Raw genomic sequence first — 60,948 nt, 5'->3', positions numbered from 1 at the left:
AGATTCTAGAGGTTTTAAACATAAAAGAAGACTTAGTGATCAACAGTAATACTAAGATTGCGATCCGGAAAAGAACTCATAGAGTTACCAAACAAAAAAAGAAAAAGAAAACTTTTGCGCAAAAGTGAATAAAGCACAAAGAAACCAGCCAATTACTTACAGAAGAATCCTCAGACGCCGGAAGTGGTTTCAAAAACCTCAAAGGAAAACAAAACTCAGCAAGAGGAGAATGACGGGGAGTCTTTCGACGAATGAGAAAAAATAGCTTGAAGACCCCGCTTGACCCCGCCGAAGACCACTTTTACCCAGGTCTGTTGTTCCTTTTTCTGTTTTCGTTTCACTTATTAATTTATTTTATAAATTCTAGTTCACTCTTTTGTTTTGATTAAACAGATGCAGTTCCCTACAGAACTAGAGAAAAACAATTGACGGACAAAAACTATTGAAAATAAGTTTTATAGAGAAAAAGAAAAAGATAAAAATAAGTTTTCATAAAGACCGTATTTTGCTTGCGTTACTAAATTGTTGAACAAACTAAAATAGGAAAAGTAGCTTCTAACAATAGGTTGTTTGATTTAACAGAAACGTATAAATTTTTATTTATAAATCATTTTATATCAAAAGACAAAATCAAACTTATTTTAAAAAAAACCTCTAAACATTTTCTGAGCATTTACTCCAAGCTTGAAACTCAAATCCTGCACTTTGGTCAAAAAATATTTTTTTGCTGAAATCTTATAAAATCGAGCGAATATAAGATACTCGAGATTAGAACAGTAGAGAAACTAAATTTCTTGAGAGATTGACGCTAGGAAACTCGGTTAAGTTGTCAGCTCTATCTTATGTTGATTGTTCCCAATTCTGCAAGCGATTCTCAGATTGAAGCTTTCTTATCGCCTCAAATTAAGTAGTGCAGGATCAGTCTTTACAGTTTGACGTTAAAATTTAAAAAAATATATGAAAATAAGAAAAAAACTATTCAGTAAAGTATGAACAAGCTCTTGTGAATTTCTGCAAGGTGGCTAAAAACTCAGAAGTTCTATCAAGAAAGTATGATAAACGTTTTCAAAACGGTCTGTCTTTGATTAACGATAATAGAAGTCCAATTTCTAGTGATTTTAGAAAAATTGGAGTCCAAAATTCTGTAAAAACTTAAGCAGACTTTCCATCAGAATAGTTAAAGGTTATAGTTGACAAAGAGTTGCTAATAACTATAAATGAGATTTTCGTTTCAAGAAGAACAGTAAAATCTTTGTTTGTTGAGAAAATAGCAAAGCATTTTTTCTTCTTGAGTCATCTAGCGTGGCATATGTACAAAAGGAATATTTCAAAAAATGTTAAAAATTGTAACGTCGTTCTTTCAATTCAGCACGTAAACATTGGAAAATAAGTGTTCGAAATTCTTTTTTTGAGTGATTTGCTTTAGATTCTTTACAACTGTCCAAATAAAAGAAACAAAAAAAACTTTTAAAATTTTTTACCAAAATGACAAAATTTTGACCCAACAATCTAGTTCTCCTTCAACATCATACATTTTATATGTGACCTGTAATTAATGAGAGCAGGTAACTAGTAGTAAAAAAGGAAAAGGGTAAAGCTAAAAAACACATAAACATCTTTTATAAACCATAAGTTTCCCGTAATACACACAATTAGCACAATTGTTCAATTGCACCCTCCTCCAACATAAGTTATTTTATATATGACCTGTACTTATGAGACTAGGTAATTTGTAGACAAAAAAAGAACAAAAAGGACAGGCTAAAAAATACTTTCATTTCTTCAAAATTGTTTCAAGTCAATATTGAGTAGATTGGTTTGCTCATCCATGGGAAGCCACCAGGAATTGTCAATATCAAAAAATTTTCATGCGAGTACAAGAAGAATCACAAATAAAGAAAAAAAACAAAATTTAAAAAAATTTTCGAGAAAATTATTGCCGAAGCTGCAAAATCGTAATATGTACTGAAAAAATTGATCTTTTCTGTTGCAGTTTTTTGAGCAAAAATATCATCCTGTCAATCATGCAATAATGTGACAAAGACAAAAAAAGAATCAGAAATCGCTGATAGCCCAAAAGTCAGAACTTTTGTTTTTGAAGTTTCCAAGCCAAAAAAATCATTATTTCACAATTAGAACTGAAAAAAAAACTAAAATTAAGTAGTAAACTTAAAAACAGGTTGGTAGAAGAAAGAAAAAGCAGTTTTTTTGGTAGTACGCTAGAAGTTAATCAAAATAAGAGCAACATCGGGGCAAAGCTCAATAATCCATTCCTTTGAAGACTATCATTTTTAAAAATCAAAACAATTGAAACCTTTTGCCTTAAAAACACTAGATAGATTAGTTTGTGCCTCCTTATGAAACCAATCGGGACTTTCATGAGAGAGATCGAATTATAAATTAACAAGATAACAACTATTTCAGTCAGAACAATATTTCAAACAGTTTTACTTAAACTCATTGTTGAAGCCTTAAAAACTATGAGCTACTCACTGAACACAATATGTGGTCATTGGGTGTCATTGTCACGTACATAATTTTTTAATAACTGAGCCTAAATTTGAATTGTTCTGATGTGTAATTAGCATTAAAAAGACAAAAAAAGCAACACATTTTTTAAAAAAGGCCAGAGCAATCCGAATTACATTTAGATTGTAAAGATTCACAATTAGATCAAAACCAGCCGTGCTACTGCTGTTTGTCAATTAATAACATTCCTCTTCTGGACTCAAATACATTGACAAAATGTGAAAATATCAAAATTAAATGATGCATTTTGGATAATTATCAAGTAAAATCAGACAAAGCCCGGCAAAAATTTAATTCCATAACATTCTCAAAGGACGTTGAACAAAAACTGGCACTTTTTGGTGTTTAAAAATCTAAATAGAATGGACTAAAAAAGATTTTTTGGTGCCAATTTTAATGAAAAATGGCTGAATTTTTTGAAAAAAACGTAGCGGTATAAACAAGAATATTTTTCTTTGCAATTTTGGCATAATTTGAGCAAAGCTGACACAAAACTTAAGTCAAAATACAGAAAGTGTCATCAAAAAGAATGGAAATTGGTCAAATGTTCACATAATTTTAAATTTCAATAAAAAAGAAACTCACAAAAATCACTCAAAACGAAACTCAAAAAATCCACTAAATTTTTATTTATGTATTTTACGCTGAACGCTCTTTCTAATGATTCCACTCTCAATCGTCTACGATGAATGTTTTGATCGGCCAAAATTGACTGAACAGAAAACCCAGTTGAGCATAGAGTTCCTGTCCCACTAAAGTGGGTCGGAACAATTATATGTATTTTCAATTCATTTTTCATTTCAGTACCATCACATTCTTTGCAGAGAGTACTTTTTTCTGTAACAATAAAATTCCGAGAACAGGCCTTGGTTTCAACAGCGCTCATCGTAAATGTATCGTTGAGAGCTGAAGATAACTTGACTTGTGATTTTGAAGATTTTTCTTTAATAAAGTAAGAAACTCGATTTTGATATGCTGTACTTCAGTGCTTTCAGTTGATATTTTCCTTTGTCAGACATCATAATCTGCCCAAATGACAATCTGAAGTACGACATCCACAATTACATTGACGTGTCTGAGCTGGACAGGTTCTCATATCTGGCTGTGGAGTTTTATTCCAGACACAGTTCACATTTGCTACATTCTGCCGCTAATTTGACAGTCGAACAGGTTCCTCAATTTTTGCAGGATCTGGGATACAATGAATACAGAGGTTAGTCAATAACCACCTGGAAATATTGCTTCAGTTTGGTTTCATGAGGGATGTAACAAAAACTGTATAACAAAACTGTAAAGGATGTAACAGAAATATTTAGAAAAGGTTTTCCTTATTTGACCCGTGATGCCCTCGGAAATGTCTAAACAAGTTATAATATAAAGCGAGACTACCATATAACAATCACATTTTCCCTCAAAAATGTGAAATCAATTACATGGTCAAGAATTAATTAACAAAGACTTTTAACTAGTTTGTTCGAATTAGCTTGTCACTGATTAATTGAAGGTATCAAGATCTGGATTAGATAGATATGAACATTTGATGGCAGTTGCCTTCTTTCTTTGCTTATGAAATCATTATCCACTGTTCCTTACCGATATTTGAAAACTTTTCCACATATATCAATGGAAATACTTCAGCTCTATTTGATCTAGTGCACTGTCTTTTGTCAATTTAATCAATATTGAATGATCCGATGAAGTAAGAAATGTACTAAATGTAAGAAATTTTTGTAAGAAATGTACTAAATGCAATGATTTTTGTTTTTGAAGGTATTGAATTTATGTAGGAATTACTCCCCAGTGCCGTTTATGACGCCCCAATTGAAATTATGTTTTGTTATATATATATATATATATATATATATATATATATATATATATAGCAGATTATGAAGTAAAGAATAACACCTACGTCTTTGAAGCGTAAAGTTTTTTGTCCATGAAGACGGGGGTTCCCAGAATCAATAGATCCAAATATTTTTATTCAGCACCTAAAACTACTCAACACATTCAACACATTTCTAGCATAATGTCTATATATTCAGCGCATGCTTTACAAAAATGTACGCTTACATTTGCTAACACCTCGATCCGGTATTTGAGCAGTTACATGTTGCAGTTCAAGTCGGCGTTTAACATAATTTTTTTCTTCGATAGAGCAGTGAAATGTGAAACTGAAAGAATCTGAGTATGTGTTCAGATGACTTCTTGCATGGGTTCGAAGATGGCGAGGAACTGTTGATGCCTCGGACTCTCTATCAGTGCAACTCAATCCTCAACATAAACCAGACAATGGCAGCCATGCAACCACTCCACAACACTGTCATGCAGTGCATTGTCAGATACAACGACGGATTTGGTAACATTTTTCGGTTTTTTACCATTATACGCAAGTAGAAGTCAAAATGCCGGTATTTTAACGGGCATTTTGACTTCTAAAATACCGGCATGGCCTTTACCGGCATGGCCCCCCGTTAAAATACCGGCATGGCCTTTTTTAGGTATCTTTTTCGAAAACTTGTAAAATTTTTCGAAAATTTTGTTTCTCGTGGTTGGCAAAGACTTGTAATTTTTTTGAGAATTTGGTGTTGTGAGAGTGGTGGAACTTGTAAAATTTTTGGAAAAGTTTTTGGTGTGGTGAATGAGTGAAACTTGTAATATTTTTCGAAAATTTTTCGAAAGTTTTGCGAAAATTTTGTTTTTCGTGGTTGGCAAAGACTTAAAATTTTTTGTGCATTTGGTATTGTGAGAGTGGTGGAACTTGTAAAATTTTTGGAAAAAAGTTGGCGTGGTGAATGAGTGAAACTTGTAAAATTTTTCGAAATTTTAGCAAATTTTTTTTAAAGTAATTTTTCTTAGTTCAAATGCAATTTGCAATGAAATTTTGTCATTTTAACAGCTTGGCGAAACAAATAATTGTGATTAACTTGGTGCTGAATATTTGTTTTTTTTTGTTATTTTTTATGTTTTTACTTAAAAAAATCACTATTTTGCAAACCGGCTAAAATAACTGACGTCCAATTTTACAATATTCAGTTTCAATTATTTGTGCCGAAATTGTGGATAAAAAAGTGTGAGAGATTAAGAACAAAAAGGGCATGATTTGGACATTTTTGACGGCGATTAACACATTTATGTATCAATGAAGACTTCTTTGAAGTGTTCATGTATGACTTCACTACATGTTAGACAAGACATGGGTGTGGCAACCATAAAACTAGGCAACCATAAAACTAGACATGGGTGTGGCAACCATAAAACTAGGCAACCATAAAACTAGACATGAGTGTGGCAACCATAAAACTAGGCAACCATAAAACTAGGCTGCAATCGACCTTGTAAAGCCGAAGTGAGGAAAATTGGTCTTAAATAGTTTTAATGGTATTGCCTTTTCTTTAGGATTCAATTCGAAGCAAGCCGCATTTCTTAAATTTCTCTTACTACGTGTTGAAACCATTTAGAGCGTATTTCTTCTCCACAACAGAAACAAAGTTATGACTGAAAAACTTTCCTTTCACGATAATAGTGACTTTTCCACGAACAATAATGAAGTGCTTTTTTGCCAGAATTTGATACTTGAAATAAACTGAATGATTTGAGAATTCAATTATTAAATAGTCAAAATTTATAAAGTCAGCTTCACAAAAAAATGTCATACACTCAACAAACAGTATCAACAAAGGAATAAGTTTGATTTAGTTTTCATAATTGAGATCGATTCTTTGTTTCTTTGGTGCAAAACACTTGCTCACAGGTGGAGTCGCAAGGCTTCCACTGCTCGAAACATCATCTGGTTTGTTTTCAGGTTTCTTTTCAGGTGTACAGACAATTATATTATGAATAGGTGTTGGTGGTTTGCTAAAAATTTCTGGGCTCTCAATATCTGGTATCATTTTCCAAATTCTTTCAACCAGTTCAAGATCTCTCCAGTAGCCCTCTTGATTTTCATACAGCGCGACTTCTTTCACGTCCTAATCGTAAAAAATGTTCGTACTCCATCGTTCAATGTGTCTGGGTCAAATACAAACTCTCTGACATAAGTAATTACAAAATCCAGCAAGTATTGAGCTCCTTTCATAAGGATTTCTCAAATCGAAATGACTGAATAAAATCAAAAGTCACAATAGGCACAGCCATGTGATTTACTGTAACCCACTCATCTAACTGATAGTCCTGCTGTACAACGATAACAGTCTGTTTTCTGTAAGTTTCATAAGCAATTTTTCGGCTGTGAAGCGTCGATTCCGCCTTTAGAATGATGGCTATAGGAGACATTAGAATTATTTCTTTGATTATAGCAGAATTTTGGTAATCGAATTGAACAATAGGAGTCTGTTGTAAAAATGCTCTTCCAGGAACAGTTCTGCTGAATAAAATTTGGAATTGAGCAAATGAAAATTGAAGAGAAAATTAGGAAATGAAGAGTTCAGTTGTAATTCTAAACTAAAGTGTGTTCAATCAATTCCTTCCGTTTTTGTTGTAAAAGGTCACTCAAGTAGCCATCACACACAAGTTCATTACACTCAAATCCTTGTATTTTAAGTGAACCTTAGTATACTATTCGTTTTAACGTTTCCAATCTTTCTGTGCTAGCTGGACACACCCAATTTTATTACTTTCTTATCTAGAGAAAATAATGAAAGCAGTATATTGTTCAAATACCAAACAGCGTTGATTTGAGGAATGTCATGTAGATCAAAAGTTATATAAAGCTTTAAAGTTTGTTAATGTCTGGGACTTAGCATTTGTTCTCGCAATAGTGTTTTGTTACACTCGCGGGTTTATTAAGTTTTGGAACAAAACTTGACTTCACTGCTTTTACGCCACCTTTCGTGTCTGCATAGCACTCGAACGTATTTAATACTTTCTTATCAATGGTAATCAACAGTATAACGTAATGTTAACATTTTTTGTATACGTTTTGTGTGTGTGTGTACAAACTAACACCAGCATATGCTAGGAACATTCTTTTACTGCTTCCTTATCTTGAAATAGTTTCAAAGGAATTTGCTTTTGTATGATCAAGTTAAAGTAAGTTAAATAAATCATCAAGTTAAAGTAAGTTAAAGTAAGTTAAATAACTCAAATCCCATTTTGTCTGTTGTTAATAAATCGTTTTCCGACGCAGGGACCAGTAATCCATTTTCTTATATTTCCAATCAATTTAATGCGCAGCCGGGCTAGCGAAAAGAAGGTATGCGTCTTGAAAAGCCAAGTGTATGCAAAAATTGTTTGAACAAAATTCACGAAAAATATTTATCGGTTTCAACAATGTACCCAAACAAGAGTGTAAAGTTAAATTATTTTGTGGCTACAAGTGAATATTTTAGTGAAATTGGAAGGTTTGATTTTGATATAGCGCTAAAATTGAGGCCCTACTGTGGTATTATTTCGCATAGATATTATATTCGTCAGTAGATAAATACTTAAAAATCTCAAAAGTTTGCACGCTATTTTACACCACGCAGGTGGTTTCATATACGAAATATATAACCAAGGACCTGGCTACTCTTATAAGCTCCGGTGGAAAAGCAGCAACTGTTTTAGCGGACATTGGTCGGGAATATTGTTTTGCGTATGTATAAAGGTTTTTCATCCGTCAATTTTTCATTTATTGGAATGCTGAGCAGCAAAACAGTTGTGTTAGACGCTGAAGGGTTTCGTCATAGAATAGAAAAATTTATTGTTAAAGAACTTAGTGATTGCACCGAGGACTATCTCGACTGCGTGTCATTTTTACCTCCAACAGGTTATAGAGAGTTAACAACTCAACAAAAGCAATCTTTCAGTTGGTTGACTAGAAATTTGCACGGCACTGAGTGGGACACAGGAAACTATCCCTATATTTTTCTCACACAATAATTTCAAGGCGTTCGCTTGAGGAATCCGGGTGCAATATTCTACGCTAAGGGAGAGGAAAAAGTAAATTTTTTGTCAGATTTGCTGGAGTGCCCTATTATTGATCTGAATTCACTCACGTGTCCTTCGATATCTGTGAACTATTTTTCACAAAACCATTCAACTGTCAAAATCATTCAAAGGGCAAAAACATTTTCAACAAACATTGTGCAAAAGAAAAAGCCATATTCTATTTCAACTGGTTAACAAATGAGAGAGGAATTGACGAAAGTGGAAGCACCCTTGTCACTGAGATCAACAATTTGCGCCCTGATTGAGGGGACGGGAATCTGAGTCTTTCAGTTTCCAATGACGAAACCATAAAAACCGGAAACCAGTTTTTACAGAGAAAAGTTAAATTGTTGCTGACTGAGGACGAAATTCGTTCATTTACTCCTTTAGTATATTATATTGAACTTTCTCTTCAGTGGAAAAAGCAAAAAGTCAAAAACTCAACCCAGAGTTTGTCCTCCGAGACCCTTACTGATGTCGAAGCACCTAGTTGGTGAAGAAATTGACAAGAACAATCCTTCACTGCCAAAAGAGATTCAACAATTGGTGAAGGAAGAAAGAGTGCAAAAAATTGTTCATTATGACAAAACTGAGAGACTCTCGGAGTGCTTTATGGTTCATATGAAAGACTTTCTAACTGAGTTCAATTGCTATGAAGTGTTTTATGTAGAGTGATTTTTTTTCTCAATACCTCTTTTAAAAAATTTATTTTGTCTCGAGATGGAGGGAGTAACAGTTGATCAAGTTGACGCTGTTTTAGAAGAAAGTTTTTTTGAAAAAAAAAGTAGCAGCAAACCTTCATGGAAATTTTGTAATCAAACAACGTTGCCACGATCAGAAGTTGCATTTTTAATAGCCGCACAGCGATAGCTGGGGCTATTATTGGCCTTCTCTTGGTTTTTTTTATTTCGTCGTTATGATTTTTGTTACAAACATATGACGTCACAGCCACTTTTGTTCAATCGTTCATGCAATTTCAACTGATTTGCATGTGTGACGTCATTTTTGGTCACACTTTACTTACCTCACTCTCAAAAATGACTTTCTCATTTTGAAATTGACTTTTATTTAGTTTAATTCAAAGAGATAAGGCCAAATGGGTGTGTGTCACTCTAAATGAAGGTTATTTGAGATCAACTAATAGAGGCAGCAATAACTTATACAGATTTTTAGTCAAAATATAACAGATCAGCCTTCAATGAAAAGACGAGTTTTGTTGGTGTGTCTTTTTAATGTTTTTCATATTGCCGATCTACGAATCTATTGCGACTAGTTTTTGGCAATCTGCAAGCTATGTCGTTCAAATTTATATTACAGCTAATATCACATTGTATTGTTAAATTGACCATTTTGAAACCAAATTTTGAAGAAACTTCAGTTTGGATATCAATATTTTCAAGTTTAGTTGGATACATTTTACCAAATCCAAGACTATTAATAAAATTATATCTACGCAAGATAGGGTCTTCATGACTGTTGTAGGGCCTTCAGGTTGTGGCAAAACAGAGTTAATTTTCAAAATGCTGAGTGGAAACACATTTTACCCAAAAATTAACAACGTTATATTTTTATAAATGCAACAGATATACATCAAAATGGAGAAAACACTTGGTGTTACGTTTAAAAAGTACGCCAATTTGGAATTGTTTAATAGCGTTGCAAACTGTCTTCTGATAATAGACAACTCGTGCGAAGAAAATTGCAATGACAAAGAATTGATAAATTGGCCACTGCATGGCGTCCCAAAAACATTAATGTTATTTATATAAAGCACAACCTTTATCAACAGAGCAAGTGGTCTCGTACAATAGACATGAACACAACACACATCAATTTGTTCAAATCAGCTCGCGATATTCAAAAAATCGAATTTTTAGGCAAACATGTGAACCTTGTTAAATTTTTAAAACACTGCTATCAATTTGCAACGAAAGATCCGTTAGGGCATTTGCTTATCGATCTTGATCCAAAAACTTCTGATTGTTTACGATACTGTTCAAATATTACTGAGCCAGGTCCTACAGTTTTTTATCTTCCATCTGATAAAGCATTAAAGCAGAATCAACTCCTCTAAACAATGAAAGAGAATAAATTATCTATACTGAAGCAAATGGTGCATTTGCAGCCAAAACAGTTAAGGAAATATTTGCGTAGTTGTGATAGTGATGTTATACTGGTTTTGTGTGAATGTCTTCACAATGTTTTACTGGGCCATGTTAGAGCGAAAGTAACAGACTTAGAAAGTTACAGACACATATTTAAAGGTGTTCTCAAGGAAAAGACATCAGTGGATAAACGGCGAGCACTTTTACTAACAAAAATGGTTTTCGAACTGATTCAACTCATTATTAAATTTCGTTTCATCCATTTGAGCTAAACAATGTCAACTGCTGAAGAGTTAATTTTGATTCCCAAAACTCAGTTTATGAAGGAGCAACCGTATTCCTCACAAATTCTAAATGATCCCAGAGTTAAGCATACAGGTGCCCAATTTTCGTTTTTGAACCGTATGCGACCAAATGAAAACACTGACAAAAAGAACCAAGAAATTTTGGATACAGGGGAAACAACTGATCCTACTGGGTTGTCAAAAGTACATGCAGACAAATTCTTCATAATCTCAACATCCTATTGCCAGCAAAATTTACTATGACGGAAAAAGTTGTTAACATCATTAAAGAATCAAAAAAATTTGTTATAGACGAAAAAGAAAATTTCATGGTTGACGGAACAGCGACTAGAATAAATGTTCCCATTTTTTTTCTATGATTTGCAGCAACCAAATAAATGAAAAGATAATCCAGATTATTTGAAGATTCTAGAGGTTTTAAACATAAAAGAAGACTTAGTGATCAACAGTAATACTAAGATTGCGATCCGGAAAAGAACTCATAGAGTTACCAAACAAAAAAAGAAAAAGAAAACTTTTGCGCAAAAGTGAATAAAGCACAAAGAAACCAGCCAATTACTTACAGAAGAATCCTCAGACGCCGGAAGTGGTTTCAAAAACCTCAAAGGAAAACAAAACTCAGCAAGAGGAGAATGACGGGGAGTCTTTCGACGAATGAGAAAAAATAGCTTGAGTTAAAATATACGAAAGGTCCCGCAGCATACGTAAGCATAAACAATCTACAAAAAGCACAAATTTGAAACCGAGTAAAGTGAAATTGTTTCAAGAGTTTAAAAATGCCTACACAAAGCATAAGAAATATAGAAAAGGTTTCCAACACTGAAAGTTATTGCTTATGACATAAACGAGATTTGGTTGCTAGACTTGGCTTATGTGGATAAATTAGCAAAAGAGAACAAAGATTTAATATATTTGTTAGTTGCGGTGGACTGTCTCTCACGTTATCTACGAGTCGAACCCTTAAAATCAAAGTACGCCAAAACTACAGCAGATGCGTTTAAGAAAATGATAAAGAACAAGCGACCTAAAAAAGAGTGGGTAGATGCTGGAACAGATTTTAAGGGTTTATTCAGCACTCTTTGTCAGAAAAATGATATTGAAGTTTATAAAAGATTGAGCGAGAAAAAATCAGCATTTGCGGAAACAAATATACGATCGCTCAAGAATTTGACATACAAATATTTAGAAGACAAATGGACATAATCGTATATTAATCAATTGCAGAGCTTTGTACAAACCATTAACTCTAGAGTCAACAAAGTAACGAAATTGGCGCCGAATAAAGTGACAAAAAAGACGTTCCTTACTTGATATCATTAATTTTTAATGATTCAGCAAAATTAGTTTGCCGACCAAAGTTTTACGTTGGGGACTTTTTGCGATTATCAAAAGCGGATCTTCCTTTTCGAAAAGTATACAAGCAAACATTTACCAACGAAGTTTTTGAGATTTACGATATACCTATAACAAATCTCCCTACTTATAGTCTCATTGACTCATCTCAAGAGCCGGTGAAAGGAAAATTTTTTGAATTAGAGGCGGTCAAATTTAGAGACAATAGTAGTGAGTTAACAAAATTTAATGAATTCACGCTTCACTTAGTTTCATCAGCCTCTATGAATATTTTTCCTCAAAACACCTTGTCTTCTTTCAAAAATTATTTCAATGAAAAAATTATTTTGGAGGGGGATTGGCGAGTTGCTCTAACTGAAATTATCTTCCCGGCAAAAATAAATCAAGTGAGAAAAGTTATGAAAGAAATGAGAAAAGTATTCCATTTGATGCAGTCTCCAGGCCATACGGAGCAGAACGAGCTATCATTAAAATTGGCTCCTATGAAAACTGTGACCATCTTTTGAGATCTTTAAAAACAGCTACCGGATTGCCTCATTTTGACTATCAATTTAACAATATCAATGGAGTTTTGTTCCTATTTTTTGTTAAAAACGTAGGAATTACTTTTCTGGATAACGAAATTCCAAGTATCCTAGGTTTCAACGGTATTCATGATGGGTCTGGTTATCATATTGGATACAACATGTTGGACACTTTTGAAAATCTGACATTGGCAGATGACGAAGAAAGAAGTTTTGTTGTTGATTATCCTTTTGATTTGTCTTCAGGGAAGCAACTGATTTTTATTTACGTTAACATAATTGAGTATCAATACGTAGGTGATACTAAAGCTTCGCTTATTCGAGTCATTGATTCAAAACAACGCTTGAAAAACGGTAGCCCCTGCGAAATAGAGCCAAAACACAGAATTGTTTTCAGCAACCTGGAATACAAAAATTTACTATCAAAAAATTTTCAGTCAATTGAAATTCAATTGCGGACAGAAACCGGTTAATTAGTTCCATTCACTGGAACAGGAAAAGTTATTTTGACTTTAAAATTTAAAAAATCGACTAAATGGAAGCCTACTATCAACAGCAATTGGTATCACCATACGATTCAGGAAACTATCACCAACGAGGAAGTGGTTTTGGGGCTTTAGCAGCAGGTATTGGCAGAGCCGCATTACCGATTGCAAGAAAATTTCTTTGGCCTGTAGCCAAAAAGATTGGACGTGAATTAATTGTTCAAGCAGCTCCTGAGCTGGTAGAATTTGTCAAAAAGAAAAAACTCCCAAACAAGCAATAAAATTGACTGTGCAAAAACTGTGGGAAAACAAGTGGGCGGATCAAAAACAGGAAGAATGCGTAAATTAGAAACTGACGATGAAAAACCAAAACAAGGCATTCGTAGGAAGAAGCCTTTTACGAGAGGTCAGTCAAATTTCTTTTCTAAAGTTCAATATGATTACTAATTTACTGCCCGCAGAGGCAACACACACCACACTTGATTTGTTTTAAAAACAGCCTCTGCTTATTAATTTTGACAATGCTTTTACTGAAAAAGTGGGACTTTCCTACTCCCCGGACGGTCCAATGCTTGAGTTCGAAGTTTTGGGCGATAGGAACAATTTCATAGATTTACAAAAACTTCTCCTTGAAATTGAATGCAAAATCTCCTGAAACAATGACGGCGATTTAAGGACAGGAACTGATGCTACAAATACAGAGGCGCCATACTTTAGCAACAACGCAATACATTCTTTATTTTCAGAATGCACTGTATCTGCTAACGGTGTTAAAATTTCCAACACAAACGGAAACTATGTGCACAAAGCATTCATTAAAACGGAATTTTCTTCAGGAAAAACTGCAAAAAACACATGGCTAGCCTGTCAGGGATATTATTACGAGGATAAGCCAGCTAAAATTTATGGCACCGACGGTCGTTCGGACGACGTAGCGGCCACAAAAGCTCTTCTTGCTAATTCCCAGGAAAACTAATTTTTGGAAAGCTGGCGAGTGATATTTTAATTTGTGATAAACACTTAATTAGTGGTGTTACTCTGCGAATTTCATTTAGAAAGTCTACAAATGATTTTGATGTAATTTCAGAGTCAAACAAACATTACAAAGTTAGAATTATTGAAGCTAATCTCTACGTTAGAAAAATGACAATAGCGGATCAAGTTTTAACGGCTATTGAAAAAACTCTACTAAAAACACCTGCCGTATATCGCTATACAGAAGTATTGACACGAACTTTTTTAGCTACAACTGGAATAAGAAGTTGGAGCAATACGGATATTTTCTCGAAAGAACCTGTACGGCGTATGAGAATTGCGATGGCAACAAATCAGGAATACCTTGGAACTAATCACACTAATCTCTTTCACTACCAGAAATTCAATTTGAGCCAAATTGTTGTTTATAGAAATGGTCAACCTATTGTCGAAACTCCGGTCTCAAAAAATTTTAAACACCGCATTAGCTTCAATACTCTGGATGCTCTGGATTTTCTTGACAAAGGTGGGCATGGCATAACTGAGGACAATTGAGCAATTGACTTAACTTCAACACAGGAAGCTTCTCATGATTTTATTCATCCAGAACTTACAAATAGCTCAATTTCAGTTCAACTTACACTTGACGGAGCATTGGCAGCCAACGTACAGATTTTTTTCTGGGCAAAAGAAGCTCAACGTTTTATATTAGTTCGGAACGAAAGGTGACAAAGAACTCAATTATCACCTACCCCACCGATGTATAGTGATGAAATACGCTATTTGTTGGGAAAATGTATTCATTTTAAATATTATTTCTATGGAGATTTTGCTGCGGACAATTTCCCAAAGCTAACAAGAGAAGGATTTATTATAGTTAATGCCTCACCAGCGCAATTAGAAGGAAGTCATTAGATGGTTATTTTGTTTTATGAAAACAAAGTTTTTTTGGCTGACCCGGTTGGAATCCCGATACAAAACTACCAAATAATGTATTCCCGTCTGGTACAGTTTTACAATGAAGTAACTCAACTACTCAAGCTTCAACCAGTTCAAAATCAAAACTCAAAACTCTGTGGAATTTTTTGCATTTATTTTGCGCATGTGATGTTTGGTTACGAATATCCTTTATTGTTGAATATGAACCATAATGATTTGCTACGCTTTGCTAATCATATGCTCTAACATTTTAATTAGCGTTTTTTTGCTCAGTTCTTTCCTCGAAAACAACAATGAACACAAATTTTAATTAGAAGATTTCGATTCCATATTAAAATTTATAAAAATTAAACTATTGTCAACATTCAAACAACCATAGCCACTATTTAATATATCAAGTATTTTGGAAAGCTCACCGTAAAGACCACCATCATAAACAATTTAGCATCTATCAATCGTACAATTAGGCAAAAAGTCAGTTTGAGTTTGAAAACTATTAGTAAAAACACAATCAACGTTAGGTAGTTTCCTCTTAGAGTTTGCAAAGTGCATTTGGTGTTGTTCGTTGTAATTCACCGCTTCGTTAATTTTGTTCATTATTTCTCCCCAAAAAACTGTATTTGTTAAGTTAATTTTATTAAGTAGATTGAAACAGGTGAAGAGACAAGGTATAATGAATGTTTTGGATGCTGTAGACTTGAAAGAATCAGGAAGTTGATCATTGGAGGCAATAACATGATAATGAGATCCAGGTACTTTAAAAAAATCGTCAATCATATGCAAGCTGTAGGCAAAGTTCTTTTTTACTGTATGGTCAAATATAGGCTCACTTCGACATATAAAGTAACTATATTGTTTGGCAAACTGGCGAATATCTTCCGGTGTGCGCTCAACCATTGACTCCACCATTTTGCTAATTAATTTTCTTTGACACTTTCATTTGCTTTATGTTATTTTTTGTCGTAATTTTTTTTCTCTTCCACCTTCGCACTGAGGTTTATCTTCGAGATCAGTTTCATAAACAGATTGTTGCCTTCGTTTATTTTTCTTTGCAGTTCCTCGAGACGATAGATCTTGAATCGTTTTTAGTTTCGGGCCGAGATGATCGAATTCAGCAGCTGAGAGAGTTATTCTTTGGTTAAAACGAAATTGCTCGGAATCTTTTTTGAAGAGTCGTAGATTAATATATGTTCCCGTTGTTTCGTATGCTTTCACTGAAGCAACAACAATTCGTTTGCTAGAGCACGAAATTTCGTGGTAAAAGTCACTATTATCGTGAAAAGAAAGTTTTTCAGTCATAACTTTGTTTCTGTTGTGGACAAGAAATACACTCTAAATGGTATCAACACGTAGTAAGAGAAATTTAAAAAATGCGGCTTGCTTTGAATTGAATCCTAAAGAAAAAGCAAAACCAATAAAACTATTTTCCTTACTTTGTCTTTACAAGGTCGATTGCACAGATAAGCTAAAAATAGAACTCAAACTCAAACTCAGCCTAATTTTATGGTTGCCACACCCATGTCTTGTCTAACATGTAGTGAAGTCATACATGAACACTTCAAAGAAGTTTTCATAGATATATAGATGTGTTAATCGCCGGCAAAATTGTCCAATTAAAGCCCTTTTTGTTAGTAATCTCTCACACTTTTTTTATCCGCAATTTCGGCACAAATAATTGAACTGACTTTATACACTGAATACTGTACAATTCGACGTCAGCTATTTTAGCCGACTGTTCTTTTAGAACATTTGGTTCGCAAAAAGTGATAGTTTTTTCTAAAAACATAAAAAATAACAAAAAAACAAATATTCAGCACCCAGTTGATCACTATTATTTGTTTCGCCAAGCTGTTAAAAAAAATTTCTTTGCAAATTAAGTTTCAACTAAGAAACATTACTTTATTCTACGTTCTTCGGCCAAGAAATATCAATTTTTTTCACTTTTTTTCAAAAAGATCCTAAAATTAACGAAAACTTACATAAGAATAAGAAAAAGTAACATGCAAACAACACCCAATAACTCATTATTAATTGTTCGAGCAAGCTCTCACATTGTAAAACTTTGTTGCCCACTCCCTAATAACTAGCATAGAACATTTTATTCTACATTCTTACCTCATAAATTACCAATTTCTGCACATTTTTGGCCTTTTTTCTTCAAAAAAAACAAACAATGTAGTTACAAGTTATCACTAAATAATATTTAATATAAACCCGATTCCTTGACAGTATTTCTTGTACCATATTTTCACAGTTTTTTTTGAATTGTATAAAAATTGATTCAAAAATTATTGGCGGCGAAAAAAATTTTATAAAAATTGATTCAAAAATTATTGGCGGCGAAAAACATTTTTTTAAAAACTTTTTACTACCAAAAAACAGCAATTTTTGCAATCTTTTTCAAAATTTTGTCTGTTTTTGACGCAAAATTGATTCAAAAATACACCTTAAGCGCTCCACTCAAACTATTTTCAAACCGTAAATTTACTAAAATTCAATAAGGCCCCCATATCAGGCATTTCCCGACACAGTAATAAAGCGATAAAATCACTTTTTAGCAGATTTTCAGACAAATTTTAAACCCAAATTTCTTCAATTTTTCAGTCAATTTTCACGATATTTTGTCCCCAATTCATTCTCATGCGCTATTTTCAGTTCGAAACTGTACTTGAAACTTCTCTCCAGACATGAAGTTCAACAAACTTCCAATTTCAATACTTCACACTTGCTTGTTAATTCAAACATATGGGCAAAAAAACCCATAAAATTAACGCCACTTGTGCGGTCTCAGACTCGCAAAACTATTAAATTTCTTACATTGGAACAAAAATTTATCAAATTTAAACTATCTTTTTCTTCCCTTACCTCACTATTCCATCAGTTTAGTCACTTTCGCTTTTCAGTTCTTCATTAGTCTCATTAGACTAGAAAAAGGATTCAGAATTTTTAAAAGAATTTGCAAAAATTTAGAAAAATTTTACAAGTTTCACTCATTCACCACAACAACTTTTTTCCAAAAATTTCCACCACTCTCACAACACCAAATTCACAAAAAATTACAAATCTTTGCCAACCACGAGAAACAAAATTTTACAAGTTTTCGAAAAGGATACCTAAAAAAAACCATGTAGGTGTTTTAACACCCCCCCTCACACACACAGCTTAAAAGTTATATAACGTATAGCTCCCCTCAATTACCGTCAATATATCATAATGTGGTGCCATAATTTTGTGTGTGTGTGTGTATGTGTATGTGTGTGTATGTGTGTGTGTGTGCCTCTCTGTATGTGTGTGTGTTTGTGCGCGTGTGTTTGTGTGTGTATGCGTGTTTGTGTGCATGTGTCTGTGTGGGTGTGTGTGTGTCTGGTGTGTGTGTGTGTTTTATGCGTGTGCATGTGTGCGTAAGTGTGTGTGTGTGTGCGCGCTTGTGTGTGTGCGTGTTTGTGTGCCTGTGTATGTGTGTGTGTCTGGTGTGTGTGTGCTTGCGCATGTTTATGTGTCTGTGTAGATATGCGGGCGGTTGTGTGTGTGCCTGTGTGTGTTTGTGTGTGTGTGTGTGTTTGTTTGTGTGATTGTGTGTGTGTGTGTGCGTGTTTGTGCGCGTGTGTGTGCGTGTGTGATTGTGTGTGTGATTGTGTGTGTCTGTGTGCGTGTGTGTGTGTGATTGTGCGTGTGCGTGTGTGTGTGTGTGTGTGTGTGTGTGTGTGTTTCTATATATATGTGTGTGTGGGGGGGATAATTTAAGGACTCAGATATACCAATTTTCAATGATATGGTGCTTTTGAACTGACCAATTTGTTTAGCACTTTAATTTCGGCCTATTTGTGATTTTGTCGTCGACTTTAAGGAAAAGATTTCCTGAAGAACTTGAGAATTCAGTAACCATTATCTACACAAGCAGCATACGCAGACCGCTGAAAACTCATAAGGAAGTCACTAAAAATAACAGTTTGAACGTCACTATATGGCTCTATTAAGGACCACTGGAAAGTTTCTTTGTTGTTTTTGGCAAATTTTAGACAAAATTATGAAATTGTTATGGAATTCGACTAACATGAGACGACCCCATTTACTGAAACAAAACAAGAAGACGACTCAGTATTGTGCGTTCGCACGTAATGTTCCGACTCCGCTCAACCATAATTTTGACTTAATTGTCTACCAAATGAGCAAGAGATGGAACAATTTCAAAAACTCATTATTGTTCGAAAACAGTTGATGCATCCATTTTAAAAAGGCTTTCGAGTCAAATCACAATAAAAAGAAATGATGCCGCATTAGAGGGCCGATGACACCCGTTATTAAGGAGAACAGGAGACAAAACAGACAACGAAATCAATTAAAGCAAGCAGTAAATACGACCAAAACTCAATGTCTGCTGCTTCTTTTTTTAATTAAAAGCTTTAAAACGTCAAAATACAATCGGAAAAAAATCTATATTCAACAAATTGACTTTTATGTCGACATCGCTTTATTGAGAATAATTAACATGAAAGCAAAAACATAGAGCGCAAATTTAAAAAAATACGCGTACTATCTTTGAAAACAATTAATTTCGAAGTAATGAAAACCATTAGATATCAACGGAAACAATTAAAAAAGCTCATTTATGCCTCCGTAGGAAACCATTCAGACCACTGGTTATCCAGATTGTCCATACAACACAAAAAAACAAATAGAGGCAAAAATCAAAGTCAATTAATGCAAGAAAACGGCGTCGAATGGTTTAAAATTGAAAGTTATTCTGAAAAAACTCAAAATAACAAAAAATGTGATATGCAGCTTTTTATAAATGTGCTAATCGGACAACGAAACAAGGAAGAAATACAAAAAATGGAAAGTAGTGAGAAACAAAAAAAATTTAAAAGTCGTACGTTCAAAGCAAAAAAACCGTCAGTTAATTGACGAATTAGTAATGAAGACTAAATGTTAACTCGCCTAATTTAAGCTCTTGGTTTGCTGAGACAATGCTACAAGTAGCCAGAAATAAGACAAAATTGGCAAATCCGAAAAAAAACAAATAATCTTTTAAAAACATTTTTAAAAACCATGAGTAATAACCAACATAATCCTTCCACTAAAAATAATCTATTGATCATTTTTCTGCTTTTTGGACATATCATTACATAGGCTAAATCAGAGGATTAAAAAGAAAAAACGAATACAGGCAGAACTCGCACTTGCTTGTTAATTCAAACTTATGGGCAATAATACCCATAAAATTAACACCACTTGTTCGGTCTCAGACTCGCAAAACTATTAAATTTCTTACATTGGAACAAAAATTTTATCAAATTTAAACTATCTTTTTCTTCCCTTACCTCACTATTCCATCAGTTTAGTCACTTTCGATTTTCAGTTCTTCATTAGTCTCATTAGACTAGAAAAAGGATTCAGAATTTTTAAAAGAATTTGCAAAAATTTCGAAAAATTTTACAAGTTTCCCTCATTCACCACAACAACTTTTTTCCAAAAAATTTACAAGTTCCACCACTCTCACAACACCAAATTCACAATAAATTACAAGTCTTTGCCAACCACGAGAAAAAAATTTTTCGAAAACTTTTACAAGTTCTCGAAAAGGATACCTAAAAAAAGCCATGTCGGTATTGTAACGGGGGGGGGGGGGGGGGCATTTTCACACTACTACTTACGCATCCCCAACCCCCCTCACACACACAGCTTAAAAGTTATATAACGTATAGCTCCCTTCAATTACCGTCAATATATCATAATGTGGTGTCATAATTTTGTGTGTGTGTGTGTGTATGTGTGCCTGTGTCTGTGTGGTTGTGTGTCTGGTGTGTGTGTGTTTTATGTGTGCATGTGTGCGTGCGTGTGTGTGTGTGTGTGCGTGCGCGCGCGCTTGTGTGTGTGTGTGTGCTTGTGTGTGTATTCGTGTTTGTGTGCCTGTGTATGTGTGTGTGTCTGGTGTGTGTGTGCGTGCGTGTGCGTGTTTGTATGTCTGTGTATGTATGCGGGCGAGTGTGTGTGTGTGCCTGTGTGTGTTTGTGTGTGTGTGTGTGTGTTTGTGTGTGTGTGTGTGATTGTGTGTGTGCGAGTTTGTGCGCGTGTGTGATTGTGTGTGTGTGTGTGATTGTCTGTGTGTGCGTGTGTGTGATTGTGTGTGCGTGCGTGTGTGTGTGTGTGTGTGTGTGTGTGTGTGTGTGTGTGTGTGTGTGTGTGTGTGTGTGTGTGTGTGTGTGTGTGTGTGTGTGTGTGTCTATATATGTGTGTGTGTGGGGGGGGGGATAATTTAAGGACTCAGATATACCAATTTTCAATGATATGGTGCTTTTGAACTGACCAATTTGTTTAGCACTTTAATTTCGGCCTATTTGTGATATTGTCGTCGACTTTAAGGAAAAGATTTCCTAAAGAATTTGAGAATTCAGTAACCATTATCTACACAAGCAGCTTACGCAGACCGCTAAAAACTCATAAGGAAGTCACTAAAAATAACAGTTTGAACGTCACTATATGGCTCTATAAAGGACCACTGGAAAGTTTCTTTGTTGTTTTTTGGCAAATTTTAGATAAAATTATGAAATTGTTATGGAATTCGATTAACATGAGACGACCCATTTTCTGAAACAAAACAAGAAGACGACTCAGTTATGTGCGTTCGCACGTAATGTTCCGACCCCGCTCAATTATAATTTTGACTTAATTGTCTACCAAATGAGCAAGAGATAGAACAATTTCAAAAACTCTTTATTGTTCAAAAACAGTTGATGCATACATTTTAAAAATGCCTTCGAACCAAATCGCAATAAAATTAAATGATGCCGCATTAGAGGGCCGATGACAACCGTTATTAAGGAGACCAGGAGACAAAACAGACAACGAAATCAATTAAAGACAAGCAGTAATTACGACCAAAACTCAATGTCTGCTGCTTCTTTTTTAATTAAAAGCTTTAAAACGTCAAAACACAATCGGAAAAAAATCTATATTCAACAAATTGACTTTTATTTCACCAGAAAAGATAGTTGACATCGCTTTATTGAGAATAATTAACATGAAGGCAAAAACATAGAGCGCAAATTTAAAAAAATACTCGAACTCTTTTTGAAAACAACTAATTTCGAAGTACTGAAAACCATTAGATATCAACGGAAACAATTAAAAAAGCTCATTTATGCCTCCGTAGAAAACCATTCAGACCACTGGTTATCCAGATTGTCCATACAACACAAAAAAACAAAGAGAGGCAAAAATCAAAGTCAATTAATGCAAGAAAACGGCGTCGAATGGTTTAAAATCGAAAGTTATTCTCAAAAAACTCTAAATAACAAAAAATGTGTTATGCAGCTTTTTATAAATGTGCTAACCGGACAACGAAACAAGGAAGAAATACAAAAAATGGAAAGTAATGAGAAACAAAAAAATTTTAAAAGTCGTAGGTTCAACGCAAAAAACCGTCAGTTAATTGACGAATTAGTAATGAAGACTAAATGTTAACTCGCCTAATGTAAACTCTTGGTTTGCTGAGACAATGCTACAAGTAGCGGGAAATAAGACAAAATTGGCAAATCTGAAAAAAGAACAAATAATCTTTTAAAAACATTTTTTTAAAAAATCATGAGTAATACAGAACATAATCTTTCCACTAAAAATAATCTATTGATCATTTTTCTGCTTTTTGCACATATCATTACATAGGCTAAATCAGAGGAGTAAAAAGCAAAAACGAATACAGGCACAACTCAAAATTTTACGCATTCCTTACGAAAACATAATTTGAAGACTAAAAAACTTAAGCTGTTCGCTGAAAGTAGAATGTAATTTCATTGGTTTTCATATGCACGTAATCTTTTTTGGCCTTTAATTAATCTGAGATTTAAAATCATTATGGTGTGTTCTTAACATAAAAAAATAGGCAACAAATTTTTTTAAAAAAGAGCGCCTCATTACAATACAAATATTTTTTGAGTTTTAAAAACCACGATTAGAAAAAACTGCATTTGCTATCTTTTGCCAATTGCCCAGTAAAACCAATAATTGTTTCAAATATAACACCAAATTAGCCAAATAGACAGAAAAAATATTATATCAAAAATGAATTACAATTTTTGGCTAATTATTCAATTATAGTAGCGAAAAGTCATTAGGTTTCAACTGAACGCATTAGATAGAGTCTATAGTAGCTCCGTAGATGCAAATAAATGTTTTGACTGTCTAGACTCCGTCATAAAGCTATATAAAAAACACAAACTCCAGGCAAAGCAAAACTGAAGAATTCATTAAAACTTTGAGAAAACACATTTGGGATCCATAAAATCCATGAGCTTTACTCACAAAAAACACAATACTTTCTCTATGCCTTTTTTAACATGATTGGGACTTCCTATTGAAATAATTTCAAAAAAAAACAGGAGTGTCTGTAATTGGGAAAAATGCAAAAAATAATATAAAATGGACAGAGTCAAAAGACAATGCAATTCTTTTTTGGTTGCAAAAATCAACGGTGAGACCAAAACTGGCCTTGTTTTTACTGCTAGACTGTCCAAAACAAGCAATTGTTGCAAATGATTGCAAAATAAATGTTTCGTTAAAAAATTCTTAGTATATTAAAAATTAAATGATGCATTTTCAATAAAAACGGAAACAAATTAGCGAAAAACGGCCAAATTGTTATTTCCAGAACACTTTCATAGGAACCAGAGGTAAAATAGCCCTCATCTGTGTAAATGATGATCGTTTCAGCAATTTGTATGTCTGAACTACCGGTCAATTTGGACAAAGAGGGATAAATAGGCATATTTGGGGCCATTTTTCATGAAAAACGAAAAATTTGCTAAGTTTTCAAATTGTTACACAAGAATTTTTATATTAAATATTGGTTCAAACAATTCAACAACTCTCTTTTATCTTTAAACTTTAAATGAAAATGACTATTGTTGTGAATTTTATCACATTGTTAGCAAAATAGATTGAAATTTTCGAGCAGATTGCAAAAATTTGGAAAAATGTGAGCAAAACAACGGAACCTAGCGTTGACAAACTTTTAAACATCCGTAACTCCTGGTAAAAAAAGAAATTGAAGAAGAAATCTTTTAAATTTGATATTCTAGATTTTAAGCTGGACAAGCATTCTAATGATACCACTCATAACTGTACGATACATATATCTTCCCGCGAAAATTTTCTGAACAAAAAAAAACAGTTGACAAATAGTTCTTCCCCCAGTAAGTGGGTAGGAACAATAATACAAAGCTTTATTCAGGCATTATGAGCTTGAACTTCAGATACAGAAGCGTCTCAATAAATATGTGAGACCAAATTTACAATTCAATTTTAAGTCATCAGTTATTTCATAAGCCACACAATGTATCATAAATTGAAAAAGTAATATCTGTTTAAACCAGAAGCAGATTTCCAAATGACTTTGAGCATGGTTTTCGTACTACTACCGAATTGGGTTGCGAAGTACATGTACAGATCGCTACCGAAGTTCTAATGCTGAAGTTCTATGATTGCGGCTTCTTATGTCAACAAAAATATTAAACAGAATTTATCTGCATTGTTTAGAAAAAATCAAGTATCTCTAAAATATGGATGTGGGATATGGTATCTTTGATCTCAATACTTAAGTATCTTTAGGACAACTTCGTTTACTTACAATGGAAATGAAAGTAATTTTGCGAAAGATGTGGTCTATGTAAAAAATAGTTCCCCTACGTTTGTTTTTCATTAGAATTCTCATTTTTAATCGGCTGAGATTTTTATAGAACTAGATGTGCGTTCTGTGATACAACTTTTTTGTTCATTCAACCAAAATCCATTAGAAAAAAGAAGAGCCATGGAAAAAATTATCTTAATGAGTTTTCTCCCAAGCAAAAGAAAAGTGGAAAGGTCACCACTGATCTTTCAAACTGCTTTGAAAGTTGCATAAAAATATCAAAGGGATATTAAAACATTTGTCAAATACCAAAAACATTTTTTTTAAATATGAACTTAGTTTTCCAGAGTATTAGTATTCAACGAGGTGTCCAATGAAAATTGATATTACGTGGGACAGGAGACCACCTATTTTTGCCGCAAATAAGACGCTCAATTCCTAAATAAACAGGCTAAAACTTTTATTTTCTGCTCACTTTTTAAATTGTGTTTTTAAGCTAGTAGTGTGTTGGTTGATTGTGTTTTAGATTGCATGGACTACTTCACAGAGTTTGTGTCTGACAGCTATGGAATTTGTCACAAACTAGGATTGTCCCATCGCATTGTTCCACCAAATTTCGAAAATTTTAAACAAAACACAGCAAGTGATGCCAAACTTTAAGTTATTAATACACGAAGTCTAATAGATGAGAGAATTTAAACAAACTGAAGTGATCACAAATGTTTCGTTTAAGAAAGACAACACACCGTCTTATATCACTTATATGTTTTGATGGTAGGTAGACAAACATACAGCATTCGTATAAAAAACTTCCGACCACCCTAAAATAGGAATGGCGACCTGGTAGCATTAATAACTGTAAAGCGGATAAATGGTCGTTTGGAGCATGCGAACAATAGCTGATTGTCATTGATCACAGAACTTGAGCTAGCGAGTTTCCTGGATAGATATCCGTTAAAGCATTTTGGGGTAAAACTCCTAACACGAGCCCCACTACCGACAAACTCGTATTTTTCATAATTGCTGTAATATATTTTAATAAAGAATTATATTTTTGTAACAATAGATTTTAGCTATAACGTTATTTGCCTAAGTGTTTTTTAGGTATTTTTAAGTTTTTGTCCATTTAGCCAGCTCGAAGTGGAGTTTGACCAAGAACTGACACAAGGTACATCCACGTCACATGGCAAAAGATAAGAACATGACTATTAAAACTATGAATTAAAATTACAAGGATGCAATGTGACAACACCTTCTTGTGTGATCATCAGAAGTGAACAAAATCCTGGAAATAACAATGACAGAGCAGTCTGGTTTCCTGTGGGGCATTGAGTTGCTGTTATATTTACCAAATGACAAGTGGTCTTACTGGACTGGAGAACTGTACATTGGAGCAAGAGTCACTCTCACCCACCCCAACCACCCAATCATACCAGAGGATAGTCAAAACGTTTTTCTATCTCATGCACTCTCTCTCTCTCTCACACACACACACACACACACACACAAGCACGCACGCACGCACGCACGCACGCACGCACACACACACACACACACACACACACACACACACACACACACACACACACACACACACACACACACACACACACACACACACACACACACACACACACACACACACACACACACACACACACACACACGCGCACTTTACACTTTTGCACTCCAGATCTGGACTGCAATAATTACAAATTCCGTTGCGCAGGAATCTGGAATAGATGTTGTTGGGGGTCAAATGGTGACCATCGAATATGACCAAGTCAACACATTGAGGGGCGATGATGACGAGTACTCTGATAGCTGTATACAAACTGGGACAGTACTGAACAGTGCGCAATTCAGCCATCAATACAGTGTTTCACTGTGTAAACTCCATTGCTATGACCAGACATTCGAGCAGCTCGTCAACTGTTCAGCATCTAGGTATATCTGATTTATAACTGAAATGCTGCATGGTTGTTACCTTGGAGCATCACAAGTCAACCGATCAAGAACGGTTCATTTCGCGAGCTGCTTTTGCGAACTTTTCTTTAATCATTGCAAAAAACTGATTAAAATGTATGCAGTCCCTCCAGTGAGAAAGTTGTAGAAAAGCAACAAAAAAAGGTAAAAATTGTCAATTTGTTTGCACTTTGTTTCAGTCAACAAAAATATTTTCAAAGTCAATAGTTCTTCTTTGATTTGTGACACTTAACAGTAGTTATTTGATGCAAGACAATGTTTTTTTTGTTCAGGACAATATAATTTTTGCGTTTTTATCCCAGTAACAAAAGCTAATAAACATTCAAAATTATATAGAATACACTATTGTACCAAAAATCTACGTACAGCAAGATTTCTGCTCTTTAATCTTCATTCGTGCTCCATAAACGCGCTTTACGCTAAGGCAAGAAAAAAGGTATGAAAATTTGAAGTTTTAAGAAAAATTCAATTTAGGGTTTCTTCTCTTAAACAGAAAAAATGAATAAACCACTTTATTCTTTCACTGTTTGCCGAGTTATTATGCTCTGACAAAATGTCGGATTTTCATGGACCAAAAAACGAATTGAACTTAAATTAAAATCAAGATTGAGTGCACGGCATGCATGAAAACAATACCTAAAAGGTAGCTGTCATGAGGCCAATAAAAAGAACAAAAGAATCCCCAAAATTGTCATAAAATCTAATAAACGATGTTTTGATGGATTCAAAAACCACACTAGAATGCATCAGAGGGACGGATTAAAAATTGCAAAAAAGTCACTTTAAAGAGTGTTTTGTGTTTTCGATGAACAAGATAAGCTCAAGTATTGATGAGCCCAAGAGTCATTTCTCTTTCTTGGAAAAAATTGTTTTAATGATGAAATTACAGTGCGCATCTCTATTGACGGAGTTGTTCGAGTGCACGCAGTGTGTCGTGAGCTGACCAAACCAGCTGTACGTTCTAGTTTACTTGAAAATTTTGAAAGATTAAGTGGCAAAAATACATTTCAGAACTATTTCTTAATAACATAATGCTCCTGTGCATAATTCGAGGATTTATCACAGTTTTTTCCAAAAAAAAGAGTACAGGTATTGAAATGGCCAGCAGATTTCGTTTGAAATTTGTGTGAAAACTATATAAACAGTCTATCAGACGTTAAAAATACTCAAGGCGTAATGACGCGTTATTAGATAACTGGTCATGTTTATGATGCCCTTAAAAATATCTTCAGGTATAAACAGCTTTTCGGTTCTATAGTGTCTTTTCAGATACTTCAGCACAAAGTTATGCGGATTCAAAGAGAAAGACGAGTTAGACTCTCAATTGATATCTGAGATGGCGGATGCATGCATTGCTGCCAGATGCAAACAGCCCTGTTTCCAATCTGTGTACAACCACAAGCAGCAAGTCTCTAACTTTCCCACCCTGAATGACGCTCAGTTCTTCTTAGGCCAGCTTCTGATAACAAAAGAAACCAAATGCATTTATTCTAAATGTACCCAAAAAAGCAGCCGCTTCGGTTACCTTTAAAGGTGACCATATTAAAATACAAATATAAAGATAAGGCGTGAGTGGGTATCTTCACCTACTTTAATTGCAAGGTCGAGAACTTAAATAATCTCAACACTAAGTCTTTTCGTCGGTGAACTCAAGGTCTTTTCATATCCGATGTCGTTCGACCAGGATCTTTTCAAAAGTCGACCTCTTATCTAAGATAATTTTTGCATCCGAATCATGAAGAGAGCCATAGTTATGGTTAAGAAATAATGATCTCATGGGTGAACGGACGACGGAATTTTCATTGTCAATCTGGACCGATTATCATGTTTTTTAAAAATAGCTCTCTCGCCTACGGTTTGTTCATTTCCACTACAATCTGAAATCGGACCGCGCAGGCTATCTTGCAATAGATTGAGGACATGTTTCAAAATTAGTAATCCTGCAAAATTCTATTACACAATTACAATTTAAACATTTGTTCAGTTCCACTAGGATTGGCAAAATCGATATCTATATAAACAAGGCGACTCGGTAATGTGCAATTGCACATAAGGTTCCGACTCCGCTCATCCACAATTTTGGCATAATTGTCTACCAAATGAGGAACATAGAAAAACCCAAAAATTCAATATATTTTTTTAAAATTGGTGTATAAAGGAGCAGATAGCCTCCAAAGCAAATAACTCAGAGGTGGAGTGAATGATGGTGCATTAGATTGATGAGATGTGCAAATATTAAGAAAGCGAGTCAAGACGAACAGCAAAATCAAGCAACAACAACAAAAATTAATTACAACAAAAACTTCATGTCCGTTTAAAAAAACAAAACTTAATATCAAAGTCAAAACAGCGTCAGATAAAACTGATATTAAACAAAATAACTTTTAATTCACCAGAAAAAATATGGGACTAATCAATAAAAAGGCTTGGTAATAATTAGACAATAAAGAACAAAAACAGTAAAGTTGTAAAAATCGCTTTTTTTTAAAAAAACAATTAATTTCAAAGTAGTAAAAACCATCAGAAATCAACAAAAATATCCTATAGGTTTACGATTACCAATGCCTATATAGAGGGAAATTAAGCCTTGTAGTTATTCAATTTTTTATGCGGTTAAAAAAGAACATCAAAAAGACAACAAATAAAAAATTAGTTAAAACTTGGCAGAAAACGTTTTCGAAACCGTAAAGCCATACTATGGCCGTCAAAAAATGTTCGCTTGCACTTCCTGCGGGCACCGATAATGTATTATGTAACCTCTCATTAATGAGGCTGGGTATTAAGTAGATGAAAATGAAGAAAAAATGCAAAATTAAGTAACACTTTAGCTTTTTTTCGAAAAAAATATCTCCAAAGACATGAACGCCATTAATTACAGAATAAAATAATTAAATAGGTTCTTTTATTCTTCCAAAGCAAGCCTTTGAGATTTGAATTTATCCAGAATACGTCTTACGTCTATAAAAAGAACGTCAAACATGTCAAAAATTAATTTACTTTTTTCCGTGTCGAAGTCAGTAAAGTCAACGAATTCTTTCAAAACTTTAGATTGTGTGACACCAATCCCTCTTGAAACGTTCCTTTGACAATAATATTGTCATATTTGTAATTAACGAGACTTGATATTAAACAGACAATAAAAGGAGCAAAAGTGCGAAAATAAAGTGTGTTTTTTTTAATTTATAAATTAATTGTTTTCAGAGTCATGAAAGCCATCAGCTATCTACTAATATCAGAACATCGGATCATCTATTCTTCCAAGAAAAACCAATGAAACCAGGTCCTTGTACTGAAATTTTCATACGACTAAAAAGACAAAGTAAAAAGGACAGTTAAAGACAAAATTTTAAAAATTCAAATAAATTCTTCCAGAAAGTTGTGTCGAAGTCGTTAAAATCAGAAGCTATATCTTCAAGGATTTTAAAATTTTTAACTGTTCCTTATGTTGAAAGCCAATAATGTGATATACGAAATGTCAATACCGTGACAGTGTGACAAAAATAGAAAACGTGAAAAATGGGCAAATACCTAAAAAATTTTGAAAAAATGTGAAATCTAGTAAATTCAAAGCCAGAAAACCATAGCTTAAGGCGTAAAACCGCAATAAAGATTGAAATCGATTCCAAAGAAAGAAAAATCATTCTTTCATTGCTGACAATAAGCTACAAAATGACCAAATTAAGAGAAAAATAGAGGCAAAGTTCAATAAGTCATTATTTATTTAAAAATCAAATACTTTTAAAAGTCATAACGAACATTAGCTTTCAAGTAATCAACTAGAAAAAACAATCTGGAACCATTTAGGAATCCAATTGGACCTATCTTTACTGAGTTTTGGTATGAAATGTATGACTGATTACAATCCGAAATATTTTTGAATTATACCAGTCCAAGATTGATCCAAAACTAGCACTGCTAATGCTGTTTGTCCATTTGGAACACTTAATTATTCGAATGTTCTAGACATTGATATTTTGTTAGTTAGAAACTCAAAAATAGATGCTGCGTTTTTGATAATCAACGGATAAGTTTAGCATAAAACGGCAAAGTTTTACTTACAGAGCACTCTCAACGGAATTAGAAGTAGAAAAAGCTCCATTTTGAGTCCAAGAAGACTGTGTTAGTGGTGTTTGGGTCTGTACATCCTGTAAATTTAATCAAACTGGACTAAAGAAACTTATTTCGTGCCGTTTTTGATAAAAATTTCTTAATTTTGAAAATTTTAGCCAGAATTTTGGACAAAAAAATTAATAACAATAAAGTTTTTTGTCCTTATAAACAAAAATCCAGAACACTTTCTTAAAAAATTAACAAACATTTAGCAAAATTGGCAAAGTTTTAGTCAAAAATTCCGGAAAATGTGAATATAATCTCACCGGAATTCACTCTATTTTCTCAAAATTTAAACCTCGATAACTCCCTGTAAAAAACAAAATTAAAAAAAAGTTTTTAATTCCAGATTCTACGCTGGACAAGCTTTCTAATGATACCAGTCTCAGCTCTCAACGATGTATCAATCGGCCAAAATTGACTAAACAAAAAAACCCATTTGAGTATATAGTTCCTTCGCCCTCAAGAGGGGTCGGAACAATTATTATGAGGATTTTAAATGCTGTTTTTAGACAAACTAACTCAAGCTAGTCTTATTTAGGTAAAATTTCGAGAATTAAGATACTCCCGGCCAAAAGTGACAAAGGGGTAGTTTTGATTTTGTCTTTTTGATTCCATGATCCTAATTATTGCCTATAATTGAACTGACTGTTTTGATCAATCAAGATTTACTCCTGAGAAATCTTTTGTTTGCTGTATTATTTGCCAGTGAGAAAAATTCTTAGTTATATTGATTTTATTTGCTAGAATCCATTTAAATTATATTCAATTCAAAGCGAATTACAACATAATAATCAATTATATCAGAAGCCACCTGTGATTAGCTAAACTGCTCCTGGAATTGGAGAAAAACTCTTCACGTTACAAAGTGCCCGCTAAGCACGCTACAAATAAGTACCTGGACGCGGTGGAAGCTGGAAAAATTCTTCTCTGTAACTTGGGCCAAGATGTCACTTCAAAGTGTGAAGATAAAGTGTACACACAAGCCCTTGTGGAGGCTAAGCAGGGATTTACAAAGCTGCATATTTTCCGAGGTGAAGCACTTGCCATTATTCAACTATAGAAAAAAGCAAGCACAACAAATCTTAGTTGAAATAAACAACCAAATAAGCAAATTCGTGGAGCTGTTGTCCTTAGATTGGCTCCAGTTCAACTCACCAATGAATTAGAACTGATCTTCATTTTGGTCAAGCAGGAGGGTTGTACATACGGGTTAAAATTGTCTAGTTATTTCTCTAGTTTAGCTCACAATGAAACTTACTATAACTTTTTGAAACACTGTCACAAAGAACTAACCATTGTCAAGTAGTTTCGTAAAAAGTATTATTTTTTCTATTTTTTATGGAAAGGGAAAACAAAAAGATTATCAAAACATAACCGATTAATGTCGGAAGAATTGCTCTCGAACGATTAGTGGGAGCTCTAATCAGTTGCAACCTGCTTCAGTCGGTGGGAGGGGGGCAGCCTAAATGAGACTAAGAAATGCACTAGGGGGCTTCAAATAACCTCATTAGATGTTAATGATTACCACTATTAAGATTCAAAGTGAAAAAATGACACCAATTTTCGCGCACTTATCAATTGACTTTTAGTATTAAATTGCCGCCAATTGAGTTAAGCAGCTTGAAATTGCGATTAGGAGGGAATTTTAGATGACGTAAAATGCAAAAAATCATGGGCGTAAAAGTCACTCGAAAAGTCAAAACAGTCGAGTGAAAATTGTGCATAAAAACATAGCCGGTACAATGAAAACTTATATAACCATACATATTTCAAAAACATGAAAAAAAAATAAAAAGCAATATACAGCAAATAATCAATTTTTAGTGAGAATTGTGTAGGTGTGTATGTAGGTAGGTGGGGTAAGCAGGGGGAGTTAGTTGGTTGGGGGTAGGTGTGTGTGAGTGTTTGTGTGTGGAGGGGGGGGGGGTAGGTGTGGGTCTAGTTGGGAGGAGGGGCAAAAGTTAGATAAATTGGAGGGACTTATATGGGATTGAAAATTCTCGAAATGACCTTCTCTTCTTGAATATTACCATCAGTTCCTAATTACTATGCATCACAAACCAAGCTACTTTTAAAGTCCATTGTTCGAAAGCAGAAGTAAGCGGTCTAAAACAGAAGTCACTGTTCGAAAACAAAAGTCAAATTTCAAGTCATGTCTTCAGTTATAAAAAAACATGTAGAATCTCAATGCTCCTCTTCGTTTCGTAAAAACCTGTAGAACCCCGATATTCCTCGTGGAATCGTGAAAATAACGCACACGTTTACAATAATTGCTTATCTTCGAGAGAAATTAAAGACATACGAACTCCAACTTTATGATACTTTTCGAATAAAATATTTTAAGTTGATTAAATTTTTCTTCAAAGCAAAAGCTCAGTGAATATAGATGATCGGAATAGATTTCTCGACAAATTTTAGCCTGTGATTTTTCAAATATTGAGCTGTAGAGATTCACATTTTCTATCAAGTGTCACATTTTCATCTATGTACCAAAACAAACAGACAGTCAAACAAAAGATATCTTACTACAATTTAATCGAAAAAACTAATTTTTGATTGAAATTAAAATTTACGATCACAGTAGTCGCACAAAAAGCGTAAAAACAAAAAGTTTCAAACTCCTGTTTTTCCTTTTAACCTGTTTAGAAAATTGTTCGGAGTTATTTCAGCTTGTCAATGTTATTTTGATCAATAAAAATCAAGTCTGGTTTGGGAAACTTTTTCTATTATAAAAAATTCAAATTTATATAAAAGCTCATAAATTTTGATAACACTTGTGAATCAGATTGGTGTATAAGATCAGAACAATAATATTTTTGTCAATATCAAATTGAATCTTCCCTGTTTGCCCCGACCCCCCCCCCCCCTAGTACTTTTATGCAACCCCTGGTTACAACGCTATTTTCCAACCCCCAATTGATAAAATAGCAACACTTACAACTAATCGTTTTATTTGAGTGTCATTTTCCGATAGGCTTGTTCGATGAGGCAAAAAAAGCAATAGTTCCGATCTTTTCTAGTTCCCCCTAGTTACCCTAGTTACAATAAAGTGCTATAGTTTATTCCCGTTTCTGTTCAAGGCTCTTCGGATGTGACAGTGATGTCTGAGATCAGTTCCTACACTGAATTTACCCTCATCAGCAATGTCGGTGCCCAAATGGGACTCTGGGCTGGCCTCACTTTCCTCTCACTCTACGACTACCTTATACAATACACAAAACTAATAGGAATCTTTCCAGCTGTTTTCTGACTGTCTACATAGGAATATTAATTAATGACACTATGTTGAAACTTAACAAAACTTGGGTATCTCATTTAATTGAAGGAACGAGTAGCCAATCGAAAGTGCGTGCAATAATGATGTGCTTGAAATTTGCAATAGAGCTATGTGCAATAGAGTCAAAGACCATGCAACAAAAAATACTGATAAATACAGGATTTAATCTCTTATGGTTTAGACTATTTGAAATGATAGAAACTCCTGCTTAAAACAGCTCAAGTCCTAAAATATATATTCTAAATTCAAACAAAGCCCCGAAAGCGGGTTTCAACCTGCTTGAGGTAAGGTCAACTTAAGAAACATAACCGACTAACGTCGGGCGAATTGGTCTCAAACGACCGGCGAGCGGTTGGCTTCGTCAGTAGCTAGCCACGGTGGGGGGGGGGGGCAGTAGCTAGCCACGGGGGGGGGGCTGATGGGGGGGGGCAACAGTGTGGTGGGGGGGGGGGGCTGATGGGGGGGGCAACAGTTTCTTTGAATCGCATACTTGGAGACTAGTGAGCTGAAAGGCTCTAAGAGCACTTAATGCCCGCTGGGCGCTACCTGTTTATCCCATTTTTGAGGACGAAAAGTCAAATGGGTCAGGCAAATAATTGGTCAAGCGAAAAATCGCATGAAAAGACAGACAGGACTAATATATTGCTACAAACTTCGTTTTATTAATAAACATACACCAACTAACGTAGGACAAATTGCTCTCGAACGACAGGCGGGGCAATTTGATTTTTGAGTGGGCTGTAGCCTAGATATTGGGTGCAAAAAGAGCGATTTACGTCACACAAAAATAAAAAGTTAAGCGTGAAAAAGTCACTGGAGAAATGAAATCGAAGGAATGTTCTAGAACAAAACGCTTAATCGAAAATCTAGTACACGTTTACAATAATTGCTTCAAACTTCGAGGGCAATTTAAAAAATCAGAGTAGACAAATTTGGAACATAAACGAACGACTTGAACTCTAAAGATAAACATAGTTTAATTCAGTAACTATGATAGTCTTAAGCGCCTAATTAACCAATTTATAGTTGCTAACCTGTAGGTCCAAATACAGCTGGAAAGATTCCTACTAGTGTTGGACAAAATGGGCAAAGTGATTGTGAAGTATTTCCGCAAAGACGGAGTGAACAGAACTGGCGATGATGACGATTTGTTCACAGAGACTGCTAATCAAGCAGTGCAAAAAGAACTGCAGCTTGAGCACAACAATGGCGGAATCGGTTGCAAGTCAGAAAATATGAAGACGTCAGGAAAATGAGTTATGAACATAATGTTTGACATCTTTTATCAGCTATTTAAAAATATGTTGCTTTATTCCCTGACTGAATCAAAACGAGAACAGATAAACAAATTTTAAAAACTGGCTTTTCAAAAAATTACCCAATAGTGACAAAAAGTCAAAAGATGAATTTGCGCTTAAACAGTTTTAGATGTTTAGAATAAATCCTTGGATGTTTTAAATCAGCTTCACGTTGCCGTCGGAAACTATGTTAATTAATAATTATCCTACTCTATTGTATTCATTCATCTAATTCAGATGGCTTACTTTTAAGATATTGTTTTCAAAATGTCAAGGGAAATTTCTTCTACACCTCTTCATCTTCATCTAAGGTAGCTTTTTGGTTAAGCAATAGACGGAAAAAGTCAGAATAAAATTGACCCTAGACAATTTCCCAGAGCGTCGATTGTGGGTTTCCCCACTTTCCAGAGGAAGTTTCAAATGTTTGTAAGAAAATTTGGCCTTCTTCTATTTGTCATGTTGACTTGTTTTAGATGCTTTAGCACCTTTCTTCAGATATTCCTGGGTGTCGAGATGGTACTCGAGTAAGTTTGTTAGGTCTCAGTGAGCAAACACAGCTGAGCGGTCCGAGGTGTCACTCCTAAAGCAAAATTATATAGGATTGGCGGTGAATGTGTTGAACTTTCGTAAGATCTACGCTTGATGCGTTGAAAAGAAAGTATTGACGTTTCTAAGCGTAGATCTTATATAACTGTGCGTTGAATTTAGCGTTGACCTTAAATAATTTTGCGTTTCTCAGCGAAGATCTTACATAAATTTGTTTGAATTGAGCGTTGCTCTTACATAGTTTTGCATTCCTTTGCGTGATCTTACATAACATTAGCGCTTCTAAGCGTTGCTCTAAAAAAATTCGCGTTTCTAATCGAAGATCTTGCACAATTTTGGCATTTCTAAGGTTTCATCTTACATAGTTTTAGCATTAATTTTAATATTAATACTACATAAATTCAACATTTAGGTTTTATCGTCGATCTTATATTCTTTAGATTTTAATTTAGCACTTCGCTTAAATAAAATCAACACTTCAATTTTTGCGTTGATCTTAAAATAGAGCTGAAATTAAATGGATCTTACAAATATTCAGTACTTAATAGTTGCGTTTAAAGAATTTTTGTTCCAACTTTTCTCTGAGGGAGGAGGAACTATATATTCAAATGTTTTTTTTTGTTCAGACAATTTTGGCCGATCGATCGATATGATAATCGTACAGAGTTGTGAGTGGTATCATTAGAAAGCCCGTCCAGCAAAGAATAGAAAATTAAAAAGATTTTTTCACTTTTCACTTTTAATAGGGAGTTATCGAGGTTTAAATTTTTGTGAATATTAGAAGTAATTCAGCTGCTTTTATTCACATTTTTGACCAAATTTTCGTCAATTTTGACAAAATTTTCGTCAATGATGCTAAAATGTGTTACATTGTTAACTGTGATGTTATTTATTTTGTCTCTAGAGATAAATTAGGGTTGCTGAATTGTTCGAGCCGAGTGTTTGGGCTAGAATTTATGCTAAATTCTTCAAAACTCTAGAATTTTTTCTTCCAAAAAACGGATTATTTGGCCCTTTTAATTGACATTTGCTGGAAGTAGACACCTTTAAAAAACGGCCATATTCTTATTAGGCTCAAAAAAGAGCTAGTGGTACTCCCGTTGGCTTTAAGAGTCTTCTGGAATTACAATTTGCCGATTTTTTGCAAACTTAAAGTGGATAATTATACAAAATGTATTATTTATTTTATACAAACTGAAAAATTTTGTAAAGAATTCATCTATTTCGCAATTATTCCAACAATTGATTGTATTGTTAGAAGATCAGCAATATCTGGGCTGATCATGATCTCACCAGGGATCCTTATAATAATATTTTTTTACATTTCAATGGGACGCGACCTTTTTTCAAAAATTTCCGCAATGTAAATGTTTTTATGTAAATTACGTAAAATTACGTTTCAGTAAAAACAGTGGGAAACTGACATCCTGTGACTTATAAATAAATATCGGTATAGATTTTATATTCAACTAATGATTTTTTGATTTTGGTACTACGCGTTTTCAGTTTTTCTTTTTTTTTTATCTCGATTGCATGTTTCATGAGTGAATTTTGCTTCATTGTCGAATTATCACATAATTGGCAAGTGCAATTAAAGGAAAACCTTGTGGGGAAAACTCACAAAGTTGGCGATGGCGTATCTAGATGTGTTAATTGTTTTTGTAGAATAGTTTATGCTTATATGTCTGAGACCCAGTTATCTCGCAAAACTTTGTGGGTTTTTTTTGGTTTTGCCTAAGTTTGTCAATCTTTCCGTTATTGTACGCCATATACCCAAAAACAATAGATCTTAATTGCATCCCCAAGACTTTTAACTTAACCTAGTTACAGATTTCATTTTATGGCAATTTATTTTAATGACATTCAAATTAAATTTTTACAAAAGATTTTTTTCATCTGTCTCATTTTTCGCTTTTGTTTTCGTCACCAAATTACTCAATCTCTCTCATTAGAAGTCTCAATTACTTTTGTTGATTCATATAATTTTTTTTCACGCTTGTTTATACGTTGTGACTGATTGCTTCGATCATTTAGTTTCATAAAAGAATTCGAGACTTCTATACTGTTCAATTTTTGGGTTTTTTTTGTCATGTCTAATAAGGCCTTCCATAAGTAGGACTCGTTGAAACTAAGATGAAGCAAAAATCATGATTTACAGTTTTTGCAGGTAGCATCCTATAATAAAAGTGCCTTGAACAGTGTCATAAGTTTTGGCTTCTTTTTGAGTTGGTTTTTTTGTGCGCTCGTGACTTAGTTTCATTTTTAACAGGCCGAATTGGCTTCCTGAGGCGTTGAAATTGCCCAATTGGCTTCCTGAGGCACTTTGTAGCCCAATTTCTATAAATACAGGTTACAATCCGTTTCCAGTGAGCTATAAGTTATAAGGGTTTTATCATCGAACATTTGTTCCTCGGCTCTGTCACTACTGTTACAACGAGATTTCATAAATTGTTAGATTTTTATAATTGTACATTTCAAAGGATTTTTGGTTTCTGTTAAAATTATATTAGTAATCGTTGTGGCAATTAGCTTCGAAATTCTGCTCAATCGAACATTGGATAATGACATGTCTCAATGGCTTCCTATGTAGATATAAATGAAGATTTTGGTGTTTTTAGTTGACATCTAATGACATTAATAACTGTGAAATGTAATTGTTTTCAAAACAGGAAAAATATATATGAACTTGGCACCTATTTGCTCTTTTTTGTCGACCTGTTAACCAGTCGCACTGGGGACAGGTCCCATATCTTTTTTAATGAAGTATAGGTTAAATAGTTTTTGGTGAGTTTGATTATCTGATGCGACTTTGATTTTGTTATGATTATCTTTTTTTATATATTTGGTTATTATATCTTATCCTATATTTTATTATAGTTTTTGGTCGTAAAAAAGGTTTCTTGTTTCATTTTTATTTTTGTCTTTTCTAGTGTTTCTATTATGAACAACTTACATTGGCCATCTAGCGTAGCATTAACGTATTGGATTGGTTGTTTATTGAAGGATGTGAATACTTTTGAAAGTTTTCTATCTCTTCATCATTTGGTAGCCCATTAAGTCCAAGAATGTGGATGAGCAGGGTCAGAACATTATGTGCGTATGCACATTACCGAGCCTCCCTGTTGAGTTCTACGTCCAATTGTTGAATTTCATTAAACTATAACTTGAGTTTAATTTGAAAACTTTTCAGAATTTTTGAGTATTGAAATTGTTTGCCGAGTGTGAAGTTAAAATTAACCACCTATCTCATCCTCCCAACAGCATAATTGTAAAAATAATCCAAAGCAATGCGTACAAACGCTAAAATTATATAGGCTCTACTCTTCAAGAAGTTTCTTGTAGCCACTAGTTTCATTTTTTTAAAGAAAAATCGATTCTAATTGATATGAATGAACAATTGCAACACATTTCTAACCACAATATAAAATAAAGTGGATGCTAGTTGTATTTTCACTAAGCCGAAAAGTCCGATGACGGAAACAAGCTTATTACAAAGCTTGAGTTCTCTCGTCCTCGGTTGAATTCAATTTGAGTTATAATGTCATACACTATTGCCGATTACGATACTAGAGGAAACCATATCGCCTTCGGAAATTTTCATTTGGTGCGTTGATTACATATGCAACAAAAGTTTTCTTTTTTCAGAGGCTGTAAAAAGTTCAAATTTTCCGCTGTTCACTTTACAAGTTGATCAAGAGCAAACGTTAATCACCAGAGTTTGAACTTAAATAGTAAACTTCTCTTAAAAAACTACAGCGACTGAATTACTGAAGGCCTCCAACAATTTCTAAGAGTAATGCTAGTCAATCGAACCCAAATAATCAATTGAGTTACAGTTTCTAAAAGCAATAGAAACAAGTCACGGTTTAATACCAGAGGCAGCGTTGATTCTACGGAGTAAAATGGGTTTAGATCAATTGAATGTTTGCTGATGCTCCGAAAACTTTATTAACTTTAGATATTCTAATGTAGTATTTATGCTCACAATACATGAATTTAACGCCATTGGTTTCAAACTAAGCAACACTGATCGAAAAATTAAAATCAACCACCTAGATTTGGAATGAAAAGTGATTGTTGCATCAAATAAGCGCTATTCTACGCAACATAAAAACGTTTAAACTGAATTTCATGTTAGATGAGAACATTAGTAGATTTTGTTTCCATTTTTTGCACATTTAAAACAACTAGTAGCGGCACTATAAAATCCATGTGTACACGAAGTAGACATTAAGTACAAGAGTGTTCGAATAAAAAAAAATTAGTGTTCGAAAAAAAGCGTAACAAAAAGTTTGTTTTCTTTTTTAAATTTCAGCATTTGGATCTCTCCACTTTCATGCGGCCTTGCCAATTAGCTAGGGAAGAGAAAATGAGATAAACCAGGAGTTATTATGCGAAGAATTATTCACGCAAATGAACAAAAAATTAACGCCATTGGACAGGAAAAACAATTCGAATATATGAAAAAAGGCTGAATTGAAGAAAACTTGACGTCATATGGTCATAACAAAATTCTTGATGAAGAGAAAAAGCGTACCGGGACAAGTCTTGAATTACGATCCAAATTCTCAAACAAACTGCAAAGAAATAACATGAACACCAAATTAAAAGTATTAACTAATTTTCCATTTTAAGGGAAACTAGCTTGATCAAGATCATTAAAGCCAACAACAGCATATTGAGCGAACATTTATATTATGGGACACCTTTGTAGAACAGAAACGAAAGACGAAGTCAATTTCAATTTTCAGTTACGGTTTCGCAAAAAGTACCATGATAGACATAAGAAAATATCGAATCTTTTGAAAAAAAACAATCATTTGCTAACAAGCATTCATTTTGGGAAAACACCCAGGGGATAGCATAACAACGGCACGAACAACCAAGAACTGACTAGAATTTTCATCAAAATTAACGGCTTCAATGTACAAGAAAATGCTAAGTACCAATTGAAAGCATTAAGTAGATTTAAAATATTTTAAATAAAAAGCCAGTTGGTCCTGTTGAGACAATGAGACTCGAACCAAAATAGGTTAAGAAGAACGGAAAAAACCCAATGTAACTGATATTTTTTGAAAACGGATGTTTCCAAAATAACTAAAGCCGTAAACTACTAACTGAAACCAGGAAACAGCTTCAGTTTTCAAAAATAGTGACGTGTATGACCCTTTTTTTGCTATAACCACGCAACAAGACGAAAAGTACAACAATCACTCAAAACTCGAGAAGATCACAATTACTTTCTGAAAAAAAATTCGAAGTTGTTAAAATCTTTTTTGAAAGGTTTTGAGAAATCCATTGAGATAAAATTTTTGATTGCTGTGATGACCGATGCAAGCAACACAATACGGAAAAACAAGTGCAAAATATTTCAAACCACGCGTTACAACATTAACGTTTGTATTTATCTCAGTATAAGCAGGCCCGTAACACTTCAAAGACGGTGCACTATTAGAACAAGTGTATTCCTACTAGAATTCAGTAAAAAATGAAGAGAATAAAATGCGGAAAGAGAAGTCAAATTGCCACACGCGAATGAAAGTTTTGCTCTCGAGACCCGAAAACTGAAAATTCAAGCGTTAAAAACACTGGCATTTTGCTCTCTTTAATTCTTTGTCGTGCTTAAAAACACTACTGCAATTTTACTTTGATCACTCCAATTTGACTCCAAAAACTTGTGAAAAGATAGCTGGAGGACTCCAAAACCAGCTCGACAAAAAATTTGTTGAAAATTGCAGGCAAACAGTTTCTCATCAAATACATAACTCTTTAAATTGTTCAGCTCGAAAAACAACTAAAAGATAAAAAGAAAAAGCTAAATTCGATAAGTTCTCAGTTGGAAAATTTGGTGAAATTTCTTGAGAATTTGAATTTGAAAAGTAACTCTCATAACTCAAAAAAGCTTACCTTTTATCTCAAATCAGAGATTGACAACAAGATACAGAAGAAAATATTCAGATTGGTAAATAAAACCAAAACAGAGGTCAAAAGAAAAACGGCTGAGAATTCAAAACAAACATTTAATTTTTGAAAAAAATATCTCTACGTTGCTTGATAAAACAACATTTGTTCTCAAAAACCCTTCAAGTACGATGACGTTTCTGTTCGATTAGGGATGCCAACACAGAAAATACGATACAAAAACAGCAATAAGTGAACAAAAAAAAAATAAAGAAAAGCTTGATTTGAGAAACATCAAAGTTTTTGAATTATTTTAGTATCAAAAAGACAGTCCATTATCAGATTGATTTGTAGGAAAAACAACATCGATGGATTAATTTAGAGAAACAACTGAAAAAAAGCATAGAAAAATGGAGAAATAATCAGAGCTTGTCAAAAACATAAAAAATGACAAAATCTGCCTTATGTTAATGCATTTTCTTTGACATAAACAACATATTAATATATTTCAAAAGTAAGGTTAAGCACAATAACAATAGCCAATGAAAGTTGCGATACTCGGTGACCTTAAGAACATTAGAACCGATACAAATGTCTAAAACAACAAACACTGAAAGAGCTCGGAATTAAATCTTACGGACCAATATACCCTGAAATTGGTAAACACGCACTCCCAAACGGACATTAACGAGTTAATGTATATGCAAATAACCATTAAGATGGATGAAATTTATGTTGAATGTACAAAATTGTTTTGGAAATGCCCCCTGTTAAAAAAAATCGCTGAGCAAAATCTTTGTATGCCTATTTTTTCTTTCTCTCAGAATAATGCAGAAACAAAGCTTCTCGTTCGCTGACCTAAAAACTTTTTTGCACGTGCTTCATTGGATTTAGCTTTCTGCTTCAGTGACATTTAACCAGTTAAAAACCAAAGATCACCTTAACTCCCATTCAAGTCGCAAAAACAAAACACGCCGATAAAATACATATTTTAGTTGTCAAAACCAAGAGATTGTCAACAATAGCTACGCTCAGCTGTCACATCTGTTAATGATTAAAACAAATAATGCGTTTTTAAAAGCAATTCTGTTTTCTCCACCGATTTTCTGGACTTTTGCAACGAGGAGTTCGACCGTGTTTAAATGAAACAAAATTTGGACAAAAAATTTAGCTCTCAATTCTTGACCACTCAAATGTATTTTTTTAAAAGCCCACTACATTAACCCAATAGCAACTATTACAAGGGTTTTTCCTTATATTCTTTGATCCATTTAAAGGATGTTGAATACTTCATAAGCTGATTCTATTGTAAAAGGCATATCGAAACTAGAAAAACTTTTCAGTTTGAGTTAAGTGGATTGCACTGAAGTGGCTCATAAATCCTGAGAAATTTGAATTTTTGCGTACTTTAAAGAAAATTCTAAAATGGCGCTAACAGTATTTCGCATTGTTTTTAAGATCTTAAGCTCTGTTTATCCTATATAACATGGTACTATATTTGAATATCATGTGCGCGGGTTCAATTTCCTAAAGTCAAGAATTAGTACTTTTTGGATAATTTCTAGAACTGTAAATATATCCAACTAACGTCGGGCGATTAGCTCGTAAAGGATCGGCGAGAAGTTGGCGTCTGACAGATGTTTAAGGTTAAGAAACGCCCGTCGGGCCATAAAATAGTCTCTAAAGTTGCGATGAATTGCATACTTAGACTAGTAAGGCGTAAAGATACAGACACCATTCTTTTGAAATTATTCTGAGCTAAGTCGGGTTAGGTCTAATCAGGAGCGTTACGATTCAAGTAGGGGATGATTTTCCGTCTTAAATTTGCGTTGGGCATTTTTTTTGAAAATCTGATCCCGCTTTATACTAGTGTTTTTTAGTTTTTGTTTTTGTTATAGGTGTTTTTTTAGTTGGGATCGGTTTTCTATCAAATTTAATTTAGTTTTTTTTGTAGCCGTTTCAATTCAATTTGAAAATCAAAATCTCCGAAATTATTTTTGGACCAATCGGAGAAATTAACAGCCTCTTTATGATGAGCTGTTATAATAGAAAATCCACTAACATCGGGCCAATTACTTTCAAAGGACTGGCGAGCGTTTGTCAGAAGCTAAGTGCATTTCAGGTTAAGGATTAGCTAAAACTTTATGAAGGCAGTGGGACGCGTCAGGCGTTCGGGTGGAGGGTAGTTGCGTGGGGGGGGGGGAGGAGAAAAACATCATTTAAGTTATGAAGTTGTCCCCACAAACCAGAGAATCGCATGCTTAGACTGGTAAAGCGTAGGACGCTATAACTGATCAGCAACTTAAAACCCTCGAAGCTCTATCTGTTTATCTTGTTATCGAGGACGAAAAATAAAGCCAAACCAAAAACCAGTAGATTGGAAAATTGAGTAAAATTCTTCAGGACTAACATAGATGAGACCACATACCATAAATATCTTCAATTTAATCAAAATTTAGTGGATTTAAAGTTAATTATTTTTGATTGTTTTTCCTCTGGCGCATAACATTGCTTAACTTCGAATATGGAATGTTTTAATCGTCTCAATTTCAATATGATTCCGCTTTACACTATTATGGATACTTGCGTATTTCTCTAAAAGTGGTGGCTGGTGATTTCTTTTCTTGGATTCTGTTCTCTATTAAATTGGCTGCTAGTAATTCCAATTCCTAATGTCTGAATTGCAAATTTCCTAAGTTAACTTGTAACTATCAGAGAAATAAAGAGCCGCCTCATTTTGATATGGAGAGCTGTTGTGAAACATAATTGAATAACTCGAGGCGAATTGCTTTCATATGCTTGCTGAGCGGTTGACTTCGTCAGTAGCTAGCCAAGGCTCACGAGATTAGCTTACGCTTTAACTGGGGGTTGGCCGCCTGCGGCGTTTGAGGTCGAATGAGGCGGAGGGGAGGGAAGTTTGCCAAACTCTTAAGAACCGCCAATCTACTGAGTCATCCGGCTGTTTTTGAAAAACTGAGAAAATTGTTTCAGCAAAATTGATTTTTAGGTTTGAAAAAACATTGGCCGTACAAGGCTCAAGATATTCGATTCCAACAAAAAATCTGATCGAGAGCTGTTTTAACATTTCAGGCTGCGTCTCGTGTGGTATAAACCGATGATCACATCTTTTGTCAAAACAAAAATCAACTACCATCGGAAGAATTGCTCTCGAACTAGTGGAAACTGGAATCTATTGCAGCCTGCTTCAGTGTGGTGGGTATCTAAATTAACTACGGGGGCTTCAAATGGTTGAGAGTTTATTCCATACTACAACCACTAAATTTGAAGTAAAAAATTACACTAATTTCCGCGCCCATTTCATTTGACTTTTAGTAGTAAACTGCCGGCACTTGAGTTCAGCGGCTGACACTTGTGAATGGGAGAGAAATCTAGATCACTCAAAATGAGATCACTCATTCAAGAGCAATTAATTAAAACCAAAAGATCAAGAACATCCTCGCTGTCTCTGACTATTAAAAAGACAGCAGGAAAATTTGAATTTGTAATTTTCAAAACTCACAAGTCAATAACTAATCTACAAAAACAACTACATAAACGCAAATATTGTTACATAATTAATTCAAAAAAAATTAAACTAAGTATACAAGTTCAAACAAACACAAGACATCATTTCATCAAGTAATTTTTAACGAACTTTCACATTTTACTGGGTAACTTCCACATCTCAACAATAATAGTTGACAGAAAAAGCTACCTCAGCATTTTGGTGACAGTCAACTTAGTCTATCAGTCAATTTTTCAAACTGGCATTCACATTGTTTTCAGCCTTTTCAGCATAGCTCCAGATTGAACTCCTGATTTAAAGGCGTCCGAATTGCCGCCCAATGCCACAGGCTGCATGTTTTTGGCTTCAAGGGCTCGTTTTCGGAGCCCAACGTAGTATTGTACTACTCTCTGGTTCGCTCTTACACTGTTGTCTGCCAGATCAAGTACCTGAAAAGGAAGGAAAACTAATCAACATTTACAAACATACCCCCGCAGATTGCCGGAAAATAACTACTATTGATTCCAATAACCCCGCTTGCGATTGAAACAACAGAAAATAATGAAATTTATTGTTCTACAAAAACATTAAAGTGCAAACTATTTTTATTTCATTTTGTAGTTAGACTTACTCCTGTATCTTAATCAGGGGCTAGTATCATTACCAATAAGCATTAGAGATGGTAATTAAGACTTGAAAGAACGAAATTCAAGTAGAGGACATCAAAAATTGTCCTTATCTTACAACCGCTTTTGTTTTAGCAACAGACTTAATTTCTGAAACATACCCGGCAGATTGCCGGAAAATAGCCGCCGTTGATTCCAATAAGCATGATTGGGATTGAAATAACAGAAGATATTGAAAAAAAAAGATTTTTGTGCAAAAACATTTTTTTAAGTCCGATTTATTTTGATGGCATTTCGTGGTTGTACTTCTGTTTTAGAGAGAGGCTACAGGGGCTACTATCAATACCAATAAGCATTAGAGATGGTAACTAAGACTTATAGGAACGACGTTCAATTAGCGGGCATCTAAAATTGGGCTTTATGGGTTTATCCCGTTTCTACTTCTGACTTCAATTTTTTATACTGACTCTGTTCATTTTGAATTGCTTTGCTGAGCAACTGATGTTCAAAATCACTTTTAGCAGAATGAGAGAAGAGAGAAACTAGCCTAGAGAAGTCAAAAAGATTTCACGCAAAATGTTGAAAAGGCGGCAAAATGAGGTAAAGCGAAACATTTTTTTATTCGACGAAGTAAAAAAAAAAAATAGGAGCGCTATAATAGCCGGCTGAGAAGATGAGGGCGGCTATTAATAAGAGCAATTTAGCAATTTAGGTTACCCAAAAATCGAGAAATCAAGCGTGAAATTTTGCATGGAAAGACAAGCATGGTTACAATAATTGCCTCAAACTTCGTTCGAGATCAATTAACAAGCTCAAAATCAATGCCATGTCCCATCAAACAGACATCTTACAAAAATCCTTCAAAAAGCCGCATGCGAACAAAAAATATTGCAGGATTACAGAAAATTATTTTTTTACAGATCAATTTCTCGCTCTCTCGAAAACAGCGGTACCAGCAAGAACAACTGTTTCGCTCCACTTTAACGCTGTTTAGCACGCAAACAACTCAAATTTTTTCACTCATTTCTCTTCCTGCTTCAAAAATGACGGCAACAAAATTGATTTTAAAAAGACGCTTCACGATCACTTCTATCGAATAGTAAAACAGGGCAGCTATAATTGCCGGCTGAGATAATGGCCGTTATTAAAAATACGAGAAGAGCTAGCAGCTTATTTAAAAACTGATTCGGGACAATCAAAGAAACAAAATTTACTTACAGGGAAGAAAACAAACACGATGCAAACATACTGATTGAGGAAACATACTGAACATACTAACACACCAACACAATGATTTTTTATCGTGAGATTCAACACTTCTAAATTCTAATCATATATCACTAGTAGTGATAATCAGATTTCGAGTCTCCGAAAAATTTATGCGCGGGTAATCGAAATTACGAAACATAGCTGGCAGATTGCCACAAAATAGCCGCAATAGCTTTGTAGACCTGAAGTCTCAAAAAAACAGTAAAAAGGACTGACCAAAACAATTTGTCTTTTCATTGAAGGCTGATATGGTATATTTTGATTAAAAATCTGAATAAGTTTTTGCTGCCTCTATTAGCTGCTCTCAAATAACCTTCATTTAGAGTGACAAATACCCATTTGACCTTATCTCTTTGAATTAAAGCAAATAAAATAAATTAAAGCTATCGCTGTGCGGCTATTAAAAACAACCCAACAAATGTAAGACATATTGTTCGGCATTGAACATAATCTGACCTTGATTGTATCAAGAGATTTGGCTCTTGAGAGGGCAACATATGCTTGACCGGATTCAAATACTTTACTCAGAGAGACACTCACACAGTCCAATGTCATGCCTTGACTCTTGTGAATTGAGATGGACCAGGCCAACGTCAACGGCAGCTAAATTCACTTCAATAAATTTTCTGTTAACAGTTGGATAGATATAATTATATAATAATCAAACAAGATTGGTTTAGCACGTGTTAACGTCAATTCAAGACATGACATGCCCCAGAGCTTGAATTTCAGAAGCTTGAATTTAAATGCTAGATTTTACACAATAAAGAGATAGTTTGTGAAAGTTAGGACTAATATAATCCATGCGATTTGATTAACATTAGGGTAGTTGAAATTGGCATGAGGAACATTTCCTCGTGAACGGTTAACATGTTTGTTCCTACTTGTGTTCTGTGGAGATCTCCTCCAATCAGGCCTTTGACTGTCCATTTGGCAGGCTCAATAGTCCTTTCAGCCCCACTGATAAACTTGACCACTGGGTAATTCTTCCTTTTGGGGTTGAAACCTGTCACAACACCTCTCGCCCCATTCACCAAGCCCTAAACAAGTTAATATATCTTCCCAATTAGAAAAAAATGCTCAATGACTTTTGGAATCAGAATTTCAGGTAGCGCTTTTCAATTTAACTCGCCATCTTCATGCCGTGAAATTGACAAACTGAGAGGAAGGAAACGAAATCAACAGTTTACCCAGCCGAATTTGACAATTAAAAATAATTGAACTGAATTTGTGAATTCAAATTTGAATGATGCCACTGAGTTCAGATTTGTTTATTGGATAGCGTCCATAAATTTCATAAAAATATGGATAGATTCCAATAGATTATTTCAGCACTGTGTCATCGATGACTGAAAGAGCCACGGAGAAGACAAACTCTGCTTACTTGTCACGTAGTTCTCAGCAAAGCTTCTATTTAGTCCCAACTTAACACCGAATGATCGTTGAGAGGATTTTTCCTACTGAGAGAACAGCCGGCAGAAGACACGAGAAACACAAGAGAGTTCTGTCCGAAATACTTCAAATTTGACTTGAGAGCTCCTTTATTCTGACTGACTAAATTCGTACATGTTTTTGAGATAGCGTCCGTGACATTTATTAGTCATGGATAGAGTCCCATATATTCTATAGCAGTATTCGGCAACGAAATTAAAAATAACCTCGTCACAGATAAACACTGCAATGAGAGTAAATCACTCAAATGCCTGAACAAAATACAACCATAACAATCAGACGAATTACCATCAAAGGATCAACCCCCAATCATAGCTAAAAATATCCAGGACATGTCCAATACACTAAGATAAAACTACTACAAGACCAATATGTTTCTCGGATAGCGTCTACAAATCCATCTAATCTATAGATAGTGTCCAAGAAATGATCTTGCAATATTTGACACCGATCACTGAAACAGCATCGGCAAAGAGAAACATTGCTTTGCTTTTAATTGCATCTTCTAATAACGGTTTTCAGGGAAGCTGTTCATTAATATCTGCTTATGCGGGGCTTTAAGTATACGCTAGAGCATAAATATTTTTCGCGCGAGGGACTTTGTGCCCAGACACGAGGGCGCTTAAGCCCGAGTGCTAGGTACAAGGCACAAAGGGGACTAGGATTTCTGTGCTAACGTATATAGATTAATCTAAGTGTTAAAAATATGGCGTCCCTTGTTTACACTTGAAAAGGAGTCAAAAGGGAGATTTTAATGGAATGAGAAGGCGACTAAGTAGTCAATTAAGCAGGACAAGAACAAGGCGCTTAGACGAATGCGCGGTAAAAAACATTTCTATTGCGTACGTGTTTTCTAACTAATTGACTAAGTTGAGCTGCCTCGTGGTTTGACTATTTCTTACCCTTGATTCTGTAATAGATAATAGGGCAGACTCAATTTTTTTCATCAACACTACTGATATCCATAGAAAATCCGAATACCCCAAAACTACTCAAATTCATTCATTTACAATTATAAAAAACCGACTAACGACGGGAGAATTTCTAGCAACTGGCTGTCAAGCGGTTGGCTTCGTCAGTAGCTTGCTGGGGCATAGAGAGATAGGTTAAGTTCAACTGAGAGTGAGGGGAAAAGCAGTAGAGAAAGGTGTAACACAGGGTTTGAGCGTACGGGTTTAGGGGTGGAAAAAATTAGGGGTTAGAGGTCTAAAAAGCCAAAAACTTCCCTTCAAACCATGAATTTATATCTTCTCAGTAGCTCCGTTGAATCGCCTAATTAGAGATCAATAAGGCTCAGCTACTGTACTCCATCCGGGCTCTACCAGTTTATCCCGTTTTTGAGGACGAAATTCGGCAGTACGAAAAATCTCATAAAACAGAAAGACCAACAGGACTAATATTATTGCTACAAACTTCGTTTGAGAGCAATTAATAATAGATTCAATGAAAATAAAATAAACTTTTGCTCCATAAATTACAAATATCAATTACACCGTTTTCTATTAAATTACAGGAGAAACTTATAACTAAACCCGCGATTTACGTTTGACTATCGCATGAAATTGAGCGGCGAAACAGTATTTTAACATCACAAATTGTACGAGTCTCATACAGCATCTATCAGCTAAGTTTTCGACAACATTGGATCAATCTCGTCAAAGAATTAACTTTCATACTAAGTTTGAAATGAGAGCATTTTACACTCCTCTGTGTGACAACCAGGCGACGAGAAGTAAAAACTGATAGGCATAAAATTGCATAAAAGGTCTAAACAATAGGTAAAAATCGGTCACAATTAACAATTATTAAACGCATTCGAATATAATCCAATGTTTCGACAACGGTGCCAGCTTAATTGACCACTGAAACGAAGAAATCAAAGATTTTTTTTCAAAACTTACCAAGGAAACTGAAAAGTTCTTGGTCAGCATAACTTGCGCCCCAATTTTCAGCACCAGTCTGTCAGGTGCATTTGTCAGGGTATTCAACTTAGACTTGTCTCCCACATCGACTGAGTTGAAGACACTCGAATCGCCTTCCAAAGCACTTAAACGACTTTCATTAATCGCATTTGAGTCTTCTTTATGCGTGCATAAAATTGTCGCCTTAATTCCATTTCGCTCGATCGTTTGCTTGCCCGTATCCATCAAAATCTGCTTATGACTATCGCACAACTGACCGATTCTTATTAATTGCAAAATTTTAATAAACTTTGGGTCAGATTGCCGTTTCACTGTTTTCAATTCAATCGATTTCTGGATGCATTCGCTCCAAGTTTCAGCTTCGAAACAGAACTTTTTGGGCGTTTCACCGGGTCTTGAAACCGGAGGCAACTGGAGAAAATCTCCGGAGAGTACAAGTTGGATTCCACCAAAAGGTCGGTCATTTCCTCGCACTGAGCGTGCAACGTATTCCACTTTGTCAAAAAAGTCGCCTTCAATCATTGAGATTTCGTCTATGATTAGAACTTTACATCGTTTATAGTTTTTGACAGCAGCTGTTCGGCTAAACAGCAAACATTTCAAAGAGTAATCAGTTTACGCCAGATGACCAATTTCAGTACCAAAATTAAAATCGAAAGAAAAAGTAACAACGTTTTATGCCATAAAACAATAAAAACATTCGGATGTGAAGGAAGAAAGACTTATCAAGCTTTAACTTGACTTAACTTAGCTTATAGTTAATAGCAATTAACTGAGATGCACTATAGTTCATTTACTCATACCTCTACAGACCTGCATAGCTCTGCAAATTTTGTTTTTAAAACGTCAAAATGTTCAATTTCAAACTGTCACGTAATAAAAGTTAGCAAAAATTGATCGTTCAACGATCACTATTTTTTGCAACAACTCTAACCTCAAGACCCGTTGAGCACAGGCTTCAAACGAGTCCTCGCCAGTTCCAATACCGGCGAAAGAGTGCAAAGTTCCCCCCGATATCTGACAGGCTGCCATTCCCGTGCTAGCTGTTACTACTGTTGTCTCCGGAGGCAGGTGGCTAATGAGGCGTTTGAGGAGGAAAGACTTGCCAGTTCCCGCGCTGCCCGTGAAGAAGATACTCTGACCTAAAAAGTGAACAAATTCAATCAAGAACTCAAAATTCATCGCATAAAAACTTCCCATTTAAAAAAGAACTAAAACCCGATTAAACATTACATGTCCAATTCAAAGATTAATGAGAGAGAGAGAGAAAGAAACACTATTATTGTATAGGGATAACTTGCACTAATATACAATCGTGTAAACGATTTACGAAGCTTTAGGTTGATTTAACTTCGTTTAAGCACTTAACTTAGAAGCGCTATAGTTCATTTAGTCAAATCTCCATGAATTAAATGAACTGAAAGTATTCTCAGATGTGTTGTTAGAATAATTAAATGTTTTCTTAGAATAATGCAATCATCTTAGATGAACAATCAGCAAACGATTAACCTTCCTACAAAACTACATCGTCAATTAAAACTTCAAACCACATTCAAAACTGAGTTGCTTTCATTGAGTAGCGTTAGCGTTGGTTCGTACCATTTAATACACAGTTGATCACATGTTGTTGCTCAGCATTCAGAGGTTCTTTTGAAGTTGAAGACGACGAGGACGAGGAAGAATATGAGCTCCTTACAGATGACACAGATCCTGAATCTGAGCACATACTTCCCGTATCCGAAAAATCCCCTGAATTGTTATCAAAACCACATCCTGAGCTTTTTCGCTTCAATACTGGCTTCTTTGGCGTCTCATCGTCGTCCACGGGTTTTGGTACTGGCTTCGGAGCTCCGAAAGCGTTCACTTCGGCAATAGTCAAAGGACTTATCTCTTCAAAACCTGACCCTACGAAGCCATTCACAAGCCTATGGTTAGCTGAAGCTACAAATCCTTTGGTTTGATGCGTCTTTTTATTTTTCAGCGCAACCATACTTAAGAACGATATTAAAGGCTGCGGTGCTGCATTGTTGATCAAAAACCGAGTTTTTCCCGGAATTTCAATTCCTGCTTTTCCCTCTTTGGCAAAGGTCCTGTAGAACTTTAGTTCTTTGGCTAATCGGAATCTTTTACATTCTTTTTTGTGTTCTATCAACAATACAAGATCTCGAAACGAGTCTCGTCCAAGAGACAGTATGGCATCTTTAAACTTGAATGTTGATCCTTGATTGTTAGGGGCTAAATTTAACACTTCAATGTTGCATTTAATGCTTGATGGAAAGTTTTCTACGCTTCCAGACATACAAACATAAGCTTCTGAAAAAACCCACAAGAACTTAAATGATTGATATATTTTTCAAATTGCTTTTAAACATGCGCGGGCACGTTTTAAAATGCCGAAAGTTTTCAGTGCCAGAAGTTGAACTCCATTTATCTTAAAACGCGAAAGTTGCGTTGTAAGCAAGGTTATGTGACTCTGTAGAAGTCTTTTCGAAATTCTAACTTGACATCTCTAACATCTTCACAATTCCCTGGAACCTCAACAAGATTCTCGATAAACGCCATAAGTTCTCAGTGATTTCAAGCAGAGTCACGTAACCTATACGTATAAAACTCACGAGAAGCAAAATGGACAGAAATTAATTTAAGTATATCGGAACTCTTCAAAACACGAGCCTGTAAGAGTTAAAATGCCGAAAGAATGCGGTGCCAGAATTTAAGATGACAGAACTTCCTATATACACAGCCAGAAGTTGCTCACCAACTTTTGGCAATTTGATTTAAACATGCAAAATGCGTTTTTAAGTATGGATTGTGTCACTGAAACTCTCTGGCGTTTATGAAGAATTACGTACCGGTTTGAGATATAAAGCCAGAATTTTGAAGTGACCTCTGCAGCGTCGGATAACCTAGTTTGAAACACGCACATTGCAAGTTTTAATATGCAGTCTTGAAATTTGGCACTATGTATAGCAAAATCTACCCCCCCCCCCCTAGAATCTGGCACTGCAGAGATCTGGCAATCTAAATTTGCACGTGCGTGTTTTAATTGAGATTTAGACTTTAAAATGCCTCGCCATATAAAAAACCCAGAAGTCAAAAATGAAAGCTAGCCGAATGTGACTCTTCATTTTACTGATTTTATTTTGAAGTACGACATCTCTTAATTTTCTCAATGAATTCAGATAAAATTTATCGGAACAACAGGGTTCAGAATTTGATTGAGATTACATCGAGCAAACAGAATGAGGTAATTATTCGACTGAAAAACTACTAACCATTTAAGTCCCATATTACAAACCGCTGACATAATGACTCAATTTCATAGCTGGAGAAATGAATAATTGGTTAATGCATATACTTCATGATAATAAAGCAAAAGTTGCAAGACCGATTGTCTACCATATAGAATATTTGAAATATCCTGCAAACTACTTGCACGCCCCTTTTGCAGTTAAATAGTTACGATTATATCGTGGAAACGCATGCACAAAAATATACGATCTCAAAATACATAGGCGGTGGGTGTATCAAACAAAAAGAATTTCTCTATTTAGGGACGACAGAGGCCACTTATTTTAACAGCAGCCAAAGAAACAATAGAAAACTTCGAGCGACAATACTTATGTGGAAGATTTCACGATCCCTGTGCAAAGACACACGAGCAAATTATCCGAACCCTTCAATCTGTGAGCGAAAATTTTTCGGATAACGACGACGAATGGAAACAGGTGCAACTAGCTGAAGAGATTTTGGAGAAAAAGACGGTCGACTTCCAAACAATTCTGTTGAAACACGCAGATGAAATAGGAAAACACGTTGAGGAACACAAGCTAATCAAAGAGCAGGTTAAACAGTCTTTCTAGCAGTTATATCATTACTACAATTTATTTCAGACCACCCAGAACCGACATTTATCGGGCTTGAACTTTACACCCTGGAATAAAAGCACACGTGTTATATAAGAGCGTATAATTTGCTAGCCAAATTGTTGACGCAATGAATCTCCGTGGAATAGCAGAAGGTAGCACAGGATCAGGCATTGTTATCTTTTGAGTTGTTATATAGCTCGATAAGACACGCTTGATGTCTTAAGTATGAGTCCACGGGTTGAAAATAGAATAACCACGCAGGAAGGAGACATCAACAAAAATGATTTCACATTTAGCCATCAGTTTAAATTTTCTGTAACGCAATCATTTGATAAAAATTTTGGAATATTTTCACACTTGATTTCTCCTTTAAAAAAGCAATAACACGGTAAAGATTGAGCACTTGACGAGTATACTTACTGGTATTAGTAAATCAAATGCCATTTGCAATCTTAATACATTGGAACAAGCATTTCTAAACCGATTTCCTTAATGCGGTCATTTTGCTTCTTTTGAGCACATACTACTATATAGAAATTAAAAAACAACACTTGTACTACTTGATCATAATCCATGCAAGCGGAGTTAACGCAATTCAGCGGTAATTAAAAACCATTTTTGCTCAACAGCCAGTTGACCTGGAGATGGTCTGTAATGGATGTCAGAATTGAATAAAAATTGGGATTGTTTTATTTTAGAAATACCGAAGATTTGAATCCCATGAAAACTTACTTAAAGGCAATGAGAATCATGACCAGAAGCAAAGATCAATCAATTTCATTTAAAACCAAAAATATCATTTTTTTAAACAAGTAAATTACTCAGACTATAACCCTCAGGTTAGATATCTACATGCTCTAAAATGTTAAACAAATTAATCAGTATTGTTATTAATATAATAATCTTCAAAATGTGGCTGTTCGTTTTCATAGGTAAAAAAGAGATCTGAAGGCTCCTATTTGTCTATTAACGGGTACTTTCTTGTGTTGATCGAGCAAAAACTCTTTTTAAATCGAGGTTAAAACATTTTTAAAGCAAGTTTTACTATTAAAAGTTCTTATTGAAGAGGGCAATTTGTTCCATTTTTGAACGCTTTTCAAGATTAAAGATTTGTTACTCCACTTCGTTTTCTTTTATAATAATTTGATTTGTTCTCTTGTTCTGTCTAGCGTTATGGACATTTTAAAAATTTCTGGATGTTTCCCATTGTCTTATATCTGTTTGTAGCTTCATTAGGCTAATTTTTGAGATAAAAATTCGGCTGGCAGGATACGATCCTTAATGAGAAGATCAATGGAGTGGTCAATTTTTTGACGAAAATAACAAACGTTTATTCCCCAGTTAATTTGACTGTTTATGCGGTTTATGTTTTTCACTGTACGATTTTGAAGGAATACTCCACTGCAAGAAAGATGAGAGAGTACAACTGACTTGAAAACATCAATTCTTACTTTCAAAGGTATTTGATTTCTTACAAGATACAAAGAACGAATTGCGTTAGCCATTTTACTTAAATCTGAGTTCAGGTGATTTTCAAAGGTTAGGCTTCAATCAATTTGTACTCCCAGATAACGACATGCATAAGCTGGTTTGATAACTTTGCCTTTAAAAGAAAACTCTGGATCCAAATTAGTATTATTTATAAAGATCAACATCTCTGTTTTATCGGCATTTAAAGTGAGTTGATTCTCTGTCAGGTATTTGTCTGTTTGTTCTAATATTTTTTCAATTTTTTGGGAATATTTTCATTACGTTAAATTTTGCATATAATACTAGTGTCATCAGCATATTGAACATTATTTTCACTTTCCAGCTTTTCAGAAAAACCGTAGACATATAACAGAAAAATAAGAGGTCCTAAGAGAGTTCCTTGTGGAACACAATGATTAATAGTTATTTTATCTGATAAGTCAATACTCAGTTTTACGCATTGTGTTCGATTTTCGAGAAAAGATTTAAGTAAAATTGTTGATTGAAAGAAGTCCATAAGAATTGTTGGAAAAACTTTCTCTTGGATACAATCGTTAAATATAATCTGAAGATGTTTCCAAAAAGCATATTTTACGGATTTCAATGCCCAAGCATTGATGTATCCCGGCCTGATGCTTTGTTGTCTAGATTGTCAGTAACTTTATAGATTTACCTCAAAGTAAAAGGTTTTAAATTAAACTCTTGAAATTTTCGCTCTAATTTTTCGACGTTCAATGGAACAATCTACCCTCTGTAGATGCCCATTCCACTGAAAACTCTGTTAAAACCGTCACACATTGATTTTTTGTCTTTCTTTTTTCTACCATTCGCATCAATTTCAGTGATGTTAGGGCAGTTGTTTTTCGTTGTACTTTTTCCATTGCACATCTACAACGATTAGTTTTTCACAAATTGCAGTTCTTCAAACAATCTATTCTATACAATCCATTAATGATTAACAACTTAGACCGAATTGAAGCAGTATTGTCAATTTCCTTATTTAAGTGGTATAAATGATCAAGTCAAAATCTGATTGAATATGCAGTCATAGATTGAAACACCAGCCAATGGTTTATTGGAAATCCTGGAAACTAATTGGTAAAACAAACGTAATTTAGTAATCAAATCATGAAAGCGCAGTGAAGTCCAAAAATTTAAAAGCCTAACCAACTAACGTCGGTCAAATTGCTATCAATGACTGTATAACGGTTGGCTTCGTCAAAAGCTAGCTTGTTAAAGGGATGCAATTAAACAGTCTCGGATGCATTGTCAAGTAGATTAAAATGAATTAATAACTGTCTGATAAAACTGCCGAAATATCTAGTTATTTCGTAGGAGTCGATTACATTTGGTCAGTAATTTTTGCTCCAACTTATCTTAGTGGCGGAGGAACTATACTCAGATAGGTTATTTTTGTTCAAACAATTTTGGTCGATCGATATAATCATCGTAGAGAGTTATGAGTGGTATCACTAGAAAAACCGTCCAGCGCAGAATATGGAATAAAAATGATTTTTTTGATTTTCTTTTTTATAGGGAGTTATCGAGGTTTTGTGAATAATAGGCGGATTTCAGCAGTTTTTATTCACATTTTCGGTAATTTTGTCCAATTTATCGTCAATTTTTCTAAAATATGAAAGATTATTAATTGTAATGTTATTTATTTAATCTCAAAAAATAAAGGAGGGTTGCTGAATTTTTCGAAATTCCGACTTTTTTTGACAAAAATGTGACCAAATTTGCTTTTTTAGCACACTTACTTAGTATTAGTCTGGAAGTAGACACCTTAAAACTGCGGCCATATTCTTTTTAAGCTCAGAACAGAACTAGTTGTATTCCAACTGGCTTTAAGAGTCTTTTGGCAATATAATTTTGCCAATTTTTTTAAATTCAAACTCGAAAATTATACAAATTGCACTATATATTTTTGACACACTGAAAAATTTTGCATACAAAAAGATCTATTGCGCTACCATTTGAACAATTGAGTGATTCCTTAGATGCCCAGCAAAAGCTGGGATGATCTTGATCCCATCATGGATCCTTGTGACAATTAATTTTTAGATTTTAATGGGGCCGGAACTTTTTCTAAAATATTTCCGCTATGTAAATGTATTTTATGTAAATTACTGACAAGAATTTCAAATCAGGGCTCAATTAACGACAGATATTTACAATTAACGAGTCCCAACGAGAATATATTATGGTTTCAGATTATATTTCTCTCAACTTCGGGCGCAGTCTAATTAAAATGAAGAAAACAACTTGTTGTGAGTTATAGATTAAATTCGGTAGCAGTTTTATGTTCAACTAATGGTTTCTTTGGTTTAATACTACGCGTTTTCAATTTTTGTTTTTGAGCATAATTGCATAATTTATGATTTCATTTTGTTTCCTTGTCGAATTATCACATTATTGATACGTCCAATTGAGGTAAAGCATACTAAAGAAAATGCACAGCTTTGGAAAAATTTGTATCTGGATGTGTTAAATGTTTTCGTTGATTAGTTTTATGCTTTTTGTCTGAGACACATTTATCTCGCAAAATTTGTAGTTTTTTTGTTTTTGCCTATATTTGTCTTTGTTTATTGTTGTAGTATATATACCTGATAACGAGAGGTCTCAATTGCCCAGGACGTATAAATCATTTTAGTTAATTATTTCATTTTATAGCTGTTTGTTTTAATGACTTTCAATTCAATTTTGAAAAGATTGTCTCCTTTTTGTCTCCCCAAAAAATTCTCCTTTTGCTTTCCTTTTTGTCAACAAGTAACTCAATCTCACTATTTAGAAGTCTTAATGACTTTTGCCAATTCAAATAATTTTTTGGCGCTTGGTTATATGTTGTGAATGCTTGCTCCGACCATTCAGTTTCATAAAAATTTTTGAGGTTTCTGTACTATTTTAGAACTAACGAAGACTTGAATCCCATGAAAACTTACTTGAAGTCAAAGAAAATCATGACCAGAAGCAAATATCATTCAATTCAATTTAAAACCAAAAATATCAATTTTTCGTTCTATTTTTTCCATTGCACCTCTACAACGATTACGTAATCACAAATTGCAGTTCTTCAAACAATATTCTATACCATCCACTAATGATTAACCATTCAGACCGAATTGAAGCAGTATTGTCAATTACCTTATTTAACAGTGGTATAAATGGTCAAGTCAAAATCTGATTGAATATGCAGACAGATTGAAACTCCAGCCGATGGTTTATTGGAAATCCTGGAATTTAAATTGTAAAAACAAACGTAATTTAGTAATCCAATCATGAAAACGCAGTGAAGTCCAAAAATTTGGAAGCCTAACCAACCACTTTTTTTTATCTCTCAACTTTGGGCGCAGTCTAAGTAAAAACAAGAAGGAAGCGACCTGATGTGAGTTATAGATTAATGTCGGTAACGGTTTTGTGTTCAACTAATGGTTTCTTTGGTTTGATACTACGCGTTTTCAATTTTTTTATTTTTTTTGGCATAGTTGCATTTTTTATGATTTCATTTAGTTTCCTTGTCGAAATATCACATTATTGACAAGTCCAATTGAGGTAACACATACTAAAGAAAATGCACAGCGTTGGAAAAATTTGTATCTGGATATGTTAAATGTTTTCGTAGATTAGTTTTATGCTTTTTGTCTGAGACACATTCATCTCGCAAAATTTATAGTTTTTTTTGTTTTTTTTTCTATATTTGTCTTTCTTTATTGTTGTAGTACATATACCTGATGACAAGAGGTCTCAATTGCCCAGGACGTATAAATCCACTTAGTTAAATAATTCAGGTTATAGCTTTTTGTTTTAATGACTTTCAATTCAAGTTTGAAAAAAAGATGGTCTCCTTTTTGTCTCCCAAAAAAACTCTCCTTTTTGCTTTCATTTTTGTCACCAAGTAGCTCAATCTCACTAATTAGAAGTCTTAATTACTTTTGTCAATTGAAATAATTTTTTGGCGCTTGGTTATATGTTGTGAATGCTTGCTGCGACCATTCAGTTTTTAAAAAATTTTTCGAGGTTTCTGTACTATTTCAGAACTACCGAAGACTTGAATCCCATGAAAACTTACTAGAAGGCAATGAGAATCATGACCAGAAGCAAAGCTCAGTTAATTTAATTTAAAATCAAAAATATCAGTCTTTCGTTCTACTTTTCCATTGCACATCTACAACGATTACTTAATCACAAATTGCAGTTCTTCAAACAATCTATTCTATACAATCCATTAATGATTGAACATTTAGACCGAATTGAAGCAGTATTGTCAATTACCTTATTTAGCAGTGTTAAAAATGGTCAAGTCAAAATTTGATTGAATATGCAGTCATAGATTGAAACTGCAGCCAATGGTTTATTGGAAAACCTGAAATTGAAATGGTAAAAACAAACGTAATTTAGTAATCAAACCATGAAAGCGCAGTGAAGTCCAACAATTTGGAAGCATAACCAACTAGCGTCGGTCAAATTGCTATCAAATGGCCGTATAGCGGTTGGCTTCGTCAGTAGCTAGCTTGTTAAATGGAAGCAATTAAACAGTCTCGGATGCATTCTCAAGTACATTAAAATGAATTAATAACCGTCCGATGAAACTGCCAAGTTATCTATATATTTTGTAGGAGTTGATTACATTTGATCAGTAATTTTTGCTCCGACCCATTTTTGTGGCAGAGGAACTATATACTCAAATGGTTTTTTTTTCAGACAATTTTGGTCGATCGATATAATCATCGTAGAGAGTTGTGAGTGATATCACTAGAAAACCCGTCCAGCGCAGAATATGGAATTAGAAAGATTTTCCGATTGTCGTTTTTTATAGGGAGTTATCGACGTTTTGAAGTTTTGTGAATATTAGGCGGAATTCAGCAGTTTTTACTCACATTTTCCGTATTTTTGTCCAATTTATTGTCAATTTTGCTAAGATATGAAAAAATATTTAAGGTAATGTTATTTAATTAATCTCAAAA

The 60,948-nt window shown here is 34.4% G+C and overlaps 3 protein-coding genes across 3 annotated transcripts in view; 2 read left to right on the top strand and 1 right to left on the bottom strand.

The window, feature by feature from the left end:
• The first annotated feature begins 251 nt into the window (after positions 1-251).
• Positions 252-35,382, top strand: LOC142348381 (uncharacterized). Its single transcript, XM_075399750.1, has 10 exons — positions 252-309; positions 3,545-3,742; positions 4,730-4,888; positions 25,277-25,336; positions 26,022-26,263; positions 26,480-26,697; positions 28,006-28,187; positions 31,671-31,880; positions 33,930-34,090; positions 35,167-35,382. The coding sequence occupies exons 1-10, from the start codon at positions 252-254 to the stop codon at positions 35,380-35,382; spliced, it is 1,704 nt and encodes a 567-aa protein (XP_075255865.1).
• Positions 35,383-45,353: 9,971 nt separating this feature from the next.
• On the bottom strand, positions 45,354-53,110 carry LOC142341871 (ATP-dependent DNA helicase PIF1-like). The gene is made up of 6 exons (XM_075393172.1): positions 52,245-53,110; positions 51,580-51,787; positions 50,625-51,228; positions 48,156-48,311; positions 47,728-47,874; positions 45,354-45,825 (listed from the first exon to the last, which is right to left on the bottom strand). Exons 1-6 carry the CDS (start codon positions 52,942-52,944, stop codon positions 45,643-45,645), a joined length of 1,998 nt encoding a protein of 665 aa, XP_075249287.1. The 5' UTR covers positions 52,945-53,110; the 3' UTR covers positions 45,354-45,642.
• Positions 53,111-53,716: 606 nt separating this feature from the next.
• The window catches only part of LOC142350932 (uncharacterized), a 33,861-nt gene continuing 26,629 nt past the window's right edge, over positions 53,717-60,948 (top strand). Inside the window, exons 1-2 of the mRNA XM_075402961.1 lie at positions 53,717-53,892; positions 54,200-54,490. Coding sequence (XP_075259076.1) covers positions 53,818-53,892; positions 54,200-54,490 — 366 coding nt within the window. The 5' untranslated portion in view covers positions 53,717-53,817. The remainder of the gene's footprint in view (positions 53,893-54,199; positions 54,491-60,948) is intronic.

Source organism: Convolutriloba macropyga, chromosome 1 (genome assembly GCF_964194025.1).
Source record: "Convolutriloba macropyga chromosome 1, txConMacr16.3, whole genome shotgun sequence".
NCBI lineage: Eukaryota > Metazoa > Xenacoelomorpha > Acoela > Convolutidae > Convolutriloba > Convolutriloba macropyga.
The sequence above is the reverse complement of the archived record's forward strand: the minus strand, read 5'-3'. Positions and strand labels throughout refer to the sequence as shown.

Excerpts from the sequence above, each read along its gene's own strand:
- LOC142341871 (XM_075393172.1), bottom strand. The coding sequence starts at position 52,944 with ATGTCTGGAAGCGTAGAAAACTTTCCATCAAGCATTAAATGCAACATT. Across the intron at positions 51,229-51,579 it reads TGTGCTCAACGGGTCTTGAG|CCGAACAGCTGCTGTCAAAA; the intron begins GTTAGAGTTGTT and ends TTTGCTGTTTAG. Across the intron at positions 47,875-48,155 it reads GAGATCTCCACAGAACACAA|CTGCCGTTGACGTTGGCCTG; the intron begins GTAGGAACAAAC and ends AAGTGAATTTAG.
- LOC142348381 (XM_075399750.1), top strand. The coding sequence starts at position 252 with ATGAGAAAAAATAGCTTGAAGACCCCGCTTGACCCCGCCGAAGACCAC. Across the intron at positions 26,264-26,479 it reads ACACACACACACACAAGCAC|GAATCTGGAATAGATGTTGT; the intron begins GCACGCACGCAC and ends TCCGTTGCGCAG. Across the intron at positions 31,881-33,929 it reads AAAGCTGCATATTTTCCGAG|GCTCTTCGGATGTGACAGTG; the intron begins GTGAAGCACTTG and ends TTTCTGTTCAAG.